Source organism: Triturus cristatus, chromosome 1_1 (assembly GCF_964204655.1).
Source record: "Triturus cristatus chromosome 1_1, aTriCri1.1, whole genome shotgun sequence".
Lineage (NCBI taxonomy): Eukaryota > Metazoa > Chordata > Amphibia > Caudata > Salamandridae > Triturus > Triturus cristatus.
This window is the reverse complement of record NC_140579.1, coordinates 720,806,004-720,878,092: the sequence shown is the minus strand read 5'-3', so window position 1 is coordinate 720,878,092 and position 72,089 is coordinate 720,806,004.

Here is a 72,089-nt window from a genome sequence, read left to right as displayed (position 1 = left end):
CCAAGGTACCATATACTAGGGGCTCATAAGGTACCACATTATCCAATCACTAGTGCATCTAATATGCACTCCAAGTTGTTTAGAGATAACCGAGAGGCTGGGGCCCTGATTAGCAGGGACCCAGCCAAACTATATCCAGAAACCAGTGTAAACATCAGAAAAAAAGTGGGGGCAACATAAGTGCAGATCCTACTCTCCTACACATATATGTACCCGCATGTGGCGGATAAAAAGCTCCTAGTGGCCGTACATTTATTGAGCAGTTGTTAAGGGCAGTATTTCCCAGCCTGTTTAGAATTTCATGCACTAGTCTGGGCTCATTAAATATTAATATTATGCAGACACCCTGCAACGTTTTACTTTCCCTACCCACCCAGGATACCCGCCTGGCCATTTTGAAATGATTAAATAACACATCCGTAGGGACGCCTTGCCTGCCCATTCAGTGTAGTGACTTATTACAAAGATTAGACCAGGTTTCTAATTGAGGAGACTCAAGTGTTGGATGATTTGCCAGGATCACCACGTATGGGGTAGCCTCCGGTGGCAGGTCCAAACGTGTGAACCTTTGTGCCTCCTGAGGACACCTGGGGGCCGGGGTATTAATCCTTAAGTTACTTGGATAGGTGTTAATCTCCCCCACCAGCCCCGTTGTCTTGACATATGCGTGCTTTTCACTCCTAGCTATATTTCACCCCTGTATTTGAGGTCCTGAAATACAATCCCTAACTGGTGGGTTTGGATGTGTGGTACAATTTAGGGTCCTTACCGGGTTTTTTCTTGAACAAGTGTAGAATTCTCCTGGTTATTTCTACAGATTTTTCCCATTACGTTCATCTCCAGATTTCCAACTCTCTCCATTAGTTTCCCTTTAGCGGTTTCGATAAGGATATGCAAATCGTCTATACTTTTAGATAATTTTTCTAGTGCCAGGGAGTGTGCCACTAGCTGTGCCTGCGTAGAAGTTGTTCGTATTGCAGCAATAGGGTTTCGAGAAGACTGAGCCTGAAATGACGCTTTACCCTGTATTATCCTTTTCTTCACCATAGATCTCTTTTTACCCCTGCCTGTCTATGAAAAGGGATGTTGACACACACACACACACATGCTCACACAACACACACCATGGGCCCAGGCAATGTCACAGAACAACACACTTACTTGCGGGGACTCAACTCCTGTTGAAGCTCAGCTGTGCCAAACATAGTCCCAGCAGGTCTCAGTCATGTCAGCAGAACACTTGGTCAGTCAGCCATCAGTTACCACACAATGAAGGCTCTGGTCACAACAGCCTGGGTACGGGAGTGTTCCTTAAGTCATCTGCACATACTCAATACATATGCCCAGCAAGTTGCACAGAGGACCCAGTTGCTCCTACACCAATGATGCCCACACCTACATGTCCAGTGGAGATGCGCCCACAGTCAGGGTAATAGACAAATTGGACAATGGCAAGCACATCATATGTGCATGTGTGCAAGCCACAGATGTGACCATGCAAATGAAATGTTTACAGTGATGTTCACAAATTGTTAATCATGACACACCCAGTTAGCTGCAAAGGATGACATGGATACCGACCAGAATAGAATACATATCTCATGGACCACATGGAGTACCTCACATCAACACCTCAGTATTCAACATTGTAAATCCAGCATTACAACTACAAGGTCATGCTAAACATCATCAACATAATGTACAGCTAAATCAAATTCACAAGGAGAAAGAAAAAAAGCTTTATTCAGCAATTTTAAAATGCATAGTCCTTTCCAAACAAAGGCCAATGGCCAGTCATATCCAAATGTCAACAATGTGATTTGAGTGACAACTGTCACACGTTGCTTGCCTGCACTGGTAAGGACAGGGGACATCCCCTCAGAGGGGCATACATGGGGGCATGCCAGGCACCGCAGGGATAGGATCAGGGCTCAGCAGAAGGAGGCAGTGAAGGGGTGGTAAATGCAGGAGAGTCACTGGCAACTGTAGTGGAGCTGACTGAAGTAGTGGGTGCAGTCACAACTGTGGGGCACAAGTCAGATGGGGTGGGTGCTGGCACAATTGCAGTGGGCAGGTCAGATGGAGTGGACTGGGTCCCCACTGCAGTGCCCAAGTCAGACGGGGTGGTCGTGGACTTCACTGCAGTGCCTAACTAAATGGGAGCGGAATGGGGTTCAGGTGAGGTCGGCAGGACAGAGGGGGGGGGGGGGGGCACGGTCCCCACATCAGTGGCACAAACTGTCTGACCGGGGGTGGAAGAGCAAGTGGTAGGGGGGGGGAGGGCCTCAGCATTTTGGGGATGGTGTATCTGTGGGTGGGGGAACCTGGGGCAGGGTGTGGCGGGGGAACCTGTAGAGTGGTGGCCTGGGAATGGAGGATGGAGACTTTGTCGTGGAGCTGTGGGGCGGGGGTGGTGTCTTGCTCTTCCGGCTCCGGGGGGACTTGCGGGTGGGGGCCTCAGTCTGACTGTGCCTGGGGGAGGATGTCCGGGTGTGAGGGGCACTCCCCTCTGTGTGTGGGGACTTCCTCTTCCCCTTGTAAGAAGGATCTGCTGGGTCAGTGGGGAAAAGGCCAAGGTCACAGAGGAAGAGCATCTGGGGAGATGCGGTTGCAGGTGAGGCAAGGGTAGGGGGCTGGGAGGGAGAGGTATCGGAGGACTGCGGAGTGGTTGTGGATGACTGTGTGTGTGTCTGCAAACCATCCCCTGTGAGTGTGGTATCAGTCCACTGAGGTTACTTGTGTGCACGTCTAGCCCTTGCTTTGGCAGTCTGTGTCCTGCCCGTGTCTGTGGGTTTGTGTGAATGGTGTGTGTGTGCTTGGAACAGGTAGGGAGCTAGGAATCATGGGTGGTGCAGGGGTAGGAGGGGTGCGGGACTGTTGGAGGAGGGACACTGCTGCTGTCAGGGAGGAGGCCACGGACTGATTGGTCCTCTGTAGGGCAGTCATGCCCGATGAAATGCCCTCCATGAACGACACCAGCTGTGTCAACAGACTGGTGTGTACATGGAGGACACTCAGCATTGATGTCTGCCCTACATGGATCTGTCGAAGCAAGTCCACAGACTCCTCACTCAGGGCAGCAGGGGGCACAGGGGCAGGGGGTGCGGTGCCTGGCACAAAGGAGACATGCTCCAGAACACGGGAGCCTCCACGGACCTCTGGGATGGGAGCCGATGGGAGGGTGGTGATGGTGGTGGTGGGGGCGGTGGCAGGGACAGCCTCACTAGCTGGGGTTTGGTGGCTGTTGACACCCACCTCCACAAGGGAGACATCCTCCGAGCTGCTGTGGCCCTCAGCGGGGGTAGATGGTGCTGAGGACTCCTCGATGTGGCTCCACTCGCCCTCGTGCCACTGGGTCCCTCCAACTCCTCGCCTTCTGTCCCAGTCAGGCTCTGTGGCTCCTCCTGGTCCGTGGAGCGGTCCCCTCCTGTGGCTGTGGATGTATCTGGATAGAATTAGAAAAAAAAGAACAACATCAGTCTCCTGCACTGACTGCACACACCACAGTGAGTACAGCACATCACAGGGCAAGCCCTGGCATCATCAGCTGAACACTGCTCCAAGTGTTCATACTGTTTAGAATAAGCCAATTGTCAGTCTCACCATCAACCATGGCACTCAAATCCCTCCTGGACTTGCACCCATATGTCTGTTGCATGTTGGATGCTAATACCCCAATGTGCCCACATGCACCACCTACACATTTGTTGGACATGCAAGTGAACATGTAGGAGTATGTCACTATACACACATCACATCTCTTGCCACTGACTCAGTACAGGTGTCAGGATGAAGGGATGGCCAGAGTCTCATTTCACATGCTTGTGATGCATGCCAGCAACACACACTATGATGTTCTCATGTCCCGATAGTCAATGCCACAATGGGGTGCATGGAGCACATTTGACCACAATGCAGGATCACTCATAGCAAGTTAAATGCCATGGCACTGGCATGCCTGGAAAGTCAGTCAACACTGTCTCCTGTCACAGGGGCAGGGCATCCAGACAACAACAGTATGCACTGTATCACAATCATAGCTCATGTGTAAAGCAAACTCTGCAGCTGACAAGTAAATGTAAATGTGTTGTACTTGTATAGCACACTGTTACCCTGGGGTGTCCTGGCGCTGTACTCATACCGCTGTGGAACCCTTCCTGGCTTTTCCCTGTGAAATGTCCACTCCTGGGCCTCCCCAAGGTGAAGCCAGGCATCCCAGCGCTGTTGGGGCCGTTGTGGAGATTAAGCAAGCTATTGCCCAGAGTTGCAGAGTGGGACCCATGATTAGAATAGGCACCGAGGCGAGAATTAACAGGTCTGAGGAAATTGAGCCCAAGACCCGCCGAGGCGGGAATTGAACCCTGGTCCCGGGCCAGATCTCTGCATCAGGGTCTGCCGCTCTAACCATTGAGCCACACCATCCCCTGCAAACAACATATCCCGGACCCAGAAGACCCCACATCATACAAAACAGACATATGAGTCTCTGCGAACACAACTCCCTGTACATGAGCACATCACAGTCTGCTGTGCATGAAACACAGCTGCCTGAAGTTCACAGTTGCATACACCATTGTGCACTGTCAAGTGATTACACACCTATATGTCACACAGGTCTTGTCTCTCATAGTCACATCTCAGATGTCCTGCTGACCTTCAAACTCATGAACACCCCAGTTGTCCGGAAAAGGAAGCCACACCACAATGACACTGCTTCTGGTGGGCATCAACCTGTGAGGATGACAAAGTTAAAAAGTCCATTAACACACATGGCCCATATTTGTGCTGCACACAGTTGGATATACATGTCGTCATCACAAATGAAAAGGAGTTACACAGGTATGGCACCCATGGAAATGGACAAATGCCCTGCATGTCTGACATGTTAACAATGCCTGGGAAGTTTAAGCTTGCACAATGCACTTTAGCTGCAGAACACCTGTTCATTACATGTACCTACACACTTTGGGGGATGAAAGTACTCAGTGAGTGTGCTTGCCACTGGTGTACACACTGCTAGTACTGCTAGTCAGACAACATGCACAATTAGGAAGGCAGTGGACTGCACACTCACCTGCTCCCCTGGTTTCCCATACAGCTTGCCGTACTGTGGAAGGGGCCCGTCCAGGAGGGCCTGGTTCTCCTCCTCAGTGAAGGCTGGGGCCTTCTCCAGAGTACATGCCATAGCAGTAGCCAGAGGATGCAGAGACAGCAGCAGTGGTAGCAGAGATGTGGTCCAGTAGCATGTAGTGCAGGCAAGTGCGCTCCCTGGTAACCATCCAGCCTTATATCTGTGCTGCAGAGGCAGAATATGTGCGATGTGTCCCAAGTGATAGGTCCAACATGGTTGCATTCTATGAATCTGGCCAATCCATGGAAATGTACGACTCGTACACGTCTTCCGCATCGTTCAAATCTTCACCTTCATAAAACCCTAATAATTGCAATATTGTTGTAGGCATCCAACTGAATTTCCAGCGCACCACTCGTACAAGTTTTGAATCCGCATCCGTCTCCATGACAATCCAGAGCCAATGGGTGCGCACGGCTCGGTCAACTGACTGTACAACGTGTAGTTTGAAAATACACATGCACCCGTCTCCATACGATTCAATGGCCAAGGCATATGTAGGTCTCGGTCCATGCCTGTCCGACGCGTATGCATGATAGCCACCTACGTCGGTTCGCATTGCAGTCAATGGCTAAGCGTACGCACGGGTCGGTCCTGAACTGTGCAATGTGTACGCATAATCACCCACGTCGGTTCTCATTGCAGTCAATGGCTAGGTGTATGCACAGCTCGGTCCTGAACTGTGCAATGCGTACGCGTAGTCACCCGCGTCGGTTCTCATTACAGTCAATGGCTAAGTGTACGCACGGCTCGGTCCTGAACTGTGCAATGCGTACGCATAGTCACCCACGTCGGTTCTCATTACTGTCAATGGCTAAGCGTATGCACGGCTCGGTCCTGAACTGTGCAATGCATACGCATAGTTACCCGCGTCGGTTCTCATTGCAGTCAATGGCTAAGCGTACGCACGGCTCGGTCCTGAACTGTGCAATGTGTACGCATAGTCACCCGCGTCGGTTCTCATTACAGTCAATGGCTAAGCGTACGCACGGCTCGGTCCTGAACTGTGCAATGCGTACGCATAGTCACCCGCGTCGGTTGACATTGGTGTTACTTTTTGATGGCTTCCACACACAATTACTTGCCAGGGACTTAGGTGCACACCTACCACACTACAGCATGTGCCACACTGTGTCCCATGGCATGTTAGGCTACATTACCTGTGTGTTTTGGTGGGCAAAAATTTGATTGGTTGTGTGGCACTTTTGTGCAGCCACTCCCAGGCTGTGCACGTGTTCAAGGGGACAGAATCCTTTGTGTGTTGTGCACATTACCACTGTGATGTGCAACTGTACAGTTATGGTCATGAGTCATGGACACAGTTGCAGGTTGGATATGTCTAGGACATGTCACATACACCCTGAGTCCTGGGTGTGATGGTATGTACGTCACAGTGAGACCTATAGCCCCAATTCTGATGTACACCCACAGTCTGTGTGCATGTTGTGTCTCAAATGTGGATGATCAAATGTGCCCAATGGGGGACAGTCTCAACATCCATGTGGTTTGTGCATCAACATTGATGGTGTGTGTGTGTCTATAAGACGTCCATGTAGGGCCTGCAGAGACAAGAGTGGCCACTACCTGTGGGACTCACAGTTGTTTTGTGGCGTGTACATGATACGCCATGTCATGCCAGTCTCCATATGGCAATACAGGGACCCTGGGTATCTGCATGTCAAAGAGCTGTGATGCCTGGGAGACATCAGGCCTCACTTGTCACTGTGGTGTGTGTTTGTAACGTGACAGCAGTACATAGGTACTGTGACACTGCCCAATGATTGGCCATTGCACTACATGGAACTTATGTAGACATGTGGACTTGAAATGTGAGGTGATGTCTATGTAGGTGACATATGTGTCCATACCCAACAGCACACACCTCAGTACATTGTGTATTGTCATGATGTATCATGTGATATTTTGCTTGGTCATAGCCACATGGGTGGATGAATCGACAATCTTCCTTTGTTAATCTCTGTACTGCAGGGCACCAGCTGTCCATAGACCATTCCCAAACCTTGAAACCATGCAGGAACGCGACTGCATCCGACGGTACCGCTTCACCAGGCCACTGATTGAGGAGTTGGCGGAGCAGTTGGCGCCACATCTGCTACCTGGCCGGATATACCCTACAGCACTGACTCCAGAGGTGAAGGTGATGGCAGCCCTGCACTTCTTTGCTACTGGTACCTTCCAGTACACTGTGGCTACTGCTGGTGGTATGTCGCAAACTATGTTCAGTCGTGTGCTTCGCGATGTCTTGGAGGGGATGTTGCATATCCTTGACCTGTACATCAAGTTTCCTAGCCCAGGTCAACTCACTGAAATAAAGGATGCTTTTTATACATTGGGGAGGATACCGAACGTCATCGGATCTATTGATGGTACACATGTGGCCCTGGAACCACCACGGGAACATGAGCAGGCATACCGGAACAGGAAACATTTCCACTCCATCAATGCTCTGGTGGTATGTCTTGCAGACATGTGTATCACACATGTGTGCACGTTTCCCCGGTTCTGCACACAATGCCTACATCATGAGGAGTAGTCGCATTGCAACGCTGATGTCACAGATGCCAGACCAGAGTGCCTGGCTTGTCAGTGTGTACTGACTGTTTACCATTGTGTGTGTTTGGCTATGTTGTATTCCACCCTCTTTCAAAACTCAGCTAATTGTTCAATTGTTTGTATGTAGGTGACTCCGGATACCCCAACATGCCGTGGTTGCTGACACCCCTCAGGAACCCTGTGACACCAACCGAGATGCGCTACAATGAGGCACATGGTTGGAGCAGGAGGGTGATTGAGCGGACATTTGGTCTCCTGGAAAGCCGCTTCCGCTGCCTGGACAAGACCGGAGGGGCCCTCCCATATGACCCTGCAAAGGTGTGCAAAATTATCCTTCTATTGTGCATGCTACACAACATGGCAGTGCGGAAGAAGTTGCCTCTCATCCAGGATGACGATGACCTACCTCCGCCACCTATGGAGGATCCAGGCCTGGGCCACAATGCCAGTGATGATGAGGATGATGATGATGATGATGATGATAAGGGTGACGTCTGCACACAGCTCATCAACAACTTCTTCACCTTGAATGTGAGTTTACAGGGTTGTTATGTCAATGTATTGAGTTAGCCTGAAATGTGTTGGGGCTGAGTGTGTCTGTGTGCCACTTGACTGGATGCGTGCAGTGATGTGTCCTTTCAGGTGGTCTGTACTCCACAATAGTGTTGAACTGCTAACTTGTTTCTATGTAGGTTTATTTTGACATGTTTTGTGCATGTGTATTGTATTTCTCTCCTGTTCTGCTGTGCTTTTGACTGTGTCTTGTGTCCGTCCTTCCCAGGGTACTTTGCCTGTTTGGTCAACAATGACCCCCAACACCCAGAATCCAACACCAGTGTGGAAGTTGTCAATTCCCATCAAGTGATGCGCCACACACCCTGGACTTCACTTCTCTGACACTTTGCGACCGTGTGTCCACTGTAACGTACAATTACCTTGCAACTATTGTGGAATAAACATGTTGCTGATGTGTAATGAACCTGTGCTATGCTTTGTTAGATGCGTTGTCTGTCTTCCCACATCTGACTGACATTTGCTTACCTCACCAGTGGGATTGTTACCACTGACTGTGGATAGGTGTGGTGTCTGTGCATTCCAATGTATTTCAGGTCAACATCATTGTGTGGGATGAGTTTCATGGCCAAGGTGAGTATGTATTGTGGTGCCATAGTGGTGTGTCTCCCTCAGATGTGTCACATCACCATGACTCACATAACGGTGATCACATTGTTGTAGTATTTGGCATGCACTGTGTTGTTTAGCAGATCAACATCTCCATGACACATGACAAGTTGGAATCACAACAGAGGCAAGTATAGTGTACTGGTGATTTTATTTACAAACGTGTGAGGATAGTGCACAGGATGGTGGGTGCTGTACTTTGGGTTTTGAATCCAAAGTTCACAGTAGAGTTGGAAGTGTTGGTAGCTGAAATGTCCAGAGTAAAGTCCACAGTCATCTGCTACATTGGACCAACATGAACCCTCCATATCATGTATGCGAGTTGTGTTAGATACGACAAGGTGAGCGGTTTGTGCACAAAGAACATTGTCCAGAGCAGGTTTAGAGGCCCTGGGGGATGTGCATGAACATCTGCCTCTCACTTGTCCTTCTTCGGACGACCCCTCTTCTTCTTGGGGTGGGGGGGGGGGGGATTCTCATTTGCAGGCATCTGCGATGCAGAGGACTCTCCGCCAGAGTCATCCGCCCTCCCTGTGGCACTGGCAGATCGTGCAGCAACAGATGTTGTGGCCACACAGGGAGGTGTGGACATGTCGGTGCTTATCTGGCGGATGCATTGGAGTATGACCCGATGCACCGCAGTAAGTGCATCCCACTTTGCCTCCATGCGGCCATGATGGGCAGCCTGCTCCTGTTGAATGTCCTTGAGGATCCCCACTACCTGGCCGAATCCTCCGGTGCTATCCTGGTACGCATCTATGATGCGTGCCAGTTGGGGGGGTCATCATGCAGTCCAGACCCCTCTGCAAGGCGTGCCCTCTGCCTACCACCCCTCCCAGCAACCCTATACATACGGGCAGGACCTCCGGCGGCACGCACGGGTGACACTGGGCCCCCTTGGGTGTATGTTGCTGGTGGTGATGTCCGTGGCTTCCTGGGGGTCCTGTGTCCCTGTGCTGTCGGTGTTCTGTGGCCTTGGTCTGTCCATGTTGGCTGGGGTGCCCTGTCTGTTGCCAGATTCTGGAGGCGTGGGTACAGGGGGTGCAGATGTTGGTACTGCTGGTGCTGCATGATGACTCACACCGGAGGTGCCAGGTAGTTCGTCGTCATCCGAAGAGGACAGCGACAGATCCACACCAGAGAGCTGAGGGTCCACCAGAGTCTGGGACAGGGACTCCTCTTCATTTGGTGCTGTGTCCCCAGCACCAGCTGTGTTTGAAAGAGACACACAATGTAAGTTATGTTTCTACAGGCATCAATGGTTCACATCATGACATTTTCTACTGTACGTCAGGATGCGCGCCTGTACACTGCTTTGTCCAAGGTTGTCAAGGACAGAGATTTATATTGTTGTGGCACATTGCCCAGCCAAAATGAAACATTTCAATGTGCATGTCGAAGTGTGTGTATGCCCAGCTAATGTATAGATTTGGCTGTACATGGCCAATACTACTCAAGGGCCATCACGTTGCTGACACAGGTGAGTCATCCCTGTATACATTTGAGCTTTAACAAGGACATATGTGCAATTCCACTGAGGAGATGTAAGATTGGGGCATGTGTGGTAGCAGACTTTGCTAGTCTTTTTGTGTGTCACATTGGTGAATTGTTCCGAAATGGTCACAGTCCGGTATGCCTGCGATCTCTTGGGAGAAAGTGTTTTTTACAGTGTTCCTAGTTCCCATCTCATTTCATACAAGTGATGATGTCACCATCGTTAATGAGTCTGGTGCTGAGTTTTGTACGTGCATATGTGATTTGACTTGTCGATGTTCTCCATGGTGACATGGATTGGGCAAGGTAGCACTCTGGCTTTTCAATGTTCATGACAGTGAGAGCCGGTGGTGTGTGTGTTGCGGTTTGGCTGCTGTGAGAAGCAGGTCTCCTCCAATGCAGTCCAGGTTAGACCTTGTGTCTACAGCGTCTATGTCAGTGAGTGGTGGGTTGTGTGAAGGATGCATATGTTTCAGCACGATGTAGGAGTGGAATGCAGCTCACAACAGCACCGTGTGTGAATGAGACCATGCTATGGTGTCAGCTATATTGGTGTGTCCATTCCATTCACTGTCAGATGTCCCCTGTCAATGATGTATATGTGAGTTCCTGTGTGTTTTGTGCAATGTACTATATATGGCTCTCCACACTTGTCATCTGCAAGACACACCTCCAAAGCCAGGCCAGGGGGCACCCCTGGACACTGCATCCCCAGACAGTGAGTTTGAACATATGGTTGCAATGGCTGTGTGTGCGACCGTGTTTGGTTTGGCCAGTGCATATGTGTGATTTTCAGCCACATCATTTATCAGGCCCATGTGTCAGACATCTTGCCTGGGCATCATCTTTGTGAGTGACTGGTACCACGTGTGAAATGTGTTTTAGCATAGAAGGTGTGTGTATGGCCAGCATCGGTGTTTGTTTTCAAGTCAGGACCTCCTTCTCCCCCAGGCCAGCTATCCCATCATGAAGCGTGCCACCATTGCAGTGGGTGCAGGTTATCTTTCAGGATGTCAGTCAGTGCAGTCCTGGTGTTTGTTGGTGCCCAGTTCCCCGCATGGCCTTGTGCTCCCCACAACAGAGCCCAGTGTCAGACATCTTGTCAGTCCATTCCCACTCCCTATGAGGCGAACATGGTTCAGTGTGAGCTTGCTGTGCCATGTGGTTGGGTGGGGAATGTCTGTGACTGCAACTCCCATCATGCTTTTGGCTACACCCCCTTCCCAGCATGCCCATACTTCCTTCCTTTTGACTCTGCTTCCCTGTGAGGGGGTGTGACAGCAATGGCAAGATGGCTGACTGTGCAGTCCTGGTGTTTGTTTGGCTACAAGTCCAAAGAGAGCCCCTGTGCTTCACATAGCAGCACCCAGTGCAGTGTATCTTTGGGTGAGATTGCACTACAATGTGAGTCAATGCATTCTACCCAGTGATTTGTGTGGAGTTTGTGTTGAGGGGTGTGTGTGTGTCTCCACATGCTGGTAGGTATGGTCAGAGCGGTCAGTCCTCCTTCCCACCCAGCCAGATGTCCCACCATGAAACGTGCTTCCATTGGAGGACGTGCAAATTGTCTTTCAGGATGTCAGGCAGTGGTGTCCTGCTTCTGATTTGCGCACAAGCCCTACCAGGGCCTTGTGCTCCCCACAGCAGGACCCAGTGTCAGCCATCTTGTCAGTCATTTTCCACTCCCTGTGATGTGGGCATGGTTCAGAGAGGCCTAAGTGGGCCAATTTTGAGGGGGAGCATTATCTGTGACTACAACCCCATCTTGCTTTTGGATACACTCACTTCACCTGCATACCCACTATTCATTCCAGTCAGTCATCTTCACTGTGAGGTAGTGTGTTTGTGGTGGCAAACTGTCTGACAGTGTTTATTTGGCTTTGTGCCACTGCCTTGCTCTATTTGTTGGTAGGTGTGTACATGTCATGACACAGTTACAAGTCACTATGAGATGGCAGGTGTTGTGTTTGTCTGACTAGCATACACATCTTGGGATGATTATCTATTGGTTACTGTGGCTTTGCTAACGGTGCATGGTTTCACTGTCCCCTTGCCACACAATATTGAGTATGTTGGTTGTGCACTCACCAGGATCTGGTATGTCTGCTAGACCATGGACGCTCTCTGGTGGTAGGATGTCCCGCACCTTCTCCTCCCAGGACCTGAAGTGTACTGGTTTGGCAGAAGGGCGCTGACCCAAGGCGTGATTTTTTCTCCCTCCTGCGCACGTCATAACACCTGTTCTGGATATCATCCTTTGTACGCAACGTTGGTGCTTGTGCGTTCACCTTGTCCACAATCCTCGCCCACATCTTTGTTTTCTGTGACATGGGGGTCCTTTGGACCAATGTACCAAACAAATGTGGCTCTACTCTGATGATCTCGTCTACCAGCACTTCTAACTCACTATCTGTGAACTTTGGATTCTTCTTTGGGGGCATGGTGATGGGTAGTGGTGGTGAGTGATGTGTGTGTGTGAGGGTGCAAGTGAGGGTGGGTGAGTGTCGGTTTTGCTAGCTGTATGTATGGGTGCTTTTGGTGAGGTGCTAATGGTGTGAAAGTTGTGTGATGGGTGAGTTGTGAGTGTGTCTGTGGTTGCTGTGTGATGGTGTTTTCTGCTGGCTGTTGTCTTCTATTTGCAAGGATCATGGTAGTGATTGATGTCCTTTATATAGGTGCAGTTGTGGGTGTGTCTTTGTTCCAAGTTTTTCTGTTGATATTTATTGACTTTGTCATTGCTTGTTTGGTCCTTTTTTGTATTTTTTCCTCTGGGTTTTCTAGGCATGAAGGAGACGTTCTAACCGAGATGGACGTTGATGTTGGCTCGTGCGGGCTTCTCCGGGTCGTTCATGCTGACTTTCTTCTGTGTTTCATACTCGTCGGTCGCGGAGATCTCTATTGCTTCAGGTCTCGGTTTTCTGTGTGTGTCGGTCATGCGGCTTGGGCTCCGTGCGAGTCGGTCTGGGTTTACACGCATTGCATCGTACTGCGCGGATCGGATATTGCAGGTACGTGTCGGTCGGGTTCATCCCTGGTACGTCGGTCGGTGCAAATCGCGTCCGTTTTCCAGGTTTTCCCTACGGCTTGGTCGTATGGCTTGAATTCCGTGCGTGTAGTTTGTAATTCACGCGCATTGCATTGTACTGCACGGATCGTACGGCGCCGGTCCGTGTCGGTCGGTCTCCGTTCCGGGTCCTTGTCGGTCAGTACGTTTTGCGGCGGGAATCGGAATCGGCCCCTATGTGTGAGTGACATTATACTGTTTGCGAGAAAGTGTCACTCAGTCGTTGAAGGTCACTCATAATTACACTTAAATTAGTAAAATGTCACACATAAGCAAACTTGAAACCTTGGCAGGTATGATTTTATTATCTATATTTATTACTGTCACGAGCAGTTGTCATTTCATGTGTTCACTGTTGATGGCAAGATAAACAAACCAGGCCTGTTTAGTGCTTTCAAGAGACCCTAAACGATGGAGCTCCGAAGACTGCCTAAGAGCATGGGATACATGATCCCAAGGGGATACCCAATATTTTCAGTGATGCTCTTGCTCGGAGAAACTAACTTCTAATGACATCCTTAGAACTTGAATTTGGGTTGCTTTACCTCAAGATGCAGTGTATTTGCTGCATTTACACACAGGTGGCACAATATGAGACCATGTTCAAACTATCATAGTGTCAGCTTGTGTTCTGATAAAGGGATGTGTTTGGTAATTAACAGGCTTAAAAGCTAGTAGCTTTCTCACAGACCCGAGGACACAGTGGTTGTATTTGAGTTCAAAGAAAAAATTATTTCGTGGAATACCATTACTGAGAAACCATTTCATCTAAACTGATAAATGGCTATTTTCAGAATAAATGGCATTTACCTTTTCATAGAGACCAATGAATGAATAAAAGCCTTTATTGTGGATTAATTAAAATAATTACAAACAGGAGGTATTTAAAAAACATTAGATTGTGCGTGGACACAACAAAGCATTGTAACTTGAAAAGTAATATCGAAGGTACACCACGTTTTAGTGCAGTAATCACACAATATTTTAGCAGCATTTTGAACATTTTCCTCCAATTCCTAGTTTAAAGTGCTAATGCTAAAGTGCCCATATATATATATAAACATTGCGAAAGTGTCAACCCTCTCAGGTTGACATTCTATTTCTAATTTTAGAAATCAGATGTTTCACACAAATCACAAATAACTATGCTACATTATATATGAATCTAATAATTAAAATATCTAAAACGTTTTATCAAAAATGCCTCTACTACACCATGTTGTAAAATATACAGATAAAAAAAGTCAGTTAAAATGCCATAGATAATGATCATTGTACAATTCCTTTTCTTAAATCTTCTAGGAATTGCATACACTGACCTCTTTTGATATCAGAAAATAAAGTGCCATATATAAATACCATAGTTAAAGTGCCACTGTGCAAATCATTTAAAAGAATCCTTTCTCATGTTCATAAAAATCTAAACAGTTGTCAGATTAAGGTATCATTGACAACAACATCTTTGGGGCAGCATCGTTGAGCGAGCCAATTATTGGTCACAAGCCCCTAACCTCTGGTGGCACACTCAGTTAACTTTTTTTCTGCAATGAGAATAAACTTTACAAACTGTGTGGTCAAATAGGCCGATTTCCGAGAGTGGCAAATTATAGTTGCTTGGTGACATGTCCTCACCCCATTTTCTTTAAAGATGGATTTTAATAGGGTTTAGCAGTTGAGGACAAAGAGATAAAATATGCAATAATGATTCATTATCAAAACCACATAACCTACAACTGTTTGAGAACCATTTTTGTACCCATGGGGGGTTCCTTCCTTGGTGGGATATCTCCCAAGTCGTAACAGCAAATATTTGTCTCTTATAGATGGTTTTAAATGGGAAATAAGATAAGATTGTGGCTCCAATTAAATAACTGAATTGATAACGGACCATGCATGGCTGTTTTGTGCAAACTCATCCTTATCCAATAAAATCATTAGGAAATTAGCAGATTGATTTGGTGTCTGTCTGAACTCGGCTTTATTTCTAGCTACATCTTCGAAGGGCGGAGACTTAAAATTGTTTAGGCTCTCCGTTAGATAGGATCTCCAACCCTCAGCATGCTCATACTCCATTAGTTCCTGCCAGCAAGAATTTGCCAGTGTGCCTGGGTCTGAACAAAAAAAAGGAGTATAGAGAGTTTAAAAATGCAGATTGTCTTATTAAAGACTGTCTTTTCAAGCCAAATTCCAATCCAAGGTTGGCATTCCCGATATTCTTTGGAACTCTAAATACTGACTTAAAAACTTTTATCTGTAGATTATCAAGAATTTTTGAGTCTTTCCCTTGAAAGATTACTGACCCATAGTCCAAAGAGGAAATCAACTTTAAGTGCTCATTGTACGGACATTCCAGCGTATCTCAGCTTTCTAAAAGCAAAAGACAGCGCTGTATCTTTTGCCTATAAATTAAGAAAATGCTGTTTGAAAGACATTTTGTAGTCAAATGTGATACCTAAATATTTATAAATTTTACAATTTCAATCTTTAAACCATTGATGTTCCAAACTCTCATATCTGACTTAGTCGAACAAATCGTCATTATTTTTGTTTTTTTGGTGTTCATCTGTAAGCCATTGTCTAATATATAGTTAGTAAAGAAATCTATTAGTCATGATAAACCTATGGGAGTGTCCCTTAACAATATTGTATCATCTGCATACTGTAGATATTTTATATTATGTCCAGCTAGGTTAGGTGAATGAGTATTAACATTTTTAACATGTGAATGTAGATCGGCCAAAAAAAGATAAAAAAGGTAAGGTGCCAAGACACAACCTTGTTTAAGACCACTAAACGTTTTAATTCGATGAGCTGTACAGCTACCGTCCCCTACCTTAACCTGGACCCACGTGTTGGAATATAGCAATATAATCATATCTAACAGTTGGTTCGGAATACCCCATGCAGATAGTTTCGCCCAAAGTAAACTGCGGGGGACAGAATCAAAAGCGGCTTTAAGATCAACGAAACAAATGTATAACTTTTGATTTTTATACTTTGCTTTTTCAAATAATAGAGCCAATAAGGTCAAGTTCGTAATCATTAATTCCCCCCTTCGAAAACCAGTTTGAAATATTGGAATGATTTTTTCTTTGGCGGCCCATTTTTCAAGATCATTGAGCAGACAGCCCGAGAAAAATCTTGCCTCCACGTCGGTTATGGCAATCAGCCTATAGTTAGCTGGATTGTCTAATGGGCCACTTTTGTAAATTGGCTGGATTATGCTTCCCTGCCATGAATCCGGGTCCGTCTTGAATTTTACAACGTCATTAAACAGTGGTGTTAGGATTTCTGACCAATGGTCTGGCTTAGGGTTGAATACCAAGTTCGGAATCACATTTGCCCCTGGCGCACCATTTGATCTGATCCTGCATATTGCCAATTTGACTTGATGTACCATCCATGGTTCCATACCTGACGTTTTGGCTTCGTTATGTTGTCGATCACTTCTAATAGCTCTGCTATTACCATTGCTCAAAGAACTTAACATGGAATAGATGATAATGTTGCTCAGGGCTTTGCCTGTAGGGGCTCCCATATGAACTGTAAATAAGGGCTTCCCAGCGTTGGTCAATAAATATTGCCGCTGTTGGCTTTTCTACTACCATTTTCAAGATTGTTTATTAGCCCCCAAAATATTTTCGGATTTTTTGTTTTACTGGCAAAATGCAACTTATCCCATATTCCTTCATAATGTATTTGTTTGGCTTTCCATATTTCATATTTGTATTTTCTTCTCATGAGTTTAAAACTGCCCACTTGTGAAAAATTTAGACCACAATTCAGTTGCCTGAGGATTGCCAGTGTAGCTTTATTAAGCTCCCTTTTTTGCTGATGTAACCTAGTTGTGTACCATCCTGATCTTTTCGGCCTTGTAGGGTTTCCTCTTGGTGTTTTTTTGTCGAGGAAAACGATCTAAAAGGGAAGCACAGAAACATTGCCAGATTTCAACCATTATCTTCCTTTGACATTTCTCGGTTAGTGCTTGGGCAATTGCAGGTTCTATAAATGCCCATATTTTCATCTAATTTGATGGATTCCATACCAGCCTTTTCAAATTATAGGCCATTGGCCTGGTTACCATAGACCTTGACTCAGGCAAATGTTGAACCGATATGGTCAGTGACATTACTTGTGGGTTATGGTCACATTCTATTCTTGGGATCACCTGATAGTCACGAAGAGATGGGGCAAGATCCCTTGAGATGATAGAAAAGTCAATAGTGGAGTGTTGACGTGAATTTTTATATGTTGGAATGCTCTTCGTACTATTTTGTACGTATTCTTGTATTAACATGAGATTGTATTTGTTAAGCATAGAACGGCACATCTGCATAAAAGCTCTGCTTGGTTTGTCAGCTCGGTGTTTGGAGAGCAGATGCATGTTAAAGTCTCCTGATATGATTAACATAATTGCCGGGTATTGATATTTCAATGTTTTAACTACTTGCCGTAGCGCAGTAAGTTGGGCCATCCTAAAATAACTTTGTGTTTAAATAAATATTTTAAAATATTATTAGTTGTTTTAGATCCATTTTAATACATAGAAGCTAGGGACAATGACACGTATGTGGATAGTCCACCACTTGCGCGACCATAGGCGAATGAGCGAGACGCAAAGTTTGCGTACTCATGATATAATGATATCCAATAAGTGGAGATTCAGACATGTTCCACGTTTCCTGGAACATTAGTACTTCAAAGTTCTTTATGAAGGTTGCCATATCTTGATCCTCAAGTAAGGTTGTTAGGCCGTGAGTATTCCATGAACAAATATTAAAAGGTTTGAGTGTATTTATAAAGTTATTTGAGCATCAATTGTTCACTCCAGCTTTCCCTGTAGCAAGAATCTTCGGGAGCCAACCCCAATCATCACTTGGTACCGGCTTTTTCTTACGCTCCTCACAAACTCATAAGCCTGAGGCACCACTTGTAACTGTTATCCCAGAGGACAATGCCAGGTTAGATAGAGGGCCTATGGCTCCCTTTAGAACCCTAATATGGCCCCGGTCGATTCCCTTGTCACAGAATTTGACAAAGTGGGGCTCGTTGTTAATAAGGTGGGATATTGATTATTGTTACACTTCTGCAGCTCGATGCCCAATTTTTCATATTGGGCACTATTTTCGAAAGTTTTTTTAGCAATCTCTTTGCGATGCCAGGTTGTGCAGGATACCTCTTTAGTGGGATTATTAGGATCTTGTTTGAATTGAACCCAGTCTAAGTTGTTCGTTGTTAGTTCCTTAAGTTCCAGAATTGAATTCAACAGTTTTAGAATGTTACCACGATTTAGAATATCATGAGTACCCCTTGAGGCGTACCGTGGGCTAAAAATTATTTTAATGGAGGAGATGGGATTTTTTTACGGCAGACCTTGGGTTTTCCCATCTCTTGATGTGGTATCATCATCATTACATAGACCAGCGTAGTTGTCGGAAAGCTGGAAACTGGGTGCAAGGTGGAATCGTTTCTATTGTTGTCTTGCTTTCCTCTTACCGTATTTTGCATTGCTGTCTGCAGGTTGCCGCTTCTTTGAGTGGGCCATTGAACTTGGTCAGGGCCAGGCACCTGGGAGTTCATAGCTTCTATCGGGTATGATATTGTTGATTTGTTGGCATCGTCTGCAGCAAGAAGTGCCGCAGCTGGTTTGTTTGGGCGAGAACTCAGCCCATACGTTGTTTCACGCTGACAAGATTCCAAAAATGTAAATATTTGATAGATTTCTTTTGGTTTGGAGAGGGGGCTGGTAGTCATTGCTTTGTTTATTTTCCTTGATTAGCTATGAGCTTTTCTTAGTCTTGTCCTTCCTCGTTTAGTTAACCCTTCCTGTGTATGAATAGAAGCTGAGGCCGAATTATCGATGACTTGAGTGGTACTTGCTTCTTGTGCTGGTAGTAGCTTAGTGGATTTTTTTTACAAAGGTCAGGGGATCTTAATGGGCTGCTTTGTAGAATATCCTCCCTTATTGATTGATTTTCCCTTTTTGTCCCCTTCCTTGTTGATGGTATTGGATTCCGTGGCTGATCTTTACGCCTATAAGAACCTTTTTGTGTTGCTAGGTTTATTTTTCCAGTCATGTTTTTATCCTGTGTGATCGTAGATTCAATAGGGGAGGCCTTTATTAGTGTTTTAGTATCTGGGCAGCAGCCATGGTCATAAACAGTTGTGCAAGTTTGGTATTTAGCAATTCTTTCCGACATTGACTTGACCTCCGCCACCATGGATCCCACAATGATAGGTAGATCTGAAATTTTGTCTATCATGTGAGCGCATGTACATTTTTTTTTTTTGCAGAGTTTTATATAGCGCGAACTTGACCCGAATCCTATCAGGTATCAGAGCGCTTTACATAGCACCAGTTACATGAGGAAATTCATTCATTTTGTGTTAGGCACGGGGAGATTAAGTGATTTGCCCAGAATCACAGGATGTTTAGCGTCATTAACGAGACTCGAGCCCAGTTCCCCAGGTCCGAGGTCGAGCGGCCTAGCCATTAGGCCAACTCATCTCCCCATGTAATCTACATGTACATGTAATAAATTGTCAGATTGTACCTTTGCTACTAAGGTGCCGATTCCAATCCTGTAAAACCCGGGTACGAATGGTCGTACGGAGCGTATTCTCCGTACGACTCGTACCCGGGAAATCCACCTTACAAACCAGCAAGTATGATTCGTATAGAAATACCATTTCGGTACGAATCGTACAAAACTACGTACGGCTAAAAAATACCAACTATTCTGATCCGGGACATCGCGTACGTGACGTCCGTACGGAGTCCGACAGCGTTTTATGGACCAGCAAGTACGATTCGTGCCTACGTCACTCCGCACAGCTCATTTTTTACGGCAGCCAAAAAATCCCGGGAAATTGAGTACGACGCGAATAAGGAGCACCGGTACGCGACGGAGAGCCATGGACCCCATCCTACGTGTCATCCCGGCTCTCCTAGCCTACGACCTGGTGGACCGAACCCGACGCACACGCCGTAGAAGGTGAGAACAACACCCATGGGTCAAGGGGGGTGAGGGGCATGAAACATACCCCCAACCCAAATTAAAACATACAATATGGAGGACATACATTACCTCCAGGGTCTGGTCACTTCGGGGGTGTGTCCACCAATCCCTGCGTACCGCAACAACGGAAGTGACGTGTACGCGTACCCGTCACCACTACAATGGTGGTACAGACCGTACCCATGCTCTGAGGGCGTGTGTACGGTCCGTACCACACGTACCCCTACGTCACCACTACAATGGTGGTATGGGCCGTACCCACGCTCTGAGGGTGTGTGTACAGTCCGTAACACGCGTACCCCAACGTCACCACTACAATGGTGGTACGGACCGTACACACGCCCTCAGAGCGTGGGTACGATCCATACCACCATTGGAGTGGTGCCGTAGGGGTACGCATGGTACGGACCGTACCCACGCCCTCAGAACGTGGGTACGGTCCGTACCACCATTGTAGTGGTGACGTAGGGGTACACGTGGTACGGACCGTACACACGCCCTCAGAGCGTGGGTACGGTCCGTACCACCATTGTAGTGGTGACGTAGGGGTACGCTTGGTACGGACCGTACCCACCCTATGAATGCGGGGGTATGGTCCATATCACCCGTACCCCTACGGCACCAGTACATTTGTGATACAAGGCGTACACACGCCACAAACGTTGGCTTGGGGCCTGGTGCAGCATATAACCAGTATATTGGGGTGTGTGTATGCCCAGGACAGCAGTGTACAGCACCAAGGGTGCAGGTGGGTGGGTGGGTGGCTGCCTAGGATTCCCAGCATTGGACAAAGACATGTAAGGTGTGGGTGCCTATCACTCCCAGCAGTGGACAGAGACATGTGAGGGGTGGGTGCAGAGGAATACCAGCAGTGGACAGAGACATGTGAGGGGTGGGTGCAGAGGAATACCAGCAGTGGACAGAGACATGTGAGGGGGTGGGTGCAGAGGAATACCAGCAGTGGACAGAGACATGGGGGTGGGTGCCTATCACTCCCATCAGTGGACAGAGACATGGGGGTAGGTGCCTATCACTCCCAGCAGTGGACAGAGACATGTGAAGGGTGGGTGCCTATCACTCCCAGCAGTGGACAGAGACATGTGAGGGGTGGGTGCATATCACTCCCAGCAGTGGACAGAGACATGTGAGGGGTGGGTGCCTATCACTCCCATCAGTGGACAGAGATATGTTAGGGGTGGGTACCTATCACTCCCAGCGGTGGACAGAGACATGTGAGGGGTGGGTGCCTATCACTCCCATCAGTGGACAGACATGGGGGTGGGTGCCTATCACTCCCAGCAGTGGACAGAGACATGTGAGGGGTGGGTGCCTATCACTCCCAGCAGTGGGCAGATTTATGGGGGTGGGTGCCTATCACTCCCAGCAGTGGACAGAGACATGTGAGGGGTGGGTGCCTATCACTCCCAGCAGTCGACAGAGACATGTGAGGGGTGGGTGCAGAGGAATACCAGCAGTGGACAGAGACATGGGGGTGTGTACATCATTAACAGATGACCACAACTCCATGGTTGTATGTATGCATCCCTAATTTTCGACTATGTTGATAGTGCCATAACAACACATCACTGACAGCAGTGTCCCACTCCCATGAGGATGGATGTCTTTCCCCCACTGCATGACACACCACATGTGGGTGTGAGGACAAATGACACATGCATACCCACCCCTGGCAGATGCAGCACAATACACACACAGAGATCATGCCACAAGTCTGTATAGTTATGTCAATGCCTACTAAACTAAGAGAGCCAAAGGGAACACGCACTGTCACGCACATCCCAGGACTGATAGGAATGTACAGGTGCTGGGACAGCCACCAAGATGTTGTCTCTCATGGAAGGAATAGGGTGGAGTTCCCACGGATGCAATGCCCACAATTGTGAGTCAGGTGCCCAAATACCTTTCAGAACAAGTACCATATGTGTGCTAGGCTAGGATTACACACATGCATAGTACGGAAAAGGGAGAATTTCTCAATAAAGGCATGTCAACATACTCAATACACAAGCACAGTGACTAGCAAGGATGGCACAGACGATGCAGCCGGAGACATTGCAGCGCAGGCATGGCCATAGTTGAAGGGATCCGATCACCAACAAAGGGAATTTATACACAGGTCAGCACAACAATTGCGCAACTCTCTGCAGGGAAGAGGTCAGGTGCCACGGAGGAAGGAACACTCCTTGGTACAATGTCTCAAAAAACAAATAACACACACGACCAAAGATCCTTCGCAGAGACCTTGTGATGGCACGCAGATCCCATGGTCCACCTCATGACCATCAGACTCGAACCTTTGCCAGAAACATAACACATTACCACAACCCCAACTCCTGGAGCATCAGCACCAACATCAATACCTGAAATAGTGTTCAAAGTAAAAAGAAAATGCTTTAATCAGCATAATTATTTTTTTCAAGAACACTATATACAAAAGCCAATGGCTAGTCCAGAATAGAAGTCCTTGGGGAGACACATGGGCACGCGTCTCCCCTAGCTTGCCTGCACAGTGGAACCCTCAGGTTCGTCGACTGTGGGAGGGGGCATCATGTGGGGAAGGACCAGGCACCGCAGGGACAGGAGGTGTAAGGGTAGGTGTGGTGGGTGCAGGGCCGGACGCCTCCACCACAGGGGGTGGGGGCAGCACTAAAGGAGGAGGTGAGCTCGGTGCTGCACACTTCTGCCAGGGCGTCCAGAGTATCCCCTGCAACGGAAGAGGGATGGGGTGCAGCGCTTCTGGGGGAGAGGGTGGACATGGGGGGGGACTCAACTCCCCTGCCCGGGGAGTCCCTTGCCCGCTTGCGGGGTGGTGACACAGTGGGGCTGAGGCCCAGCACAGACATGTAGCTCTCCTTGTTTGACTGTGTGGCAGGGGAGCCAAGGGGAGTGCTTTTGGAGGGACTGGGTAGTGAGGCATGCGGACTCAGACTGTGGCTGCGTGTATGTCTGTGTGCCCCAGACCCAGTGGGTGTGCCTTTATCCCCCTGAGTGTGCGTGCCAGGAGGTGTGTGCTTGCCCTTACGTGGTGGTGTGCTGCCTGTGTCTGGTGGGGTGTGTGCTTGGGAATAAAGGTGTGCATGGGACAGGCATGGGAGTGGGAAGTGTGGATGGGGCTGGGGTAGGGGGGGACGAAGCGCTACAGGAGACTCACTGGTGCCGTCAGTGAAGAGTCCATGGACCTCAGCAACATCCGTTGGTCAGACATCGTTGCTGACATGCCCTCCATGAATGACACCATCTGTGTCAGCAGTGTGGTGTGGCCATGGAGGACATTCAGCATCGATGTCTGGCCAACCTACAACTGCCGCTGAATGTCCACAGACTCTGCAGTGAGGGCAGCAGGGGTGACAGGGGAAAGGGGTGCGGTGCCTGGCACGAAGGAGACATGGTGGTGCCCTGCACAGACAAAAGGGACCGGAGCAACTGGGAGGGCGGTGATGGGAATGGAGGAGGCGGTGACAGATGTTGTGCTGCTGCCAGGTGTTGTAGCAGCCTCCACCCCCTCGATGAGTTCAGCCTCGGACCCGTCAGCGTCGTAGTTGGTCTCGCCACCAGACAAGTCCTCCGCCTGACTCCCCTCGCCCTCCGTGCCACTTGCTCCCGCAGACTCGCCTGCACTGGTGGCACCGGTGCTGGATCCCTCTTCCAGGTCCGTGCAGGTGTCTCCCTCGGTTTCCTCCGATGATGCTGTGGGCAAGGTGAAGATACAGAAAATAATCAGTCACCTGTATACATCTGACACATGAGTGAAAACAAAATAGGTCACAGTGCATATCAGGCAATGCATCATGAGTAACATCTAGATTACTCCGCACATATGTAAGCCCTGTACTCCCCAGTTGGTTGACCCACCATGCCACATGGAAACAAGGAAAAATAGGACACAACAGCCAAAAACTTGAATTAGAAATATACTGAGAAGCTAGTGTCTGGGAACAGTTGAGCACAGCAATACTATGAAGGCATGCCACCTCTTGTTTACTGTGAAAGAAACAGTATTGGTGCACCCAAGGCTAAATAACAGACCTCAATGCTAAAGGTGTCCCCACACTCAGAGACCTGTAAGTACTTTGGAAACCCAAACGAAATACATTTTGATCCCTAGGGAATCACACCACTTTACACAATCTACATGTTTAGAATGTGTGAATGTGCCACTTTGTGAACAGAACACACATGTGCCTGTATAAAAGAAGTCACACAAGGAGGTGCGCACAAAACTACATTTACACAGTCATTGTATGAGCTGCCAGCCTTATTCAAAGAAGCCACTGTTAGAAAGAAATGGGGTTTCAGAAAGTACATATACATGGGACCATGGCGGTCTGGGTGACTTGACACTCGTAAGTTGGTATCACCAACAACCAAGGACTTACCCAAATGCCACCACACTGTGGGAACATGGATATGTATAATCTGAAAAATAGTCTTATTCGAACTGTGCCTTTCTTTAAAATGTGCCAGCGTGTTCCTTGAAAGTGTAAAGGTGGTTTCTTGTGCACTTCCTTGGGAGACATCAGTCATGCAGGCACATTATTGTCCTTCACAACAAAACATCAAAGTCAAGCATTGAAAACATGAAGACATGTTGACAAGTGTAGTGAGTGCCAAGGTACAAGACTTTTTGACTAACAACTTGAATCATGCCACCTGTCACATGGCCATCTGTACCATGATAACACAGTTGGCAACACATCTGACCCACTGCCTGTCATGTGGCGTGGCACACATATCCAAACACAGGACAATGCATAAGCTAATGGGCCAGCAATTGTGTTGGAATAAGGAACACCTGCACTGAGGAGACACCCTCATGGCAAGCCAGAATGTCCACACAGATGTCAGCACACAAAGACAAAACTACGTAGCATCTGGATCACACACTGGTGCCAAAAATGGATGAGCAGGAATCATGTATTTAAACTATTGACACATGCTGCAAAGCACAAACATTAAACCCTGCACAACATCACTGGGTCACTGCATGTTGAGTGTCTGTCCAGACAATTATCACACACAGGTCAGACCTGGCAAGGAGTCATATGGTTTGGACATGTAGGCCTCGCCCGCACAAACCCCCCCTACCTGAGACAATGTGATTGAGACAGATCAAGAAGTGACACCTCTTAATCAGGGTTTACAAAAATGTGCATCAAGAATTCCTAAATGTACTCCACATCACCTCGTGAGGCTGCCAACATATATTTGTGACAAACAACCATCAACAGCTAGTTGTGAATAGACACACAGGCACTGCCCAGTGAGTGTGAGTATGCACAAGCCAAATGGGGTCACCCTGTCCAGTGGACACATGTAGCACACTTTAGATAAATACAAATGAGGCCAGGGAACAATGCCACAGAGGCCAACCTATGCTGAACACACAGAGAATGGGCACAGTGTTGGATGACACACATGATTACGAGGCAAGGGTGTCTCAGGGGACTGTAGTGGGCACACTGCTCCATGGTCCTGGAATGATCTGACTGTAACATGAGCAATCGTCCTGGCACTATGCATATCTCCCACTCATGCACATCATGTCTGAGGCCAAAACATCGGTCATGCATGCTGCAAGTCTGTTCATTTGAAACCTCACACTCCTATGTTGAGACTCAGCATCAGTGGCAACAAATATGGCCCCCCAAATGACTGAACAGGACAGGGCACAGGCAAGGTACCAACACATGTCACAGACCACCCCCACACATGATGCAGAAAGCAATGTGCACTTGGATTAACTGGCAGCCTAGATGGCCATGTGCAATAGTGATTACACACAGACCAGGGAACACATGTCAAGGAGGGGAAGGGAGGAAGAACAGCACCGGTTGACTTGGGGGAACAGGATATGCACTGCACATATAAACCCTGGCAGTGTATCCAGGCGACTGAGCACTTCCAAAAGCTGGTGACACACAACAAACACACATGTACCTACCCCTTCCTTGCTGCTGTCTCTCCTGTAACTACCTATCCATGTCAGGGAAGACCACCGCTAGGACACGCCTCATCTGGTGGGTCAGGCATCGGCGCCCGCCGTGGGGGCGTGGAGGTGAGTCCCCCAGCAGGACCCGGGCGATCCTCCGGGTCCAGAACCAGATGTCCTGCCACCGTTTTCGGACTTGGGCTAGGCGCCGACTGCGACCCTCCACCGATCTCACGGCCCTGACGGCCTGCTTCCAGATATCCCCCTTCTCGTAGGCAGTTACCTGTGAGGATGACAAAGTGAGACAACATCACGACACCTGCTCCATGTCAGAGAGACACACATTTGAACATCTTTGATATGTTGAACAGGGCATAGGATGCTGCCAAGGAATAGCATCTTTGTCATATGGACATTGGCCTCTGTGGAAGCCCCAATGCACTACATGGCATTGAAAGTACACAGGTGGCATGAGGGGTGCGTCACACTCCATGCTCATGGCACACACTGTGCATCACAAGCAACACCAGGCTGATGGACAGCACCTTCAAGCAGTTACATGCCCCAGGCCACTGACGCAACCTCAGCAGAGTACACAGACACAGATCAATCACATGCCATTGGCAACAGCGGATACAAACCTCACTCTGCACATGTGTCACTTGCCTGTGGGGTGTCACAGGTGTGGGGCTAGCTCAGCAAGTCAGACACACAGCACGGCTTACTTCTCACATCAGATGGGTAGAGCGGTTGCCTCCTCCATGCAGCTGTGGTGCAACACTCCACATAGACACTCACCCACATGACAAGGAACATTCACACACATCAATGTCCAGGGGGCGTACACATCACTTGGACACTCTCACCACAGCTCCACTCAACTCACACACATCTGTGGGTACAGTCACCTGTCACACCGGGGGGGGACCACTGAATTACCTCAGGACAATAGACAAAAAATGCCACAAAGGATTAGCCAGGCTGAATGTGTCATGCACTATGCAGTGAATGTCACAGTAAGCACAATGCAAGTGAGGAGTGCACACATGAACTACATCATGCTCTGCATGGGAGACATAAGCCATTCCCCCCCTGGGACCCACTCTAAACAACATTGCATGTCTGTCACACCTGGACACAATGCCAGAAGTGACAGTCACAAAAAAGGTGCACAGTCAAAGGTAGTGGAGTCAGCACTCACCTGCGCCCCTGGTCTCCCATACAGGCTGGTGTACTGTGGGAGGATGACATCCAGCAATGCCTCATTCTCCTCCTGGGTGAATGGCTGGGCCCTCTCCACAGACCTTGACATGGTGCCAGAGGAAGCACAGACAGCAGCAGTGTTGTCAACAGGAAAGTCGTGCAGGCAAGTGCCCTCTCATGGGTTCTGGCTGACTTATATCTGTCTTGCTGAGGGGGCATTCCTTTGGAGGAGTACATAGTGATTGGTCAGATTCATTCGCATCTTACGTTTACTCCAATCCCTTTCCACATACACCAGTGACAGCATTTGCATCGTTCAAATTTTGAGCATCATGTCAAGTCAACAACCACTTTGCAACATTGTATTTTGTGGCCAACTGACTTTTCCAGGACACCTGATGGAAAAATTTGAACTGAAAACTCTGTATCCATGACAACCAGCATGCATTTAGTGCCTAATACTTGTCCCTTATGTGTCCCCTATGTAATTTTCAAATCCACACACAAGTACGGTGCGTTTCACACGTACCCCTACGGCACCAGTTGCACAGTGCGTTTGACACGTACATGTACGCACTGGTAGTACACGTACCCGTACTAACAGTGCCTACACGTACGTGTACTACCAGTGCCTACAAGTACGGGTACGCACTGGTAGTACACGTACCCGTACATGTACTATCAGTGCCTACACATACGTGTATGCACTGGTAGTACACGTACCCGTACGTGTTAAACCAGTACATACACGTACGGGTACGCACTGGTAGTACACGTACGGGTACGTGTACTACCAGTGCCTACACCTACGTGTACCACCAGTGCCTACATGTAAAGGTACGCACTGGTAGTACACGTACCCATACGTGCACTACCAGTGCATACACGTACAGGTACGCACTGGTAGTACACGTACCCGTACGTGTACTACCAGTGCCTACACGTACGTGTACTACCAGTGCATGTACTACCAGTGCCTACACGTACGTGTACTACCAGTGCCTACACGTACAGGTACGCACTGGTAGTACACATACGGGTACGTGTACTACCAGTGCCTACACGTACGTATACTAGCAGTGCCTACACGTACAGGTACGCACTGGTAGTACACATACGGGTATGTGTACTACCAGTGCTGGTACACACTGGTAGTACACGTACCTGTAGATGTACTACCACTGCCTACACGTACGTGTACTACCAGTGCCTACATGTATGGGTACTATCAGTGCGTACAGGTACGCACTGGTGGTACACGTACCCGTACGTGTACTACCAGTGCCTACACATACGTGTACTACCAGTGCGTACCGTACGTATAGGCACTGGTAGTACACGTACGGGTACATGTACTACCAGTGCGTACCCGTACGTGTAGGCACTGGTAGTAACTGTTCGTGTAGGCACTGGTAGTACCCGTACATGTAGGCACTGGTAGTACACATATGGGTACGTGTACTACCAGTGTGTACCCGTACGTGTAGGCACTGGTAGTACACGTACGTGTAGGCAGTGGTAGTACACGTATGTGTATACGGTCCGTACCACGTGTGCTCCTACGGCACCACTACTATAGTGATACGGACCGTACTTGTACAGTCTGTACCACGCGTACTCCTACGGCCACACAACTCTAGTAATACAGACCGTACACACGCCCTCAGAGCGTGTGTACGGTGCGCTTCACACGCTTAGGCTGTTGATAGGATGCACACACGAAAGGAATGGAGGTCTCAGACTCGCACAAGGATGTACATCAAGTCATTGTCATTGCTGTCCTACATGTGCAGGGCCTAGGTGTGTCAGGCAGTGATATTGCACATGTCTCCTCATGTATTTGCTCAATTGATGTGTGATGACCTGTGTACACATGTCATGTGTGATGTGACACATTTCCCCTTCACACTTTGCACATGGGTGCATGTAGTACAAACGTGTCAAGCACAGCATCACTGGAATGGCACAGTCACCACCACCCGCAACTGTCCCCTGATGCCAGGGACAGGGACACTAACAACTGACATTTAACGACCAGCGTGCACCGATGTGACTATGTCATGTGTGTGTCATGTGTTCCCATGAGCTTGCTGTTGGTGTTCCGTCAACTGCATCTGCTGTTGCTGCATCCAACATGTGTCTGTGTGTAGATGGGCATGGCACACATCTACGCACACCATGCCACATGTGGATTTCCACATAACGTGTGTCTGTATTCATTGAACATGATATTTTGACATGAGGACATATCTGCGTCGTCTCAATGTCTGTGTTTTCTGTTTTCATGTGTACCCCTTCATCGCAATGTGTGTGATCTGTACATTTGACATTCCATGTGATCTGTGTGTCTAGCTTGCCGTCAGCTGTCTGTATGAGATTACATCCTTCAAATGCAGATATGTGGATGTATGTCACTCTTGTGATGTCTCTGGCTGTTCACTGACACTGGCCCACAGCTCGTTTCAGGGCATGTCATGTAGACTTGACAATCAACGGGTATAGCTGGCTTTTCGTAGGAGTATCACCTGGCTGGCATACGTGTCCCGGATGTATTGCACAGACCAGACTCTGTATGTAGCATATGCGTATTAGCTGTTGAGCATATGCTCAGTTCATTGACATTAATGTTGTTATGTTCTCACTCTTCGTTATTCATTCCAATTTTCTGCAGGGCACCGCCTGTCCCCAGACCAATGCCAGACTTGGGTGCCATGAGGGAACGTGACTGCATACGACGTTACAGATTTACCCAACAGTTGATTGAGGACTTGACTGCCAAGCTGGCACCACACCTCCAACCACGACACAGGTATCCTACTGCGCTGATCCCCAAGATGAAGGTGATGGCAGCCCTACATTTTTTTGCCACAGGTACGTTTCAATTCACCATAGCTGATGTTGGTGGCATGTCACAGACGATGTTCAGACGTGTCCTGCATGATATTTTAGGAGCCATGTTGGAGCACCTGGATGAATTCATCCATTTTCCGACTCCTGAGGAGTTGACAGGTGTCAAGGGTGATTTCTATGCCCTGGGAGGGATGCCCCATGTCATTGGGTCCATTGATGGGACACATGTGGCTTTGGCACCACCACAGGCACAGGAGGTCGCCTATCGCAACCGTAAACATTACCACTCTATAAATGCCCTTGTGGTGTGTCTTGCTAACATGCTGATTTCCCATCTCTGTGCACGTTTTCCAGGGTCAGCACACGATGCCTACATCATGAGGCGTAGCAGGGTGCCACAAATGATGCTGCAGCTGCACAACGAACGAGCATGTCTTGTTGGTGGGTATACTCTGTTTGTCCTGTGTTTTGCGGTATCTTTGTATCTTACGGCATCTCCTGACCCACTTCTTTACACGATGTTTCCATGTAGGTTACTCTGGCTATCCCAACATGCCATGGCTGAGGACGCCTCTCGGCAACCCAAGATCAGCTGCAGATCACCGTTACAACAATGCACACGGGCAGACCAGGCAAGTGATTGAGAGGACGTTTGGCCTCCTGAAGAGCAGATTCCGGTGCCTTCACAAGACAGGCGGGTCCCTCCCATATGCACCGGCACAGGTCTGCAAAATCTTCGTGTGCTGCATGCTGCACAACATGGCAGTGGAGAAGGCAGTGCCACTCATCCTGGAGCAGTCTGAGCAGGAACATCCACCTGTGGAGAATGAAGGGCTTGGTCACGAGGCATGTGAGGAGGAGGAGGAGGATATCCGGAGTCAGCTCATACGCAACTTCTCATAATGGTGAGTCACTGGGTCTGAGTGTGCACGCTTGGAGCCTTGTGTGGCATGTGTTGCAATGTGTGTGTCCAGCTGACTGTATGCTAAGTGACTTAGAAGTGTGTTCTGATGTGTCACTCGAGTGATGATGTCATTCCACACATTTTAGCTGAGACACTAAATTTTCAATTCGCATGGTGACAACATTATTCCTGTAGAGTAAATGACCATGTATGCGGATAATAATCTTTTAGCTGACTTCTTGTGTGTCTGTCATCCACAGGTTCTTGCGCATGTTGTCTGGTCGTGTCATTGTTGGCCTCCTGCTATTCCTCATGAGTATTGCAACGTGTGCTGAATCAGCGTTCCATGCACGGACATGGGGAAAAGTCATTTTGGGTGAGGATTGCAGCAAGGCATTTTCGGGGTGTTACGTGTTTGGAATGTGTGGGGACGGCTCCTGTGCATGTTGGGTTACCATGCAGACATGTCGACTCACCATGGGGTACATGACATGTAGCATGACTCCCATGAATTGATAGTCAATCTTCATGACAGTCATCTGTAATAGTTTGTGGATTCTGATGAAGGCATCAATGTGTGTAAAACTTCCCTCAGAAACATACGGGATGCTACGGGTGGACATAGTGTGGGACATCCCCATAAGAGGCTCAATGGGGAATTGCAGCCTCTCCGTGTGCAGCAGGGGTTGTTTGGCTCATCCCCTTAACTTGTGTGCCAGGCCATTTGGATTTACAACATCTGTGTTGTGAAAGGGGTGTCCAGTGTAGGTCCCACATGTTCAGCCAAATGACCTGCGAGTCGGTTCATATTGATGCATTTTCCTTAGTGTGAGCCTGAGTAATAAAGGTGTTGCTCACCCTCCAAGGTGCCTCATCTCTGTCAATGCAGGTCTCTTGCCACTTTGCATGCGGCATCTCTGGCATAGTTGTCAAAGATTGTGCATATGAGTCTATGTGTAGTTTGCCAACATGCATGCAGTTCTTCATGGGTTAGAATCTCTATTGTGCTTGAAGTCCATGGTTGTGTATGTATTCGGGCATGTTGGTCCTCACGACGGGCCATCAACGCCTGCTGAGGGTGTGTCTCCTGTGCGCAGCTCGGCCTTCTGTTTCCTGATCCTGTGTCAGTCATCTTTGGTGATTGTGCATCCATTTTCTCTGGGTGTGCCATGGGTAACTGGACACTCCTTCCTTTACATACGCCTGTTGCAGTTGTCCTTTCTGACATCCTTGTCTTTGTGTGCTACTTTTGGCATAGTTTCCAGGACATGCCGCCTGCTGCTGCGGCCCCTGCAGCAAGGGCCCACAAAGTAGCGGGATTCGGCAACCCACACGCCTCAAAGATGCTCCACCCTGCATCCCTCCACCCATTCATTTGGCTGTCATCATCTTGTCTGTGCCATTGTTGTGGCCACGCGGTGCCAAAGGCAGGACTGTCAGCACATGCAACGTGCACATTGCACGACCCTCGTGTCCTTGCATGACCCACATCACACTACAGTCTGATGTTGCAGCCACCCTCCAAGCAATGTCCATCCGAAAATCAACCGCCTGCTCTCAGGCATACCCTAAGCGCACACACGACACCTTTGCATGCTGAGTGTGCAACTCCAACTGCCTACACAGCCCTGCCCCGCCTTCCAGGCCCTGACACACCAACCAGGTCATGTCCCTCCTACTCCACACCGGCTCCGTCCACCAGCAAGGCCATAGGAGTGAGACTCAAGCCTTCAGCATGTAGTATAGTGGCGTCATCTGGCACATGGCCCAGGGATTATCTCTCAGCGTGTCAATCTTCAATGTGTCCAGGACCCCCCTCTCCACCATCACATGCGCACACAACCTCATCATCATGTCGTATGCCATTGACAGCCAGGTGCTCCTCACCCTCACCAAAGACGCAGCCATTGCCAGTTCCAACATTCAAGAAGGCATGAGGTCCGTGGATGAATGGCTGAACATTAGCCACCTGAGGCTGGACTTGTACAGGACTGAGGTAATCATCTGAGGATTGTTCCCTTACAGCTGGCTCAACTCCTTGTGTCCCACCCGCAGGGGCCCTACACAAGCACCCAGTGGCCACGCACACAAGATGGTGTGCATCATGGATTTGTCACTCACTTTTGCCATGCAAATAACCAGCATCTGTACCTCATGCTGCAACACCCTCTGCATGATGCACATGATCCACAGATAGATCCACTCCAAGGAAAGACAGACCATCCCCCAGGTCCACAACACCAGCCGTGTCAACTACTGCCCCGCCCTCTACAGAGCAAGTACATCCAAACTCACGGGAAACTTGTCCACATCCAGGGTGCATCTGCACACCTCAGCTTCAACATCCCGCACCCCATCCACATCACCGTCCACCTGAGATAGCTGCAATGGATCACTGTCTGCTGCAGGATGACCTTCAGACTCCTCAGCCACACACCTGGCCAAACATACCTGGAACATCCACATGAGCCATGACCTCTACGCCTTAATGATACTCTTCAAAATTGGTCTGTCCGCACAGTATTGCAAGCCCCCCCTCAGCAGCTTGAGGCCATCACAGGTGAGTATTGTGCGCCATGTCTGTATTGGATGATACATTGTGACCCATGTGTGTCCTGTACCAGACTCAGATCCCAGGGTATGGATGGCTGGAGTTAGTTCAACACTCAGGCATAGTTTGACATTTCCCCACACGTAGGTTGTGTACTCATGGAAAATGACTGCAACATCTAATTAAAGAAATTTACTTTTATTCTAGGTGGGGGGCGTGTTTAGTGTTGAAAAATAGTTGCTATACAGTGTGCATAGAATCCAAAGTTCACAGGGGGAGATGGGATCCTTGTCATTTGAAGTCATCAGAGTCCAGCCCACAGTGTTTGGCATCATTGGTCAGACTGTGACCAGCAAGTCCATGTGGCAGAGAATGTCATTGAATGAGGTGCTGCTGTTGCGCATGAGATCCAGGTGCCAGGCCAGGTGACCTGGGAGATGTGGATGGTCCGCTGCCTCTCATGGTCTTTTCCGTGGACGTCCCACCTTCCTCGGGGGATCCTCAGATGCAGGCCTTAACGATGCTTGGGACGCTCCGTCGGACGAATCCTCCTCCTCCTCCCTCCCTGTGGCTGGTGGTGGTCTTCGCCTGGTGGCACAGGGAGGGTTGCCCATGTTGTCGGCGATCCGGAGTGAATGGCTTATGTCCGTTTGCACTGCCAGGAGCACAGCCAGTCTTGCCTCCTGTTGACTGGCGTGTTGCTTGGCCTGCTGGTTCTTAATCTCTGTGAGGGTCTCCACTACCTGGCTGATGGCCCTGGTGTCATGCCGGTATGTGTCCAGGATGTGGCGTATGTGTGACATACCAGTCCCTTCAGCTGGCTGGTCAGGTTCTAGCCTCCGCCTGCCTCCACTCCCACCACCCCTGCCCACACGAGCCTGGCCTGCGGTTGTGGGCACATCGGGTCTACGGGACCCCTGAGGGATGGCATTTGCGGGGTTGTCTGCCTCCTCCTGGGTGCCCGGAGAACCTTGTCACTCCAGGTCAGACTGGCTCAGTTGTTCAGTGTGCGTAGGGCTCCTGGGTGTCTCCTGGGATGTGGCAGGAATGGGGGTGGTGGTTGGCACAGATGTACCTGAAGCAGGTGCTGCAGGGGCTTGGGCACCAGAGGGTCCAGGTGGGTTGGGGGGTCATCCACGGAGTGTTGAGAGTCATTGCTGCCGGTGGGATCAGCTTCCTGCCGAGCCTGGGACTGTGATTCTTCCCCCCCATTGTTGGGGGGAGATCCATGACGTTGCCCTGTGTGTGAGAGAGAGACAATGTAAATGATCTTTCATGCGACATCCATGTTTCATGCATATTCAAGTTGGCACAGTTCCTCCAGGTAGTTGCATTCCTCTCAATGTTCACTTGTGGATGGGTATGTTGCGCGGAACAGATTGATATGTTCTCCTGAGTGCTTGGCATGTACATTTTTGGCTGTGATGCTTCTTTGGCTATTGATTGATCTTGTTGTGTCACAAGTCCATTGTGAGAGTGGGTAAATCCATTGCCTGCCCAGGGGGTTTGTGCTTGGGTAAGGGGTGTGTGTGACAGGGCCTGCTGGTGGGTGTAGTGTGATTTGGCTGTGGGTCTCCCAGGTAATGTATCTGTCCCCTCATGGTGCATGCTGCCATGCCAGTGAGTGTGAGTTCCTGTCCTAGATATCTGAGCTTGTGGTGTTGGTGTTTGAATTTACAGTGGTCACAGGAGGGCCTTGTGCTGCCTACAGCAGGGCCAAGTGTCAGCTACCTTGTCAGTACTTTGCCAGTCCCTGTGCATTGAGCATGGTGCATCGGTATGTACCTGGGCCATATGGGCTGAGGGCAATGGTGTCTGATTCAGAGTTGAACTATGTGTTTTGTGAGCCCCACCCTCCCAGACATCCAGTCTTGGGTTTGTGCTTCGTGTAGCCTGGGACATGGCATGGCCTTGCTTTGTGGATGGGGCATACACATGTTAGTGGTATGAGTGTTGTTTTTGAGTGCGGTGGTGTCCGGTGAGGGCTTGGGGGTAGTTGCGTGCATTTGGTGTAATTGGGGTGTGGATGCCATTACCCCCATGTTACGTAAGTTGTTTGTGTACTCACCAGCCTCTGCAACTCCTTTGACTCCGTGTACTCCCACCGGCGGAAGCAGGGCCATCACCTTCTCCTCCCAGGGATGGTAATGTACCGGTCTGCGGGGCAGCCCACCTCCAGTGATGTTGCTCTGGGCGTAGTCCTCGTTCATTTTGCGCTTGACTGCCCTCCGCAGATCGTACCCCCTGGCTTGGTATTCATGCCTGGTCCTTCTGATCTGCGCAACAGCATTCACCCTATCGACGATCCTCTGCCACAGGCTTGATTTTTCGGCTATGCTGGTCTGTCTGACCAATGTTCCAAAGAGCTGTGGCTCGACTGATGATTTCGTTGACAAGGATGTCCAGCTCCTCCCTTGTGAACTTTTGATTCTTGTCTGTGGGCATGGTGTGGGTGTGGATGGTTGTGGGTGTGAATGTGACGGTGTGGGTCTGAATGTGAAGAGGGGGGTCTGTGTGAAGGAGGTTGTGTGAAGGTGTGTACGTTAAGGTGTATGGGTGCAGTTGTTTGTGTGTGGTGTCTGTCAGCAGTGGGTCTGTTGCAAAGGCTCCTGGTTTGCGAGTGTGGGTCCTTTTTATTGGTCCATTTGTGGGTGTGGCTGGGTTTGAAACTTTGGTGGGTGTGTTATAAGAGGTGGTTGTGAGTTTGGGCCTCTGTTTGCCTGTTTGGATGTGCCAGGTCAGTCATTTAGATGTTTTTTCTACTGTAGACGTGTTTGGTGGTGTTGTGCGAGTCGAATTGACCCTCCTTGTGCTGTTTTACAGTGTCCTGGTTCTGTACGAGTCGTTTTAGCGTATGTAAGGTGCGTACATACGCGATGTTGTACAGTGCTCACATATGCAATGTTGTTGTACGGTTCGTACATACGCGATGCTGGGGTACAGTGGTGGGGTACGGGGCTGGGGTACGGTCTTGGGGTACGGTGCGTACAAGTACGGGGCTGGGGTACGGTGGTGGGATACGGTGCGTACAAGTATGGGGCTGGGGTACGGTGGTGGAGTACGGTGCGTACATGTACGGGGCTGGGGTACGGTGCGTACAAGTATGGGGCTGGGGTACAGTGTTGGGGTACGGTGCATACATGTACGGGGCTGGGGTACGGTGCGTTCAAGTATGGGGCTGGGGTATGGTGTTGGGGTATGGTGCTGGGGTACGGTGCGTCCAAGTATGGGCCTGGGGTATGGCGCTGGGGTATGGTGCGTCCAAGTACGGGGTACGGTGTGTATATGTACGGGGCTGGGGTACGGCGCTTGGGTACGGGGCTGGGGTACGGCACTGGGGTACGGTGCGTCCACGTACGGACCTGGGGTACGGTGCGTCCAAGTACGGGGCTGGGGTATGTGGTGGGGTACGGTGCGTACAAGTACGGGGCTGGGGTACGGTTGTGGGGTACGGTGCGTACATGTACGGGACTGGGATACGGTACATACACGTACGGGGCTGGCTACAGTGGTGGGGTACAGCGCGTACACGTATGGGGCTGGGGTAGAGTGCGGGCATGGAGGGGGTACGGTGCTGACATATGCGGGGGGAGGGGGGGCCTGTACGACTCTTATCCCGGGCACAAGTTTACCCGGATACAAGTGGTACGGCGTTCGCTCCGTACGGGGCCTTTTCCATGCGCTTGTGTTTTCGGAAGGGCGGTACGGATCGTACTTGCGCGCCCGGACTTCTGTTTTACGATTTGTATGTAAAACTGTCTGGGTACGTCTCATAGACTTTTCCCGAAGCGATTCGTATGTATTTTTCAAGTACGAATCGTACTTCACCGGTTGTACGGGACTTGTACGATTCGTACGTAACAAAATACGGATACGAGTCGTACGGTAATTTTTTTTAACGGATGGGAATCGGAACCTAAATGTGATAACTTGAATAGCTTGGAGTCTATACCAGTGACATAGACCGCTATTATGTTTAATAAGTCCACTTGAATGTTCAGTTTGTCTGAATGAAGTTTAAGAGCATAAATAAAAGTATCCATGGTGTTAAGGAGACTACCCCAAATTCCGTTTTCATGTTATTTTTTGCCCTCTAGAACAGAGGCACCATCCCGGATCTTTTTGTCGCATTTAGCTAATAATGAGATGTCTGCTGAGTTAAGAGGGTTAATCATGGAATTGGCTTGCTCTATCTCACTTTGCCCATTTGAAATAAACACATTCTCTTTGGCAATTTCTTCGGGGTAAAAATTGGTATATGAGCCTGAGTGATAATACCCGTTTCCAAAGTTAAACTGAACGGGTCGGCTTTGTTAATGAACATACAGACCTTTGGGCTTGAAGAAGCCTCTGCTATCATGATTTGGCCTCTTCCGACTCTATTTGGGTTTGGAGAAACAAGGGCCGATACCCTGGTAGTAGGTGATAAAAATACCTCGTTGCTTGTATTTTGATCGAGGCCAGATGATATGTTAATCACAGTATTATTTAGATTTAAGCTAATGTCCTGATGTATTCTGAGATCTGTATCCTCGTTGTGGTCTATCACGGATTTGTTCTCCTGTCCAAATGACAATAAGGGAACATGTTTTGTTACTCCTGTATTACTGCTGGATACACTTCCTTGCTGAAGCATTCCTGTTGGAGTGCTAGGAGCATGCACCTGTGCTTTTATCAGAAGTAGGTCGTGGCCTTTTACTGTTGTCAGGATCTCATTGTCGGCTTTAAATGCTCTACAAGAGCTCTTGTCTTTGTTCCCAGAAGGAGATGAATCGCTAGTAAAAAATCAGCAGGATTTGTGTCTTGTGCCTTGTGTTATTTTTACTTTAGGCATAATTTCTTGAGCGCTGAGAGCTCCATGCATTGCCCTGTCTATAATGTCTTCCCCGGAACTTTATTAATACCTTCAAGAACTTTAAAGTATCCTGTAATGGTCGGTTGTCCAGCATCATTGCACAATTTTGAATACTGAGCAACTTCATCAGAAGTCAATGATGAAGTGGCTGGACTGTCTAATTCTCCTTTCGGTGGACTTTGACTGCTATGCATAGTTTCCTCCCCATTCTTTCTCCGCCGCTTTATTTGCGGAAATAGCAGTGTCCCACGCTGCCGCCCTGACCTCATATTTATGTGTGTTTGTCTTTAGATACACTCAAAAGGCCGGAGAGTCTATATTCAGCAATTTCAATATACTTTTCTCAGCTGAGGTGCAACAGGTGCTGGTGCATCAGGTGCACTGTATCTGCCCCTTCGCAGTCCTCCAAGGGCATAAATGACTAAGGTATTTAGGACCCATTATATAGATATTCCTTGGAAAGTTATAGGGAGAGTCTAGGATCCAGGTTGCTCATTCCGCCACACTGGATGCATGGACTTAAGCAGGGCGGGGTCACCACGAGAGAGCAAGCTGCCCCAGCCTACCGCTGGTCGCTTTCGTCCCCCCGGTAACCCCTGCAGTGGTGAGCCTTACCTACTCTATTTCTGCTAAGTTTACTGAAATAGCTGGGTAATTGGTTCGCTGCTCAGTATACAGACAGCTGCAAATGTACTGCTGTGATGCTGTTGCCTCACCCCTGACTCCCACTGGCTCCGGCTCACCTCTTGGTGCATTGTTGGCTGATCAATGATGGGCCTTCTGCAGGTTGCCAGGTCTGCAGGTTTCTGGTTACTGGACCGTGTGAATGGGGCTGGGACTGAGCTGAAGCAGGTATTGTACAGCTTGATTCAGATGCCGTCCCACAAACGCACAACAGTGAGGCCCTTCACTGCGTCCAGGCCTCCAGATCGTAGATGGGCAGCACCACACGCTGCTTTGCAAGTCCCCAGCACCTCTGCTTGAGTGAGGATGGAAGCGGGAGGCGGGAGGGCACACCAATTGCGGGGCGAAAACTGATGCTAGCAGGCTTCTCATCCTGAGCAGCACCCACCTTGCAGGCTGCACCTTCATGGTGGATGGTGAGAGCTGCTGCCTGCTTCACATTTTGCGCTGCGGTCTCTTGAGTCGGCACACAGTTCACGGCACACAGTTCACGGTACGTGGTGCTCGGCTGCAGCAGGCTGCTGCAGGTGGGTGGGGGAAACATGGGACGGTTAACAGAGAGCAGGGCACACTGGAGAGCCGCAAGCTGCACCCAACCTAGTTTGGCCACTTCCACAGACTCTCGGGGCACACACTCAGCGGCTGCTACTAATGGTGGCCGCTCTCTCTCGCTCCCACTGCCACTGCTGATCATTCTCGCGCCCCCTCAGGGTCCAAGAGTTGGCTGGGAGTAAGTGGGAAGTTTGTCTCTTGCAGTCTCCCACAGTTGCACAATATGTGGCTTGCGACTCGCTTTCACCTTTCAGCTCGCGGACCGCGTTACACTTTCTGCTCGCGGTCCGCATTATACTCATTCCCGAAGCTGCAGAATGGGGACGAGGAGCACCGCGGTTGATGGCAGCAGCTCCACGACTCCTCAGCTCCTTGGTTCGGCACAGTTCTCCTTGTAGAGCCGCGTACTGCTGCTGCTCCTCCGTACTCCTCTACTCCTCTGCCAATTCATACAAAGTCTTTTTGGTCAAAATTTGCTTTTGAATGCTTATTTATTATGTGTGAATGCAAATGTTGCAGGTCTTAATTTCAGAAACAATTTTGTCGGAGATATTGATTTCAGTCCTTTACTTCAGAGGACATTATTTCATATTTATATCGTCTACCTTGTCAGACAATTACTTCAGATGCTTTTAATTCTCTGACCCATCACCACCCATAAATAACATCCATCGCTGACCCCTCAGAGCCACTAAACACCATCAATCCTTGTCCCCTAAAACCCCTTACCACACCTAAACACCACATCCCTGAAGCCTTAAAGCACTTTCTACCCCAAAACTCCAGCATCCTTGAACCCTTAATTCACTCATCACCCCTAACCCCACCCATTCCTGAACCCTAGAAGCCCTTTCTATGCCTAAACCCCACCCATCCCATACCCCTTTAAACACCTCAGAACACCCAAACTTAAGCCTTCCTTGAACTCTAAAAAACCCCACAACCCTTAAACGCCAGCCATCTATGACCCATAAGACCGCACCACCCTAAACTACTTATCCTTAAACCCTAAAAACCCCTTTCTACATCTAAACTCCACCCATCCCTGTATCCTTAAAGCCCCTCACTGCCCTAAACTCTACCCCATCCAGAACCCTAAAAAGTCTTCACCACCCCAGTTGCTACCCATAATTGAACCTTTAAAACCCTCAGACCCTAAACTTCACCCATCCATGAACCCTAAAACCTCTCTTCACCCATACACCCCACCCATCACTGAAACCTAAAAACACCTCACACCTAAGCACCACTCATCAGTGAACCCTAAAAATCCCTCACCACCCTTGCGCTCCACCCATTTTTTAACCCTAAAAACCGCATTCTATGCCCTAAATCCAATTATTCCTGACCGCTAGGAACCCCCTCATCACCCTAAACATGATTGATTCCTGACCCCAAAAACCCCACAGTAGACCTAGACTCCACCCAAGTTTAATGTAATTTGGGATTTTCTTTAAAATCATCGTTCCATTAAAATGCAGAATGTTTCCTTTACTTTTGAATTTTTGCATATCCTTAAAATTGACTTTCCTTAAAATTGGTTTTCCATGATTTGGTTTCCTCCAATGTGGTTTCTATGTCTTTGTTTTTCTATGAATTCACCTATTACCAGCCACAGACCATGTGCTGTAAGTTGGAACCAGCAGTTCATAGATTTTTTTATTTTTATTTTAAAACTGCGAATATTTCACTTACAAGGAGAATTAATTGCTAGGGGTATTTTACATCATGTGAACAGTATGTGTCCCCCCTGTGGGAAAGGCACAAACGATACATATACTGCTTGCTCAGTGCTAATATTTTGGAGACTAGTATCTGAAGAGGATGTTTAGCAAGACACATGTTTGTTATGTAAATTATGCATTACTTTAGTTTTTATAATGTTCTGAAAGAAAGTTTTAGTTTACCTTTCAAAATGAATAAATTATAAGTCCACAAGAAATTCAAGCTTACTGTTTTATGCATAAGCTTTCCCACAGGGCATCCTTTAGGCAAATAGTCATAAAATCGCTAATATATGTAACAAAACAACAGTTGGCAAAATATGCATCCACTCTTAAGAGGGCCTAATAATGATTCCTAAATCCTTTATTACGAGGGTTTGTTAGTGGGGATAATCAATACCAAAGTTCTCGCTTAATATGGTAAAATGTGGGATTCCATGTAACAAAGTACCCGTTTACAAGCTTTACCATAATCTAATACCAACCTTCTCCTAAAGGCCTATTAATTTTAACATATACTTTTTGCAATAAATAAGTCAGACCTTTCGCCCTTGTACGAATGTTTCATAAAAAATTGATCAGACCTGTGATACGACTTGCAGGCTTCCATGCATGAGATTTTTTTTTTTAATATATTACATTTTTGTCTATACATTGTAACATGCACATCTTGGTACTTGTCTGGTTCAGGCAGAACACAATTATTGCTGCAATGTCGATACAATTCGTATCCATACTTGGGATCTGATCTCTAGATTAGGAGATATCTGGATAACAAACACATTGTGGCATTCGACTACTTAAATGAAGAATTTGACTGGCACAATTCTCAGTTTTTTAAGTACCTCCAGATCCACCACACGTTAAGACACATATAACAGAGACCTGGAGGAGACAACAAATAACAATTCTCTTTAGGCCAAATGAATACTAAGCACACTAAGGGCCTGATTTATATTTTGGCAGACGGGTTACTCTGTCACAACGGTCACGGATATCCTGTCTGCTGAAATCTAAATCCCAATGAATATTATGGAATTATATTTCGGCGGACAGAAAATCCGTCATCATCGTGGCGAAGTTAACCATCCGTCGAAATCTAAATCAGGCCCTAAGTCATAAGGGAGTATCAAAGCTCTAAAGATCCCTCCCCCTTAAACACACAAGGTGTGAAGGCTGTCTGTGATAACAATATGGGGTAGATTGACGACAACGAATGGTGAGAGGCAAGATGGTAGCCTGTATGCTAGATATTCCAACTGACTTACAGATGGAGAGATCTCCAAACACTGAGTACACATGAAGTAGTCACTCAGTTGAAACTTCTAACACATAAGTTGGACATGCCCAGTTATTGCCAAAGATTTGCAAATATATGACACCCTAGTGGATTGGATACAAATACCTAATGTCATGGAGCCCAAGGAGTCATTTCGGTGAGTTATGCAGGGCTGGACTAATTCTCAAAATCAGAGGTTTTAAAGGAGAAGATGGCCGACAGGTGAGTAGCTCCGGCAGGGAGCTCCCGGCAAGGGATTGCCTTTCTGGATTAAATTGCCAGATGCCCTCCTCCTCTCTTGGACCCACTTACTCACCCGATATCTTACTTGGCTTTGGTCCTCGATGCCCTAATCTCCCGCTTGCGGACACAAGATTCCTGGTTAAAAATGGAATCGATGCTGTCTTCCGTTTACTACCAGCCTGGAAGCAAGATGGCGACCGGACTACTCCGAGCAAGATGAACAGGCAGACACGATCTAGTGACTCACCGGTGAGCGGAATACGACCGGAGATCGGCAGACCCAGTGAGTATGCGGGCGGCAGTGAGGTGGGGCAGGGGTGCCGGACTAACGGGGAAGCTGCTACCTGTTCTCCGCTTCCTCTCCCCTACACCCCTCGAGATGAAGCTGGCCGTGGAGCTTCCCGGTCCCGACAGGCCACCTCGCTGGAGGCCTTAATTACAAAAGTAAACCGGCTTCCTACGGCCAGAATGACAGTAACGGATTCCAGGGGTGATGACTCGTGGGCGCCTGAGCACTGCCTGACCTCAAGATGGCAGCCGGACAGGCCCAACTCTGTCTGCCTTCATGACCTCGGCCTGCGACGATTTCAGACTGTCTGTGCGAACGGTCCCCCTGCAAAGTAGAGGTTAGCCTGTGGGGCAAATTCATGTTTAACTTTAATAGTAGGGGCCTGGTGGACTTAGATGACAGCGTGGACATCTAGATAAGCCCTGCCTGACTTCAACATGGCACCCAAGACGAGACATGCCAGACCCTGACTTAGCGCCCGCCGTTTTAGTAGAGGTGCAACATACAGGAGTGAAGCTACTGTAAGATGGCAGTCAAGCTACATACCCCTTCCCATTATGCCATCCTCTTCAAGTCCACCCTCCCGTTTTTCTGGACTAAAGACTTTCGTTCACTTTGTGATCTTCATTCTAATTCCGGCGGAACCCGAACCACATGGCCGATTCCCAGTGGAGCTGCACTGACAGCTAAAGGGGAGATTGGCTCCAGCTCACCGCTATGACCGTCCCCTACCCAACCGGACTTCGGACATATGTCTCGTCATTTTTCCCTCGCTAATGTCTCCCCCCTGTTAACTTCCAGCTCTCTTGGTCTTTTAGGGTCGTGAGTTTTGTGTTTGCTTGTCACTCCTGTCTTGACTTTGTAATCATTTTGTAATTTATGTGAAATCTTGTGCAAGTCGCTTTTTCCTTATGTAAAGCGCTCCGATACCTTCGGGTCTAGCCAGCGCTATATAAAACTCATAAAATTAAATAAATAAGAGGTTACCAGCAGGCATTGGCTTTCTTGTGGGCAAGTGAGACATTGCTAGATATTGGAGCTCCTCCAAGCCCACACTCTTAACAGTTTGTCTCCAGGGTATGGACTATTACAGTAATGTCGAGAGGGCAATTTATAAACGGAGATGGTGTTCGAGTAAATGCCAGAGAATGTGAGGTTCTCGTTCTTTCAGAAATACAAACATCTGAAAATTATATATTTGGACTGCTCCTATGTACACCTTGTAGCCCACAGTGTGGTTGTGATTGTATGTACCTATGAGGAAATACCCCTATGCTGTAATTGATTACCCTGTTTTCATGTTACCAAAAGATGTGATGTGTAAAAAAAAAACATAAAAATTAAATAAATGGTATATCACATAACTTTCATAAGGAACCAATAAGAAATTCAGCTTGTCACCATAACCAATTCAGTCTTGCTGCAATGAGCATAAGTTTTCCTACAAGACAACTCTTAGGCAGGCAGTTATAAAATTACAAATATGTACAAAATAACAATTGGCAAAGCAATACACAACTCTTCTTAACCTCTTCAGTGCCCATGACGAGATAGTCTCGTCATGGAGCACAGTTGCGCTGTGCCCATGACGAGACTATCTCGTCATGAACCCCGCCCGCTAATGCAACGCCCGGCACAGGGCGGGGCACTGAAGGGGTTAAAAGGACCGAACAAAGATCATCACAGTTCAATTCTTCTACCCCTGCTATGTATATATTTTTAGGAATTATTTGACTACAAAAGGTTTGCAAACAGCTAAATCTGCCAGATTAGACCTAAAAAGTATTGAAATACGCATACAGTTTCATACTACTTGGCTGAACTTTTTACTCGCAGCAGCCGGCTTTTAAAGCCTTAAAATCTAGTTTTAAGTTTAATGTTATGCATTTAATGCTAACATGCAGCACTGGTATATGTGTGCTGTGAGTGTATTAACTAAGCTAACACCTAGCTACACACACATATACATATATATATGAAAAACCAAAGGTTAAAGCTTAGCTATAGTTAGGAAAACATATTTTCACTATACAAACCAAGTTTAAACTATGCAAACTAAAAAAATGGTAATGTTATAGTCATAACTTTCATTTACAATTTATACACCACTCTTAAATTATTATAAGTAGCGGACCTAGTTTCAGCTTGCTAACTAAAACAACATTAACTATAACTCGCCACTCTACTCTGCACTGTTTTGTGACAAATAATGTAATTTGAGTTACACGTGTTGTTATGAATGCTATGATTTTACTTGCTATAAGAGATGTAGTATGCAAGGGTATAAACAGTGCATAGAAAAGGCATGTTATAGTTAATGCAGTGTACCGAGTGAGGTGCCAAGACTGTTCGCAGGTGTGCGACTTGTAGAAATTTGAAACTGTGTCGTAAATTATAGACTGAATTTATAATTATAACTTTACAGTTTTTAATGTTCGTATTTTTTAAGTTGGGTTTGTATAGAAAGAATACATGAGATATTTCTACCTATAAATTATCCTTAACCTCTGTTTTTTTCATTGTGTGTTAATTGTTTTTATTTTTTAATAAAAGTGTGTTTCAAATCACAGTGTGAAGTGTTAACTGATTGGAGCGTAGTTAAGTGAAGTGTAGTACCATACAGTGAAGGAGTGTCATATTGTCTAGTGTCATAGAGTGGAATATTGTAGAGTGGAACAGAGTGGAGTAGAGTAGAGTGGCGTAGTGTACAGTGGGGTAAAGTGTTATACAGTGGAGTGGTGCGGCGTGATGTATCGTGGAATGGAGCACGTAAAGTTGAGCGGCGTGTTGTACAGTGTAGTGGTGGGTCGCACGGAAGAGCGGAGTGTTGTACAGTGGAGTGTCGTTGACTGGAGTGTCATGAAATGGAGTGTGGTGGAGTGATTATCATCGAGTAGAGTGTCTGAAAAGAGTGTGTAACAAGGTCCGCTACTTATAATTTGAAGGTGGTGGATAAATTGTAAATGCAAGTTATAACTTTAGAATTTTTAAAGTTGGTGTAGTTTAAACTTGGGTTGTATAGGGAACATACATTTTTCTAGTCTTTGTTTTTTCACTGAATTTCAATAGTTTATATTCATTAATAAAAATGTTTTTCAAATGGTAGAGTACAGTGTTGCAAGTGGAGAGTTGTTTAGGCCTGGGCCAAAATTCTGTTCCGTTAGCAGAAATTGCAATAATTTGGCATTTTCGCGTTTCGCAGAAAGCGCGAAAATGTCAAAATTTCCACATTCCGCAGCTTAGCGATAATTTGTTTCCTACTCGCGCTGTAAAATAATACATTCTTGCGATCGCCTTACCTGAATCCCCGCATTCGCCGACAAGTTTTCCCGATCCGGTCGCGTTCTCCACGAGATGTTGGATTATTGGTAGCCATTTGCGCTGTCTCGCGACAGTTCGCGCCCGCAGTAACGTCATGCGTCGCGCGATCACGTCTTTCTTCTCGCGATCATGCACCGCGAGACAAGTGAAAACAAGATGGCCGCGCCCGCATGGGTAAGTTGGCGAGCCGCGACCACGCAGAAAGTACCGCGAACGGGCGGGAAAAAAACTTCCGCATCTTCGCGATATTTCCGCGTGTTTGCGGAGATTTTTAACATTTTCGCAATAATTTGCGAAAGTGAATTTCGCAAATTCCGCCCACTCCTAGAGTTGTTATGTGGAGTGCAGTACAGTACATTACAGTGAAGGAGAGTGTTGTAAAGTCTATGGTCATTGAGTGGAGTATTGCAGTTTGGAATAGAGTGTAGTAGCATATCGTACGAAGTAGTAAAGTGTTATATAGTGTAGTGGCATGCTGTCTTATATAGTGGAGTCAAGTATGGTAGATTGAAGAAGCGGGTTGTACAATGGAATTTGTGTCGAACAGTAGAGTAGGGTCTTATAGATTGTCATATAATTAAGTAGAGTGTTTTTGAGTGGAGCAGGGTGAAGTCAAATTCCATAGAGTGGAATATCTTCAAGTGAAGTGTGTTACTCCACTGTGAGTACAGTGGAGTGGCATATCGTAGAGAGAAGTTGAGTTGCGGGTCGTCAAATGCCATAAAGTGTAGCACAATGGCATGGGCACAGAATGGAACAGAGTGTCATAGAGTGTAGTATAGTGTTGTAGAGTGTAGTTGCATACAGTGGATTATGGTGTTGGACTGTGGAGCAGTGTAGAGCAGAGGATAGTACAGTGGTATAAAGTGCAGTGGAGTAGAGTATAGTGGAGTGGAGTGGAGTATACTGAGTGGGGTACTGTAGAGTGGAGCAAAGTGCCATAGAGTGGAGTGGCATGTGATAAGACTACAGAGTCGTGGAATGCAGTAGAGTGGAGTGGCATAGCATACAATCGAGTAATTAGAGTAAATTAAAGTACATTGTTGTACAGTAGAGTATAGTGGGGTGTCATACAGTATTGAAAAGTGTAGACTACAGTAGAGTAGAGTGGCATACAGGCTAGTTGATTTTGTCTAGTGGAGTCGTGTACCGTACAGTACAGTGTTGTAGACCAGATTGACATACAGTATTATAAAGTATAATGGCACAGAGTGCCATAGAGTAGAGTGGCATACCGTGGAATAGTGGAGTAGAATGAAGTCCTGTGTCAGAGCAGAGTGGAGTAAAGTGGGGTGCAGAGACCTATAATGAGTTTTGTACAGTGTCATAGTGGACTAGAGTATCGTAGAGTAGAGTGGAGCAGAGTGTTTTACAATGGGATGTAGTATAGCACAGTGGAGTGAAGTGGTATAGACAGGAGCAAAGTGTTGGGGAGTGGCATACAGTATAGTAGGCTGTTGTAGAGTGAGTTGCATAGAGTACCGTAGTGTGTGAAACAGTGGTGCTGCACAAATTGGATTGCTGTATAATACTGTAGAGAGACATAAAGTCTGGTACAGTGGAGTAGAGTCAAGTGGAGTAGTGTAACAGTGTGTAGGAAAGCACAATAGAATGTATTGGTGTGTTGTAGAGTAAAGGGGTTTGGAGTGGAGTGTATTGGTGTTGTGTAGGTTGTAAACTGTTATAGAATGCCATGAATTGTGGCAGACTTTTATGGAGTGGAGGAGCGTGTCATACAATGGAGCACCTTAGAGTTGAGTGGCGTACACTGTAGTGGCATAGAGTGGATTACTGTAAAGTGGAGTACAGTGGCATAGCATATGGATGTATGTGAAATTTGGCAGCAAAGTAGATTAAGGGGTGCAGAATAATGCAAAACAGTGAATTGCGTTCCCTTGCATTTCTCCAGATTTACAAATCAACACAGGACCACGCAAGGTAGCCTTGCAGTGCTTTGTAACTCTGACTTAAGTATTGCGTTGCTTGTACAATACCATGCGTGTCACAAGGGTACCGCAATCCAATAATTCAACAAGTCCCTAGTTCGATTTTGGGCCAAGGTATACCTCTATAACTTTAATTTATACCATGGTACATGGCAATGACAAGCCAGTATATAACTGGGTAATGGCTGTCTTTAAGGAATGAAAAGGCAGCCATATTGTTTTTACTATGCTTTGTTCAGTGTTAGGGTCCTAGATATAGGTAAGTAGTAGTAATCTATTATCATGTTAAATTTTATGTAAATCCATTTACCGTTTTTGCGCTACGTCAAATTCAATGGTCAATGGAAAATGCATTGGTGGAAAAACGCGTTTTGGGACCTGCTTTTATGTTTGCAATCCCTTAACCCCTTCGCTGCTAGGCCTTTCCCCTCCCGTGCCAAGCCTTTTTGGCTATTTGGGGTAGTTTGCACTTAAGCCCCTGTAACTTTTTGACCACATAAGGTATCTAGCCCACATTTGCGTCCTTTTTTTCCGTCATCATGGGGATTCTAAAGGTACCCAGGGTTTGTAGAATTTCCCTGGAGGGGACCCAGAAATTAGCCAAAATACAGCTAAATGTTAGTTCTTTGGGGAAAAATTGGAAAAAAAGGGCTAGAGATGAAAGCGTCAGTTTTTTTCCCAGCAAATGGTATCAAAAAAGGGGTTGTGGTGCTGAATTCACCATCTTCCCAGATTTCAGGGACAAGAAGACTTTTGTCAGAAAACCAACATTTTTTACACAGTTTTGGCATTTATCTGGGACATAGCCTATTTTTGCTATTTTTGTGCTTTCAACCTCCTTCCAGTTAATGGTAGAAATGGGTATGAAAGCAATAACGGATCCTAGAAAGCCATACATTTTGGAAAAGTAGGCAAAACTCTGAATTCAGCAAGGGGTCATTTGTGTAGATCCAGCAAGGTTTCTTTATAGAAACTAACAGTTAAGTATGGGAACAATTGAAAATTAGTTGCAAAAAACAGACATTTGTGTCAACGTTTTCAACTGTAACTTCTTCTAATTATGACAGCCGTTTTAAAGCAATATAGCGTTACATCCGCTGGACCTTTCTGGTTGTGGGGATATATAGGACATGTAGGTTCACCAAGAACCAGACGAACCCAGAGCCAATAACTGAGCAGCGTCTTGCAATGGTTTTTTATTATGTACCGGGTATGTAGCAATTATTCTGGGAAAATTTATACATGGGAAAAAAAAAAAAAAAAAAAAAAACACACGGTATGAAAGACACCAATGAATTTCTGAAATTGGAACAAAATAGAGTTTATAAACAGTAGATATTTGCACATTTCCGAACTTGGGAGTACCCATACTAGCATGAGAATTATAGGTCATTTTTAAAAATGACTTCTTTTTTACACATTGTCTTTCATTTGGAAGGCAGAAATGCATTGAAAGTAAATAGGTAACAGTTTCTCTACAATTCTGTGTTACCCTTAGTCTACTGATAAAAATGGTACCTCACTTGTGTGGGTAGGCCTAGTGCCAGGAAATGGCTCAAAACGCAATGTGAACAAACCACATTTTCACAATGAAAAATTACCGTTTTTTTGCAAAGTGCCTAGCTCTAGTTTTTTAACCCTAGCTCTGCCGACACCTAGGGAAACCTAGCAAACCTATACACATTTTAAAACTAGACACCTGGGGGAATCTAGGATGGGGTGACTTGACTGGCTTTCACCAGGTTCTGTTACCCAGAATCCCTTGCACACCTAAAATAAATTTTTTAAAAACACATTTTCCTCAAATTTCTGTGGTGGAAAGTTCTGGAGTCTGTGTGGATCCACAAAATGTCACCCACCCCAAAGTCTTCCAAGAAAAATGGTACCTCACTTGTGTGGGTAGGCCTAGTGCCCACAACAGGAAACAGCCTAAAACGCAACATGGACACACCACATTATCACAGTGAAAAATTACCCTTTTTTGCAAAGTACCTAGCTGTAGTTTTTGAACCCTAGCTCTGCCAGCACCTATGAAAACCTAGCAAACCTCTATTATTTTGAAAACTAGACACCCAGGGAAATCAAGATGTGGTGACTTGACTGGCACTCACCAGGTTCTGTTACCCAGAATCCCTTACAAACTTAAAAAATTGTTTAAAATAAACACATTTTCCCCACATTTCTGTGGTGAAAAGTTCTGGAATATGTGTGCATCCACAAAATTCCACCAAACCCGTGTTTGGGTAGCCAGTAGGCCCAGAGCTATTCATGGTGGGTGCATGATGAAACAACTATTCCTTTAGAGTGTGTTGAATTTATTTTAAACATCATTTAGGGCATGGACAGCATTGGATTGACTTGCAAAATGTGTATTTTTGGGGGTATTTCCGGTTTTGGTTGTGTGTTAAACAAATGCCTTTGTTGTGTGTGTGTGTGTGTGGTGTGTTGTTTACCTTGCACACCTTGTTCAGCTCTGTGGATTTTCGTTTTTGTATTTTTGCATTAAAGCTGTGTTGTTTAGCATGCCTCCTTTGCCTGGCTATTACAGGCCTGTTTCAGTTCATTTTTTTCTAGGCCTCCTGCTTGTTGCTTGGGACTGTGAGTATGCATGTGGCTGGTGGCCATTTTGTGGTGGTAGTTATAAGTGTGCTGCTTTTGCCATATAGGGCCTAGGCCTGCATGTTTCCTTTGTTCCTTTTTGGCCTAGTCTTGTTGTTGTGGGCCTGGCCATGTGGCTGGTGGCCATTTTGAAGCCAGGCAGTGTGCTTTGCCATAGGCCTGCACGCTTGTGGCCTAGTCTGCCAACAGGCCTTTCATCCAGTAGGTTCAGAGGTAGTCATGGGTCCATGAAACAACTCTGTGTGTTCTGTGGAATTTAAACATCACTTGAGGCATGGATGGCATTGGATTGAATTGCAAAATATGTTTTTTGGGGGTATTTCACTTGTGGTGTGTGTTAAATAAATGCCTTTGTTGTGTGTGGTGTGTTTGTTGTGTAACTTGCACACCTTGTTTAGCCCTATGGATCTTCGTTTTTGCATTTTATTACATTAAAGCTGTGTTGTTTAGCATGCCTCCATTGCCTGGCTATTACAGGCCTGTTTCAGTTCATTGTTTTCCAGGCCTCCTGCTTGTTGCTTGGGACTGTGAGTATGCATGTGGCTGGTGGCCATTTTGTGGTGGTAGTTATAAGTGTGCTGCTTTTGCCATATAGGGCCTAGGCCTGCATGTTTCCTTTGTTCCTTTTTGGCCTAGTCTTGTTGTTGTGGGCCTGGCCATGTGGCTGGTGGCCATTTTGAAGCCAGGCAGTGTGCTTTGCCATAGGCCTGCACGCTTGTGGCCTAGTCTGCCAACAGGCCTTTCATCCAGTAGGTTCAGAGGTAGTCATGGGTCCATGAAACAACTCTGTGTGTTCTGTGGAATTTAAACATCACTTGAGGCATGGATGGCATTGGATTGAATATCAAAATATGTTTTTTGGGGGTATTTCACTTGTGGTGTGTGTTAAATAAATGCCTTTGTTGTGTGTGGTGTGTTTGTTGTGTAACTTGCACACCTTGTTTAGCCCTATGGATCTTCGTTTTTGCATTTTATTACATTAAAGCTGTGTTGTTTAGCATGCCTCCATTGCCTGGCTATTATAGGCCTGTTTCAGTTCATTGTTTTCCAGGCCTCCTGCTTGTTGTTTGTGACTGTGAGTGTCCATGTGGCCCGTGGCCATTTTGTGGTGGTACTTTAGTAGTGTGCTGCTTTTGCCATATATGCCTGCATGTCTTTCCTATGTTCCTCTTGGCTTACTGCTTCCATCCATCCCCTTTGCCAGCTGCAGCTCCCTCAATGACGTCATGAGCAAATAATTTAATGCCAAACAAACAGGTTCCACTTCCATTACATTTATATTTTTGTTTTTGTTCTTCTTCCCTCCTATCCTTCCTGAGTGTACACAGTATACAATGAAAGCCCTTGTTGTCAACGTCTCACAAATGGCTACACTGTTATGTTTTTTTTACAACTTAAACAGAGTTAATAAAATGTAATATAACACAAACATGTGTGACCACCACACACTAAGTTATATATTATATTTGTTTGTTTGTACTAGTAGTAAATGAATCACAACAAATGCAACATTTCACTGATGTGCTTCTCCTGTCTTTGCTTTTAGGTGCACAAAAAGACAGAGGAGGAGTTGTCATCATCACCCGTTGTACTGCCAGACAGAACTCCTGCTGCGCACAACATCACGTGACGTGTGGCCTCAGACATCTCTGCAACTTGTGCAACAGCGTCCTGCTGACATCTGAAGAAGATGGCCTCAAAGAAAGTTACCAGGTCCTCCAGTACCAAGAAAGTTGCCAGTGAGAAGAAGGAACAGCAGAAGGAAGTGGCACTTACCAACACTGGTGTGCCGCCCAAAATGTTTTTTGGGAAACAAAAAATTACTCCTGCAGCAGCGGTGTCCGAGGACCAAGCTGGGAGCAGCACCTCCGCATCAGTGTGCCCACCCCACCAACCTAGGCCCAAGCCCATGAGTGTCGCAGAGGTAGCGAGTAGTGATGTTGAAATGTCATTATCGCAAAGTAGTACTCAATCAACGAAGGCGGAAACTCAGCAGATAAGTGGGCAACAGCAGCCGCAACAACAGCCGCCACAACAGCCCACAATAGTAGTTGCTCCTCCTGAAGTGGGGGCAGTTCAGGAAATTGAGCTTCCTGCAGACAAAGAGGAGCAAGCCACTCTTTCAGAAGATCAATTGTCTTCCACATCCCCAGCAAGGAAAAGGAGGGTTAGTCCATCAACTTCTTTTTCAAGCCCCACTTCTGATGATCTAGATGCCATTTTGAATCCACCAGCTCAGCCTGAGAGTGATGTACGCCACAAGACAAGGCTAGTGAAAAGGAAGGTTCCAGAAAGCCTAAGAGTTATGGGGGTAGATGTAGAAGAGGGGGATGATGACGAGCCAGTCATCATGAACATCACTCCCGGCTCAGAGGAGATGGAGACCAACATTATTACCGTATCCAAAATCGCTGCAAGGGATGTAGCATGGATACCACCATAACAGGTAACACCACCTCCAGCTTCCATATTTGTATTTTCTAAGGCAGGGACCTACATCAAGCTCAACCACCACCCGAGTAGATAGTGGTACTGTAAGTGCACAGAGTCAAATTCCACTCCCACCCTCCAGTTCATCTGGCATTGAAAGTGGCACCTCCAGCAGCACCAGAAAGTACACCTCCCCAGTATGGGACTTCTTTTCGGTTAGCAGTACGGAGGAGAACATTGCTATATGCTCAATTTGTCGACACGCTGTTAGGCGGGGTAAGCTTGGTACAAACTATGGTATCGGAGGCCAAACAAGTCATCCAAAAAAAACACAATATCATCCAGTGGGAGGCTCACCTACTTCGCTTACAAAAAAGTAAAACTGCACCCATTGCTGTTGGTAGGGATGAAGAAGTAGAAGATATGATCGCAGTGGAAGGTGAACAAGAGGGAGACATTTCTAGCCCTGTCCCCAGCTGTGTAGTGGTACCACCCACATCCTCAGCAACATCTCAGTGGCACCGTAGTAAGCGTCAGGCTGAGACACCAAGGCAACAGAGTACTGCAATGAAATAAAGTGCATCGTTGAGCCTAACTGGGTTCAAGAAGACAGCTGCACCACAAAGGAAAATATTCCATCCTACCATTGACAGCATGCTTAGGTCGGAGAGGCAGTACGAACGCAACCACCCAATGGCATGTTTGTACAATGCGAAGCTGGCTAAAATGTTAGCGCTGGAACTTCTCCCTTTTTCTTTTGTGGAAGGGGTGGGTTTCCTTGAATTTGTGTCAGCCATCTGCCCTAAATGGAAGGCTCCCAGCTGGTCCTACTTTGCCAGAGTTGCTGTTCCAGCACTACATCACGATGTGCTGCAATTGCTTGGACAAGCTTTGCAGCAGAGAACTGTTCACAATATCTACCTGACAGCAGACATGTGGACCAATTGCCAAGGCACTGATTACATGTGCATCACTGCACACTGGATCTCTTTTGTGGGGGTTAGAGAAAAGATATCTGAAGCAGGTCTTGTTGACACTGCTGAGATATTTAATGCTACTCGGAAACATGCAACTGTAGCCATGTTCGCCATGGAGAAATCTCATACTGCTGCAAACATTTTGGAAGAGTTTAACAGCAAGGTCTTTGAATGGCTGCACCCAAGAGGGCTTAATATTGGTTTTGTTGCCACAGATAATGGCAGTAATGTACTTAAAGCCATGGAGGATGGTGCCTATTTCAGCGTCCTGTGTTTGGCACACTGCATTAACATTATTGTTCAAGACTTTCTGAAAAAAGAAGCCATAGTCAACAACTTACTGACCACCTGCCGAAGAATATGCACACATTTCAGCCATTCTTTTAAAGCCCGTAAGCAGCTGAGGATCATTCAACGTGAATATAGAATGCCAGTCAAAGCACTCATCCAGGAGGTGGCAACACGTTGGAACTCAACTTATTACATGCTTGCCCACCGTCTGTTTGAGCAGTACAGACCAATCAATGAATATGTCATGCAAAGAGGGGATTCTACTGGAAAGGCATGACCCTTCAGATGGACCAATGGTGCCTAGTTAAATGCCTGACAGAGATGCTCCTTCCTTTCGAGATCTTCACACGTGAAGTCAGGAAGGAGGACTGTGCTATGGGCCAAGCTATCCCATTGTTGCACATACTACAGCAACAGCTGAAGGAGGTGTCGGAAGCGTAAATGGGTGTGGAGGAAAAAAAAGAAGCATATGAGTTGGTGGAGAGCTTATCCCGTCCCTTAGCTGAAAATACAAGGGTGCAAACTAAGATTGTGCCAGAACAACATTACATTTGTGCCACAATTCTGGATCCACGGTACAAATCGGCACTGAACAGTAAGACATTGATTCCTTTTTCAGAAGTGGACATTGCTCAGTACAAAAGTTGGATAGCTGAGGTAGCCAGTCACTTTGAAAATGAACGGCTGGCAATTAAAGGCCCGCTACTCAAACCAACAAGTACTGCAGCAGGGCATCCGGTGTCAAGTTCCACTTCAGAACCTGAGGGCAGTGCGTTTGGCTCAGAGCGGTCACCTAACTACCGACAACAATAGCAAGAACCGGAGCATCAGCCCCAGTAAAATCGGCACGGGATTGGTATTTACAGCAAGGGCTTGCTAGGTCCAGTGCTGATGCAAAGACAAAAGAGGTCAAACAAACTGTAGCACCCCTGAACATTGGGCGGATGGTCCAGGCCTATCTGGATGACCCAACAGAGGTCTACATTGATCAAAACCCATTGCGGTATTGGTATGGGAAAAGGAACCAATGACCAGTGCTGAGCAGGCTGGCGATAAACTAGCTGGCTTGCCATGTCACAAGTGTCTTTTCTGAACGTGTTTTCAGTGCTGCTGGTGCCATTGTAACAGTGAAAAGGACCAATCTCTCGCCCAAAAACGTGGATAGGTTAACCATGATCAAAATGAATCAGCACTTTCTACCACTGAATTACACAATACATGAATCAACGCAGGAAGATGAAGACAGCAAAGTAGTGTGTTAGATGATGATTACCTACTTCTGGTTGAACCCCCAGAGTTTGAGGACAAGCTACACTTCCCTGACAACTAGGCTTGAACTTCTTACTTTCTTCCTCCCTTATTTACTTTTATTTGTGTGTGTCTGTCTTTCTGGTTAGAAACTTCGGATCACAACAAATCCATCTCCACCGTCTTCTAGTCTTTTTATTGCCATATTGCAGTTGCAGCTGTCTGCATTTCACTGAAGTCCACTCCTCTGAGTCCTGCTCCTCCATCCTCCTGACTCACCCTAAATCCATTTCCCTCAAGCCAGATGATGATTGGATGTAGAATAGAAGAAAAAAGAACATGTTGCCTCGTTGAGTCCCTCCAAAAGAAGTGGGACATGATGACTACTATAGCTATCCTCCTTTCCGAGCCTAGAGAGACTGCCCCTTATTAACTTAAGATGACAAGAAACAGGTAATGAATGATGGCATGCATTGGACTCTGTGTTGTTGTTGTGCATGAAGTGAATTAATTGTGCACTATTAATCTACAGACTAAAAGTAGCTTAAGTCAATTTTTCCCTTCTTGTTTTTTTAATAACAAAATTGTACTTCTACTGCAGGCTGATCCATGGCATTTTGAATATGGAATGTGGACTCACTCTGTACACTGCACACTGAGTTGGACAACACCATGATGATGACCAGTTGATCACAGTGACATAATATCTTCGCAGTCACTCAGTAGGATCGGAGATGATTGATGGAATAAGTCAGGGCGTTTCATGAGTGGCATAAGGTAAACAAGTCAACAACAACCACAGCAGACCGACATGTCCCCTGAGTCTCCCGAGTAAAATTATACCTCCCTTGTGTGGGTGTCCAATGCTGAATTGGCTAAAAACGTATTTTTTTTTTTTAAATATAGCGCTTAGAATTCTCAGTGCTATACGCCTATTCCCTATGTTTTGGGCTCTTCCCAGTCACAGGCCCTTGCCCCACCCACACAAGTGAGATATCCTTTTACTCGGGAGACTAAGGGGAACGCTGTGGTGTAGGACATTTTTGCTAGCACGGTGATTTCACCCAAAAATGTGTGGAAAATGTGTTTTTTTCAGCCCAATTTGTGGTTTGCATGGCATTCTGGGTAGGATAATGTTGGGGATCCACACAAGTCATACCTCATTTAACTCCCCCGGGTTTCTAGTTTTCAGAAATGTGTGGGTTTGGTAGGTTTCCCTAGATGGCCATCGAGCCCGGGGCCAAAACCCCAGGTGCCCCCCCCCAAAACCAGGTAGTTTTGTTATAGGTAATTTTGAATTCTCCACAGTATGATTTGGGCCACTTCCTGTTGCAGCAACTATGCCTACCCACACAAGTGAGATACCATTTTTACCAGGAGACCTGGGGGAACACTGGGTGGGAGGAAATGTGTGGATCCACGCAGATTCCAGAACTTTCCCATACAGAAATGAGAAAAAAGAAATTTTTTCTGTGAAGTTTGCAGGGGATTCTGGACCCACGCAAGCCATACCTCGCTGGACTCCCCTGGGTGTCTAGTTTCCAGAATGTGTGGGCTTGTTAGGTTTCCCTAGATGGCCGCTGAGCCCCGGGCTAAAAACTCATGCAACCCCCCCTTGCAAAACCAAGTTGGTTTGTGATAGGTAATTTTGGTGTAGTCTCAATAGGTTTTGGGCCCTTCCCTGCCGTGGGTACTTGGCCCACCCACACAAGTGAGGTACCATTTCTATTTGGATACTTGGTGAAATGTTAGGGGTGGGAAATTTGTTGTTACTTTCTGCAGCGTGAACATTTGGGCACAATAATGGAAGGAAAATGTGACAGTCACATTTTGAGGTTTGCAGGACATTGTGGAAAAGATAACTTGTTGGGATCCACAAGAGAGACATCATGTACTCCCATGGGTGTTTAGTTTAGGACAATGTCTACAATTGGTAGGTTTTTCTTAGATGAAATGTACACCTTGGCAGAGAGACAAAAAAAGACAAAGATTACTGCACAGACATCTATTCCTCAAGCACACACACATACTGGTTGGATTTGGCACGAGGGCGAGTGATGGTTCAGTATATAAAATTTTATTAACAAGAGATTTCACAAAAGTGAAACGCACTGTCAATTGAAAGGACAAAAAACTGAACCACTGACTCGCAGCTTGTGAGCTGTAAAGCCATGTCAAGGCCTCAACCGCTTTACAGGCCATTCACACACACATTTCATACATGATACACACAAGACCATTCACACCACCAGGCACAAAACCAACACATTACAACATTCACAAAAAGGGACAAGGTACACCCTGCTTTAGAAAGACAGAAAAGACAAATATTTCTGCACAACCACCTATTCCTCAAGCACACATAAATACTGATTGGATTTAGCACAAGAGTGAGTGATGGTTCAGTATATACAGTTGTATTAACCAGAGATTTCACAAAAATGAAATGCACTGTTAATAATTGAAAGAACGAGAAACTGAACCATTGACTCCCAGCTCGTAGCTGTAAAGTCACGACAAGGCACCAACCTCTTTACAGGCCATTCATACACCTTTCATATGTGTGACACATACAAAACCATTCACACCTCCAACCGCGGGCCCTGCACATTAACACTCGCACCAGCAGACAGCGCCATTCAAGGGCCCATCACTTTCACACACCCACATTCCTGACACAGCAACCACACCAGCTCATGGATTGCGTGGAGTGGCGTTTGGCTAGGGGGAACAGCCATTACAACGCGGTTTTTACCACGCGCAGCTTTTACATCGCATGCGTTACAACGCATGCGATGTTACAACGCAATGCCATTACAACGCAAGTCTTTACATCGACGTGCGCTAGATGGTGTGCTAACATTACAAATAGTGTAGTTTACGATCCCAACACCTTCCCTACTGTTACGTGGACTGGAGTTGGAATAGTAAATTACACTTTTCTAATGTTAGCACGCCATCTAATGCAAGTCGATGTAAAGACTTGCGTTGTAATGGCATAGCGTTGTAACATCGCATGCGCTGTTACGCATGCGATGTAACTGCACGCATTGTAATGACACGCGTTGTAATGTCATACATCCGTTTGGCTAGCAGTGTGTGTAGTGAACAGCAGCAAGTCACTACTCACACACTGCCAGCCAAGCACCAGTCCATGCACACCGCCATCTGAACACCAGTCCACGCACACCGCCAACCAAGCGCCAGTCCACGCATACCACCAGCCAAGCGTCAGTCAACGCATACCACCAGCCAAGCGCCAGTCCACGCACATCGCCAGCCAAGCGCCAGTCCACGCACATCGCCAGCCAAGCGCCAGTCCACGCACACCGCAAGCCAAGCGCCAGTCTAGGCACACCACCAGCCAAGCGCAAGTCCATGCACACCGCCAGCCAAGCGCAAGTCCATGCACACCGCCAGCCAAGCACAAGTCCATGCACACCGCCAGCCAAGCGCAAGTCCATGCACACCGCCAGCCAAGCGCAAGTCCACACACACTGCCAGCCAAGCGCCAGTCCACGCACACCACCAGCCAAGTGCCAGTCCACGCACACCACCAGCCAAGTGCCTTTCCACGCACACCACCAGCCAAGTGCCAGTCCACGCACACCACCAGCCAAGTGCCAGTCCACGCACACCACCAGCCAAGTGCCAGCCTACACACACCACCATCACATTCAGGATTTGTTTATACAAAAAAAGAAAACACAAATTGCAAATAGATACAAATCTACTAACACAAAATCTGAAACTAAATCCATTGCACAAATGCCAACCTTGAAACTGAACAAAAAATATAAAACAATAGAGACCAGGCAGTTCACTTTACCACTCATGGATGCTCCCAAATTTTTTTTTGCGTGTGGTACATTCTAAAACAAGCAGGCACACAGCGCAGGGTTAGAAGGACACTCTGGGCAGTGCATATGTGTCTCCCTCCGCGTACCTCTTCGCTAACAGACTCTACATTTCCTACTGGGAAAGTCTTTTGAGGGTGTGGGAGGAATGTGATCATGAAAGTTATTATAACAAAATTAGGGTTCCTATGGCACACCTTCATATATATATATATATATAGTAGATCTATAAACATTCAAGATCAAATGTATGAAAACTATAAAGGATAATTTTCCCTTCTTTTTCACAATAAACGAGATACAGTGACAGGGATTCAAAACATAGATTCAACACGATCCAATTTTAGTGAAAATCTGTATTTTTTTATTCTTGTCAGTGAAGATATTCCATTGTTCTCCTAAAATATTCCCAGCACATTATAGCCAACACGTGTTTCGTCTTTTCCTAAGACTTTCTCAAGGCTGGAATAATAAACAAACTGACATAAATATAGTGACACACGAGGACAAACACATATATAATTTTAAAATGACAAAGGAAACGTATCCATTGAGCAATGTGCCAAGGTTGACACAGGAGTGGTAGAATAGCCAGTCATAATTGTATATACAGGCCAAAATATAGACTTTGTTAAAATACAGAAGTATAATATTATATATACATTGTATCACCAAACACAGAGCAAGAGCGGAACAAGTTGAAATGTGATCATTAACATACAAGTAGAAAAATTTGCAAATTATTAAAGTCCCAAATCACCCAAGAACCACTGTGAAACCCTAAATGGAGTGCAACCAAAACCCTAAAAAATATATATTAAACCTACCATTTGAGTATAAAACTGCACATCATATAATAGTAGTAGCCAGAGTTCTTTGAAACATGATGAGATTTATATATTTAAAAAAAACATAAGTAGGTACTGGTATACCCCTCAGAAAATTGGATGAAAAGAATATCAACTGAATCAGAGCAACGTATAACCTAGCCCCGACATAAATTGAACAACATGCACCAAATAAGTTAAAGAATATAAATATAAAAATGCATCTGCTATTACAGTTGTTTTCAAGTTCGAATCCCACTAATGTATGGGAAATATAACATAATTCACTTCTTGTAAATAAGAATCAAATACATCAGACCACTACAACCCTTCTGAGTAAAGAGGTAACTCATGTGAATTCATACACAGTATAACTTGTTTATTGAAAACAAAACTTCATGTAACGAATATGTGTTGTCATATAGTAATAACAAACTCACATTCCCCTACTATCAACGTGTAGATTCTAAACTGATAACCACTATCAAACATGGAAAAAATACACATTAAAAAGGATACACCAGCTCGATGTCCCCGGAGCCATTAAAATACCGTGCTTAGTGTCTCTATCGAAACGTGGTGGAGTAGAATGTAAACAACTTTAATCAATAATTAAACGGAGTTACATCCATTAATTCTGAAACTACCAAACCTTAGTACAAGTGCCCTGAATACAATTAAAAGCACAAAAACATCATATATAAATGAAACCCTCAATTACCCTGTCACTAAACCTGAAAGGCCTTTCTCTCTAAGTAATCGACACTCCCCTCTCACATGGGAACACAATTAGTCAAAATGCCATCACCATGCTTCCTGTATTATTCCAATTTCACGGTGCAAATATGATAAATTGTCGCCTGTAACACAAATAATAACAAGCTGCTACACTGTTGTACGGCATCTAATGATTCAAATAGGCATATCACCAGGCGCGCAACACCCATTGGACTCACAGGGCTTCAGCCCCCCCCCCCGTCGCGTGTGGCAGCCCGGGATGAGACAGCTTCCCGACGCAACACAGCCGCACCCGAGCACTTCACATGTCTTTAAAAGACCATTTGCATGTTAATGAGGCCTCGCTGTTGTTTCACCCCTTCTAAGAGCCCCTGCAGCTCCACTCTGCCTATGGCCGAAAAGATTCAGCCCCCCCCCCCGAAATTTTTTCTCAGCCCCCCCCCCAAAAAATTTGGCTCTAGTTGCGCCTCTGCATATCACCTCTTCTAAGCACTTACCGGACAAAAGTAAATGAAAACGCCGATCCGCGAATTGGCGCACCAATGATGGAAATGAAACGCGAGAAACGCCTCCTTATGTTTCAACCAGTCAGATGACTTCTATCCACCCAAGTGAGTAAAAATAAACAAAGGACATAGCGGAGACCTGACCACATACCACAATGCAGCGCCATTTTGATGTGTATGTAAACATATGCGACCCCATAGTGAAAGACAATGTGCAAGCCGAGTTTGAAGCTATATTTAACTGATGCGACTTGCACAAATATCCAAAATAAAATAAATTAAATGATGTCACTAATGTTCACACATAGTGCTCGTTACTATCCAAAGCGAGTCAACTCACACATTAAACTATTAGTTGGCACCTTGGTTTTGTGGGCCATATTGATCAGTGTCTCGATGTCATGGCCCTCGCAAACAAGTAAATAAAAACATGTGAATTAGAATAAAGTGTGATAAATAGTGAATAGATAGAAATTGGATAGGAAAGAACAAGCAAAGTAGCCCACTGATAAGGACAAATATCCCTTATAATGGATTCAGAACATAATTTGACAATTGATTGAATACGTATACATGAAATGTATAGAAATCCCTCACTTGATTTTAAAATTAAAATCTCAGTCGTCACAAATACTTAGTATATTGTATCCCAATGAGAGATCATTTCAATATGTTCATTAGAAAATATGTATCGCAAAATTAGAGCAAAGAAACAACAAACAACAACCAAGCATTGCAACATATTAGAAAGATTACATCCATATTACATAAATATATGGATAGACAATCCGCGAACTATTGTATTCATGTTATATGTATGTTTTCCCATAATACAATATAAATTACACAGCCAGTGTGATACTTATATTTGAACCACCATAGATGTAATTATGACAATTCAATTTCTTTCAACCTCTGGGAATAAAATACATGTAGACAACATTACAAATGTCAATAGAAAAAGACATGATACAGCAAATATATTGACACACGAGGACAAACACATATATAATTTTAAAATGACAAAGGAAACGTATCCATTGAGCAATGTGCCAAGGTTGACACAGGAGTGGTAGAATAGCCAGTCATAATTGTATATACAGGCCAAGCAACAGTGTCTACTTTGGACAATGCCCTGAACAACCGCACACCAGTGTAGAAGTTATCTGCAAATAAATAGTGGCCTTTGTTAAAAAATTCCACTACCAGGTTCCCTCAGTCACTCCAAAAGTGGACAGACAACCAGGGGGGATAATCCTGGATTCCTTACCGGTATACACCCTGAAATTAGAGACACATCCAGTCCTACTGTCACACAGCATATACAGCTTAATTCCATAAGCGTGCCCTCTTACTAGGAATGTATTGCCTAAAAACCAAGCGGCCCTTGAACAAGACCAAAGACTCATCCACTGCTATTTCTTTCCCTGGAGCATAGACCTCAGAAAATCGATCTATAAAATAATCAATGACAGGCCAAATCTTAAAAAGACGGTCACAATCAGGGTGATCTTGTGGCAACGCAAAACCATTATTGACAAAATGCAGCATCCGAAGCAGAAGCAAATACCTATCATGACTCATGACTGCCGGAAATATAGCCATTGCCATCAAGGGACTAGTAGACCAATATGAAGACATTGATGGGTCAAAAAAGTTAAACCCAAGAGCTTCTTCATCTCTTCCAGATTTGTTTGACTCCACCGGGTAGCTCTAGAGTGGGGCCTAAGGCTGGCACTGTTGTCCCTCAAAAACTGTTCGGCATAAAAATTAGTCTGCTCAACAATCTCTGCCAAAAATACATCGTCCATAAACAACTGAAAAAAAATGATCGTAAAAAAAATTCTTTATTCACTCTACACCCTGGAACACCAGTAAAGGCTGGACATGCCGGCTGCACCATGCCTGGAGCAACCCAGAGGTCATCGCTTCCAGCTGGAAGCCTTGCAGCCCCAGCCTGCAGCCCAGATACCTCTTGCTACACTATCAGCACATCAATGTCCTCCTCTAAAACAGGCACGTCATCCGCACTAAGAGTAGCTTCATCCGCACTGAGAGTAGCTTCATCATCCGATGATTCCATGCAGAGAGAAAACTCACTGCCTGAATCTTCCCCTCCCTCCTCTGCCTCAGATGCAGAGTCAGTCTCTGAACGATGGTCAGAGGAAGACTCAAAAAGCATACCAACAACCTGATGAGCAGTAATCCTGCGGCTGGCCATTATCCTTACTAAGAAAGGAGACTGCACAAACAAGTCAACAACAACCAACACTGTGCAAAATAAGTAAGTAAAAAATATGTGCATTTATCACAAAGATCGATATACTTAAAAACTATACGATTCACTTGCAAGAGACAGCTACACTCACTAGCACCTACTCTGCAGAGACACAGCCAAACCCACGATATCCCTCTAGAAAGAAAAAAACAAAACCAATTACTCACAAGACAACAAAAAACACATTGAGCACAAATGCAAAAAGTTTTTGACACTCAAAAAACTGAAGCCAAACATACTACTATTATTACACCATTTGCAAAAATCACATAGAAATGAAACTCATTTACATTGTTCAAAAATAAGTCTCTTACCAAACACATGCAATTACACAAACAGCGGAACCACCAGTAACGAAACGGCAACCTGAAACAGTCTAAAGAGCAAAAGCCTTGAACTAGAACAAAAAGGGAGAGATAAAGCATTACAATTGCAATTCACAAAAAAACAAGTAACATTATAACACACTATGTCACTACCCAAATGGTCAATCTGCCAGATGGGCCTTCAAATAGGGCTGAGAAAAATGGGGAGTGATCTTGCCCAAGGGATTGGGTAAGGTTGTCTGCCAGGCCGATCTGTCCCCCAGGTGGGGCAGAAAACAGCAGAAAGAAATGTGCCCCCCTTGCAAAAGAAATACATCACTGTTGCCTAGTAGGGTTTACTGCCTCCCGCTTAGGGCAGAAAGGCCAAAAAAAGGACAGATCAGTCCCTAGGAGGGGCAGAAAAAACAGAAAAAACATTAACCAAATTTTACCCTCTTGGAAGCAACCATGTCACTTCCATTACACACAAAACCAAATCCCTTGTGCCTAGTGGGGTTTTAGCCTCCCCCCCCCCCCCCCGGGGGCAGAAAGGCCAAAAAACGGGCTGGGGGGCAGAATACACACATAAAAAGAATCTGCCCCCTGGAAGCGACCCATGCCCAAGATGTCGCTTCCATTTTAATTTTAAATAATTCCCTGGTGTCTAGTGGGGCTTTCTGCCCCCCCCCCCTTGTGGTCAAAAAGGCCAAAATAACAGGCCGATCTGCTCCCGGGGGAGAAGAATACACATTAAAAAAAATTATCTCCCCTGGAAGCGACCCTTGCCCAAGGGGTCGCTTCCATTTACATTATTTACAAATCCCTGGCTCTAGTGGGCTTTTCTGCCCCCCACCCCGGGCCCAGAATCACAATAAAATGCAGGCGATCTATACCCTGGGGTGGCAGAAAAGTCTTAAAAAAATATGGCCCATACTGAAGCGACCCTTGCCCAAGGGGTCGCTTCCTTTTAAATTTTAATACACTCATTGGTGACTAGTGGGGTTTTCTGCCCCCCAGGGTCAGAAAGGCCAAATAAACATGCTGATCTGCCCCCAGGGGTGGGCAGAATACACTTTAAAAAAAAATATCTCCCCTGGAAGTGACCCTTGCCCAAGGGGTCGCTTCCGTTTAAATTATATACACATCCCTGGCTCTAGTGGGCTTTTCTGCCCCCCCCCCTGGGGCCAGAAACGCCAATAAATTAGGGCGATCTGTCCCCGGGGGGGGGGGGGCAGAAAAGTCTTTAAATATTATTTCCCCCTAAGGAAGTGACCCTTGCCCGAGGGGTTGCTTCCTTTACATACAATAAACATCCCTGGTGTCTAATGGGGTCATTCCTTCAGCACGATTGCGATGCTGTGCGCGATCGTGCAGCAGGAATGCCCTGCATTGAGACATCAGGGGAGAGGAAAAACTCTTTCCTCTCCCCGATGCCTCAATGTATTTAAATTTTCCTCCCCCGCCCCACCGGAGCAGCAAAAACCTACCCTAACGCCCTGGACGCCTGGAAGCACATGGGGGGTGTCGGGGTGGCAGCAGAAACTCTTCCGCTGCCATCCCCCTCTGTGGGGGCTAGATCGGCTGTCCATGGGGGGAGCGCCTGCACTTCCCCCATGGGTGGGTGCCATGACGGAGCGGTTCCGTCATCAGCACACGCCAACCGTGGCTCTTGATGGAACCGCTCCATCATAAGCACCAAAGGGGTTAATGATTCACCACAAAAATCTACATCATCTCAAAATGTAGAAATTGTTATAGGTCTGAAATGTTTTGTGGTGATTCGTCAAACAGGTAGAAAGTTAATAGGGAACTAATATCCAAGGAATTCTAATTATACTTACAGAGTGGTAATCATATTTAATGTGATTTCTTTCTTTTTATCTATTGTATTTGTTATGTATTTGTTTTGTAGATTACATAATTATGTGACCATAAAGGTGTCTTTTAGTTGTTCATGTAGCAATTCTAAAACTTTACATATGCAGTCTACTTTATTTTTTGGGATTCCTCACTACTTTTTGTAGGATTGTGCAGCATATGAAGCCCAAAGTGAATGCAAGCCAATCATTACTGTGATAAAAATTAAGATTATTTTTTTTTCCTAATGGTCGATTATCATGTCTTCCATTTAGTACTTTGTGTAGCTCACTGCTAGGTCATTTTACCATTTTGTTCCACAAGAGTACATAAGGAAGATGTTTTTTGTTTGGCTTGTTGGGACAATTTTATTTTGTGAGCCAGAGAGCATGCTAAAAACACTTATGTAGATTAACCCCTTTGCTGCTGGGCCTTCCCCCTGCCCCCAGTGCCAAGCCCTTTTTTGGCTATTTGGGGTAGTTTGCACTTAGGGCTCCATACGTTTTTTTCTACATAAGGTATTTGGGCCAAATTCATGTCCTTTTCTTCCAACATCCTTGGGAGTCTAAAGGTACCCAGTGTTTGTGGATTCCCCTGGAGGGGACTGGGAAAATAGGCAAAATATCTCTAAATTCTGAGTTTATAGTGATAAATAGGGAAATAGTGCTCCAGATAACAGTGTCTGTTTTTTCCTAAATATGACACCCACAAACAGTTTGCCGTACTAAAGGCACCATTTTCCCAGCTTCAGAAACATGTAGAGCTGAATCTAAAAACAAATTTTGTACCTCAGTTTTGGCATATTTCAAAGAGGTGACCCATTTTTCCTATTTTTTGTGCTCTCAACCTACTTCCAGTTGCTGGTGGAAAGCAGCGCAAAACCCCTGGGTGATCTAGAAAAGCTATAGATTTCTGAAAAGTAGACACAAAATTCCAAATTCAGCAAGGGTTTAGATGTGTAGAGCTCTCAAAGTTGCCCAAGGAAAATAACTGTTGCAATTAAGAAATATTGAAAATGAGTAGGAACAAATGGTCATTTGTGACAACATTTTCATCAGTAGCTTTTTGTCACGAAGACTGATTTGCAAAAACAATATACCATTACGTGTACTAGACCAGTCTGCTTGCAAGGATATATAGGGTTTGTAGAATCTCCAAGAATCCAAGGTACCCAGAGCCAAGAACTAAGCTGCGCTGTACACTGGTTTTTCATTGAGTACAGAGTATAGACCAATTCATTTAGCAAAAAAGGCAGTGTGAAAAATGGGTATCTAGGGAACTTATGTATTTCTGAAACGTGCACAAGATATGGAATTTAAGAGCAGTGGTTATTTGTACCTCTCTAAATTACCCGAATTAGTATGTGATTTAGAGGGTTATTTTTAAAATGTCGTCTTTCTTATACACTGGCTTACATTTGAAAGGCATAGAGAAAGAGAAATCGTAATGGAAATAACAAATATTATACTATTCAATGCTCCCACAAGTTCTCTGATAAAAATGGTACCTCACTTGTGTGGGTAGGCTGGTGCCTGCAACAGGAAACGGCCCAAAACGCAACATGGACGCATCACATTTTTCCATCAAAAATTGATCATTTTTTTTCCAATGTGTGTAGCTCTAGATTTTGGACTATAGCTCAGCCGGCCCCAAGGAAGACCTAGCCAACCTGTACATTTGTGAAAACTAGACACCTAGGGTTGTCCAGGGTGGGCTGACTTGCGTGGCTCTCACCATGTTTATTTTACCCAGAATCCCTTGCAAACCTCAAACTTTGACTAAAAAACAAATTTTCCTCACATTCCTGTGACAGAAAGTTCTGGAATCTGCAGTGTGTCGCAAAATTCTAATCTTCCATCATTCCCCCAAGTTGTCTGATAAAAATGGTACCATATTTGTATGAGTGGGCCTAGTGCCCCTGTCAGGAAACGTCTCGTAACGCAACACGGATGTTTCGCATTTTACCACTGAAAAATGACTCTTTTTTTACAAAGCGAGTAGCTGAAGATTTTGGGCCCTAGCTCAGCTGGCACCTAGGGAAACCTAGCCAACCTGTCATTTTTTTAAAAGTAAACAGCTAGCGGTATCCAGGGTAGGCTGACTTATGTGGCCCTCATCAGGGTTTTTTATCCAGAATTCAGTGGAAACCTCAAACTTTGACAATCAAAAAACACATTTACCTCAAATTTCTTTAACAGAATGTTCTGGGATCTGCGCAGAGCCACAAACGTCCATCCAGCACACATTCCCCCAGGTCTCCCGATAAAATGAGTACCTCATTTGTGTGATTGGGCGTAGTGCACATGACATGAAATTGCCCAATAAGCAAAATGGATGCATCACATTTTTCCATCAAAAACTGATCATTTTTTTCCAGTGTGGGTAGCTCTAGATTTTGAACCCTAGCTCAGCCGACACCTACGAAAACCTAGCCAACTAGTAAATTTTTTGAAAAGTGAACACCTAGGGGTATCCAAGGTGGGCTGACTTGCGTGGCTCTCACCAGGTTTTTTTTTACCCAGAATCCATTGCAGACCTCAAATGTCGACTATATAAAACATATTTTCCCCACATTTCTGTCATGGAAAGTTTTAGAGTCTGTTGGGAGCCCCAAACTTTCATCCACCCGGCATTACTCCATGTCTCCCGATAAAAATGGCACTTGACTTGTATGGGTAGGACTAGTGGCTGCAACAAGAAATGGCCCAAAACACAAAATGGATGCATCAAATTTTTTCACAGAAAACAGTCAATTTTCCCAATGCTCTAGATTTCGGACTGTAGCTCAGCCGGCACATAGGGAAACCTAGGAAACATTTTTTAAAGCTAGACACCTAGGGATATCAAGGTTGGGCTGACTTACATGGCTTTCCCCAGGATTTTGTACCCAGAATCCTTTTCAAACCTCAAACTTTGACTAAAAATACCAATTTCTATGATGGAAAGTTCTTCATTTGTGGAGAGTCACAAATGTCCTACCACCCAGCGTTTCCCCAGGTCTCCTGATGCAAATAGTACCTCAGTTGTGTGGGTGGGCCTAGTGACAACAACAGGGAAGGGTCCAAAGCATATTGTGGAGGCATCAAAATTATCTATCACAAAATGACCTGGTTTTGCAAAGGGGGACCCGTGTTTTTGTTCCCGGGCTAGGCGGCCATCTAGGTAAACCTAGTTACTCTGCTTCTCTTGGGCAATCATTGTCGTGCTTGTGTTGTATACATAAGTTCCCTAAAAGGCACTTCACAATTTAGTCAAGCCTTTACAATTTTGCCACACAGGGTATTCCGTGACAATGTGGCTTATGTTCTGTCCATCATTATGTACCATGCAGTGACTATAATGCTCTTGTCAATCGGCAAATAGAACACCAACCACGTTCTGAAGGCAGATAAACGTGTTGAGCCGTCTATAAGCAAGTCCATGATTTACTCAAGTAGAGGCATAACAAGTCTACGGCTGCTTGCCTAGTGAAGTAGGTAGGTAGGTATGCACAGCCATTGAAAGCTTTACGTAAAGGCAGCTCCACCTCAGTCAATTAACCAATAATTCACTTTTGTATGGTACACTATAAAGCAATCAGGAAAACACATGGCTGGGTGAGATGGGCACAGGGGATGGTAAATTAGAGAAGACTTTACAATGACAACATGGTTGAGTCTTTTTAGGTGTTGCAGGAATGCGATTAGCAAAATGTCGTTCCTGCAGCCTTGCCATGTCCTCTAGAGCATATGGAATGGAGACTGCTGCTTCTGTAGCAGCAAGACTTTCAGTGACGAACAACAGAAAGTCAAGGAAATACATGAGTCTTTCTGTGGTCGTCTGACAATAAACAATATATGCATTGTATGTTGCCATCTCGATCAGGTGGGTAAACACTTTCTTATACCAAGTGCGAGTTTTACGATTCGCATTGTATGGCTGAAGAACCAGGTTGTTCTAATCCATTCCACTCATGTACTTGTTGTAATCAAATATACAGGAGGGATTGTGAACTTCAGCCATCTGACCCCAAACCATGACAAGGGGAAGTGCTCTCATCTTGAATTATAGTGAGCATGCACACATCAAGCCTATCAGAGAACTTGACTTCGAGCAGTTTGTTGGAACGCAATGCAATGCTATAGGATTTCTGGAGCTTTTTACAAACAAGCTCATGCAGAAATCAGTCCTTTGTGGTGACAATGAAGTGTACCACAGGCCATAGTGCCAGCTTTGTAGAGCTCACTGAACAGTTCTACTTCTGTATAGAATTTGTTCACCAAAGGTGAAGGAGTGACTGAACAAGCTCCCATATAATCTTTCCTGTCAGCGTGGGATGGGAACCTACACGGCTTAGAGTGAAGTTCTTCCCTGTATACACTCTCAGGCTGCACACATAGCCAGTAGAGCTCTCACACAGCATGTACAGCTTGATGCCATAGCAAGCTCTTTGGCTCAAAATGTACTGCCTGAACAACAGACTCCCTTTGTACAGAATCAAGGACTCTTCGATGGCTATATTCTTTCCAGGAGCAATAATATATGGAAACCTGGCAGAGAAATGTTCCACGATATGCCGAATTTTGAACAACCTGTCATGGTCTAAATGGTCCCGGGAGAATGCAGCAGGATTGTCATTGAAATGCATCATGCGCTGCATTTGTAAAACCTATCCCTGACTGCAAGGTTGTTTTCTGCGCTAACTCCGTTTTGAGCATAAAGCCCAAAGTATCTTCCACTCCTCTGTTGAAGTTGGTGTCCACTTGTGTGCTCTAGAATGAGGCCCGAGAGTGCCTCCTTACTCTCTCAGAAATTGTTCAGCATGCAAATTTGTTTGCTGCACAATTTGCGCAAGGAAGTCAACACCCAAAAAGAGATGGGCATAGTCAATTGGCAAAAATGTGGCAGTATCAACTTTACATCCACTGTCACCAGAGAAAGGAGGAAATATAGAGCTGAACTGAATTGTGGGGCTGCCAAGACAGTACTGCATCTGTGCTTGCCGCTGCATGTGCCTGCTCTCTAGGTTGGTCTAACCTGCTACGGTAATCCCACTGCACAGACTGTGCTTGTGAAGGGACAGCACAACTGTAATCATCATGTCCCTCAGAATTGCTAGAAGATGAGTCATTGGATGGGACTCTAGTCGACTGAAAAATCACTTCCAGACCCTGCTCCATTTTCGTCTCCATCTGATGCTGTCTCAGTATCTGCTGTCTCTGTCTCTGATCCTGCCTCAAAGCTGTCCTCCATAACCTGAGTTAGGGCTTAGCAGCAGTCATCCACTGAGACACCATCTCTGCTACTGGCTAAAACCATCCTTCTAAAACACTACCCTACATAGAAGGCAGATTTGTTGTTC